Source organism: Emys orbicularis, chromosome 7 (genome assembly GCF_028017835.1).
Source record: "Emys orbicularis isolate rEmyOrb1 chromosome 7, rEmyOrb1.hap1, whole genome shotgun sequence".
Lineage (NCBI taxonomy): Eukaryota > Metazoa > Chordata > Testudines > Emydidae > Emys > Emys orbicularis.
In genome coordinates this window covers 50,479,642-50,551,730 of record NC_088689.1, presented here as the reverse complement: position 1 = coordinate 50,551,730, position 72,089 = coordinate 50,479,642, and the positions used below count along the sequence as shown (strand labels likewise).

The following is a 72,089-nucleotide window of genomic DNA, read 5'->3' as shown; positions in this document are numbered from 1 at the left end:
ATGGAGAGATTGTGGTGGATGTGATGTTTGTTAAGGATTTCACAGTCAATCAATGTAATGATCAAGTATATGGTTTTGTCCGTTGCGGGGCGTCCAGTCCAATTCTTTTTTGTTACGACGTTTGGTGGAGAGGCGGGGACCTGTAGTTGGGGGTGGTGGTGTCTTTGTTGTGAAATAATTCTTTGAGGTGGAATTCTTGAAGAATTTTTCTAGTTCTCCACATATTAGTATGGTATCCAGGGCCGGCTCTAACTTTTTTGCCACCCCAGGCAAAAAAGAAGAGAGCCGCTCTGCCGTACCCCTCCCCCCCCGCGAGCGCTGCCGAAATCCCCGCCCCCCCCAGCACCATGCCACCCGAAGCCCCGCCCCCCCAGTGCTGCACCGCCCGAAGCCCCACCCCCTCCAAGCGCTGCGCCAGCCCCCGCCCCCCCAAGACCCCGCCCCCCGAGCACCACGCCGCCCGAAGCACCGCCCGAAGCCCCCGCCCCCCCTCCGAGCACCATGCCACCCGAAGCCCCCGCCCTCCCTCCGAGCGCCGCCCGAAGCCCCCGCCCCCTCTCCGAGCACCGCGCTGCCCGAAGCCCCGCCCCCCGAGCGCTGCGCCGCCCGAAGCCCCACCCCCGCTCCGAGTGCCGTGCCGCCGAATCCAAAAAATAAAAAATCGAGCGCCACCCTGCCCCAAGGTGCCGCCCCAAGCACATGCTTGGTCGGCTGGTGCCTGGAGCCGGCCCTGATGGTATCAGATTCTGTGGTGGGGCAAAAGTTCAGTCCTTTGGAGAGTACAAATAACGCTGTTCTGGTTAGGGGTAGTCTTGATAAGTTGATGATGGGGTAACACATCAATGCCAAGATGGGTCCAAACAAACCAGAACCCCAGATCTGAACAGCCCTAAACTTTCAGGAAGTTAGGATCTGTAGCTTACCCTGGATCAATAATGAGACAAACCAAAACTCCAGATCCCAGTGCCAATGAACTGTGGGAGAGAGTTCACACTCAGCTGACCTTTGCAGCTTGGGCCCATCTCTCTAAAAGACATTCCAATTAATCTTAAATGTGCCCATTTAATCAGGAACACAGATGACACAGTTCCCTTGCTCCATGACTACATCTTTTCCCTCAAAATTCATCTGTAGCACTGAACAGTACACCCAGACAGGGACCAACCCGCAGCCAAAACATTTACAAGGCAAAGCCTTCCACTACAGAAGTAATATTTCTAATGTGAGAGAGTAATGACATATCCCTATTACCACTCTGTCCCTTTCAGTCATCCTTGCTGTATGTGACAGAGACTAGAACAGTCCATTGCAGAGCAGACTGATCACATTAATAGTAAGACTAGAGAAAGAGAACAGAGACATTCATAATTTGACCACACTTCAGTGAGGCGAAAAAACTTTTTTTTTTTAAATATATCTATAGAACTAATGTCTCTCTGTAAATTGCCATCCCCAGTACAAAACACTTGAATACATCCTGGCTCTGACACTAGAATTTTAGGATTAAAAACACATTAAAAAGATTAGTAAATTGCAATATGAAACTTTCTTCTCATGATGTGTCAGAGGCTGCATGAAAACATTCTTTCTTAGGTAAGAACAATCTTGGCTTTAAGAGGAGAAGGTTGCTGGATAATAAAAAAAATCACTTTTATTGTGTTTTTCATCTTCAAAGCTCTCACAAACATTAACTACTTTAATAAACCCTCCAAACCTTTATAGTGTCATTTGAGCTGAAAGTAATTGAGACTATTTCCTAAACTGTAGAGTCCAGTTAGTTATTTTCATCAGAAATCCACTTTCCTTTGCACAGTAAAGATTTTACTTTATGATCTCTGCCACCTGTGCAGCAGTACAGCACAAATGTTACTTTTGTTTAGGTTCTGTACAAATGGTGTTTTTTATTTGATTTTTTAATTGAATAGCATAATGGATTTTAAAAATATACACTGAATATTTTGAAGCCTGGGGAACATTCTCCATCAGATAAATATATTTTAAACATTTAGGGCCAGATCCTGAGATGCTGTAATTTGGTGTGCCTCCATTCACCTCTATGAAAGCTAAGCTAACTTACACCAGCTGAGGATCTGGCCCTTATGGTTTATGAGTGCAATCATGCAATGAGTTCTACATAGACTCATAGACTCATAGACTCATAGACTTTAAGGTCAGAAGGGACCAATATGGTCATCTAGTCTGACCTCCCGCATGATGCAGGCCACAAAAGCTGACCCACCCACAACAGAATCTTCCAGCCTGCGACCCCTGCCCTATGCTGCGGAGGAAGGCGAAAAACCTCCAGGGCCTCTGCCAATCTACCCTGGAGGAAAATTCCTTCCCGACCCCAAATATGGCGATCAGCAGAACCCCGAGCATACAGGCAAGATTCTACAGCCGGACCCTCATTCTACCCGCGATGGCACGTTAATGCCTAATTGACCAAAATCACGTTATCCCATCAAACCATTCCCTCCATAAACTTATCAAGCCTAATCTTGAAGCCAGAGAGGTCCTTCGCCCCCACCGTTTCCCTCGGAAGGCTGTTCCAAAATTTCACCCCTCTGACGGTCAGAAACCTTCGTCTAATTTCAAGCCTAAACTTCCCCACGGCCAGTTTATATCCATTCGTTCTCGTGTCCACATTACTACTAAGCTGAAATAATTCCTCTCCCTCCTTTGTATTAATCCCTTTGATATATTTAAAGAGAGCAATCATATCCCCCCTCAGCCTTCTTTTGGTTAGGCTAAACAAACCGAGCTCCTCGAGTCTCCTTTCATAGGAGAGGTTTTCCATTCCTCGGATCATCCTAGTGGCCCTTCTCTGTACCCGTTCCAGTTTGAGTTCATCCTTTTTAAACATTGGAGACCAGAACTGCACACAGTACTCCAAATGAGGTCTCACCAGCGCCTTGTATAACGGAAGCAGCACCTCCCTGTCCCTACTAGAAATACCTCGCCTAACGCATCCCAAGATTGCATTAGCTTTTTTCACAGCCACGTCACATTGCCGACTCATAGTCATCCTGCGATCAACCAGGACTCCGAGGTCCTTCTCCTCCTCCGTCACTTCCAACCTATGCGTCCCTAACTTATAACTAAAATTCTTGTTAGTCATCCCTAAATGCATCACCTTACACTTCTCACTATTAAATCTCATCCTATTATTGTTACTCCAATTTACAAGGTCATCCAAGTCTCCCTGCAGAATATCCCGATCCTTCTCCGAATTGGCAATACCTCCCAACTTTGTGTCATCCGCAAACTTTATCAGCCCACTCCTGCATTCGGTTCCGAGGTCAGTAACGAATAGATTAAATAAAATCGGACCCAAAACCGAACCTTGAGGAACCCCACTGGTGACCTCCTTCCAACCCGACAGTTCACCTTTCAGCACTACCCGCTGCAGTCTCCCCTTTAACCAGTTCTTTATCCACCTCTGGATTTTCATATCGATCCCCATATTTTCTAATTTAACCAATAATTCCTCGTGCGGCACAGTATCAAACGCTTTACTAAAATCTAGGTAAATCAGATCCACCGCATTTCCTTTATCTAGAAGGTCTGTTACTTTCTCAAAGAAGGAGATCAAGTTGGTTTGGCACGATCTTCCTTTCGTAAACCCATGTTGTAATTTGTCCCAATTGCCATTCACCTCAAGGTCCTTAACTACTTTTTCCTTCAAAATTTTTTCCAGGACCTTGCCTACTACAGAAGTTAAACTAACAGGCCTGTAGTTACCCGGGTCACTTTTTATCCCCTTCTTGAAAATAGGAACCACATTAGCTATTTTCCAGTCCATCGGTACCACCCCCGAGTTTACAGATTTATTAAAAATTATCGCCAAGGGGCTTGCAATTTCTCGCGCGAGCTCCTTCAATATTCTAGGATGAAGATCATCCGGTCCGCCCGATTTAGTCCCATTTAGCTGGTCAAGTTTGGCTTCCACCTCTGATACTTTAATGTCAATCGCCCCTCCTTTACTCCCCTCTGTCCCGCTCCCTCTATTCCTAAGCCCTTCATTAGCCTTGTTAAAGACCGATGCAAAATATTCATTTAGATATTGTGCCATGCTTAGATTGTCCTTAATCTCCACTCCATCTGCAAGCTTCAGTGGCCCCACTTCCTCTTTCTTTGTTTTCTTCCTATTTATATGGCTATAAAACCTCTTACTATTGGATTTAATTCCCCTCGCGAGGTCCAACTCTACACGGCTTTTGGCCTTTCTCACCGCATCCCTACATGCTCTGACCTCAATAAGGTAGGTTTCTTTGCCGATCTCTCCTCTCTTCCATTCTTTGTACGCTTTCTGTTTTTTCTTAATCGCCCCTTGGGCATAGGGCTCTGTGTGTGGCAAGCTCATTGCAGGATCTTGGTCTTCCCTTTATTTGCAGAGTAGGCCAGCTTTGATGATCACATTTGTAACCTACATCATAGCTGAAACCTCAACAGAGCCAGATAATAAACTGTTCAGCATTATCTCCAGCAGAGAGCAAAATAAACACATTCCTGCAGCGTGATTTCCTCGGCTAGAATCAAATTTCACATTAGATAAATCTAGGAAGTGACAATGCATTCCATAAAAAATGTTGTGGCAAGCAAAGCTTCTTCAGCAGTAACTAGAAAAAACAATCAACCCCCAAACTGAGCTTTCGGCATATTCAAACTAACTGTCAGTTCAATAACCAATCCCCAGCGAGCAACTGTTACCCTTCAGTCATCCTTTGTGTTTCATTTGGGAGCACCCCAGTTGTCTGACTGTTTCACCCTGTCCTACATTCTGCTACTTCAAATCTCTTGGAAATGAGACGACATGTTACTATATTTTGAACCCAGCTTGGCAGGAAATAAGATTATTGTTGAGGGACAAAGAGCCAGGAATAAGCATGCTGAAGTTCTTTGCTTCACAGAATCAGTTAGTTGTGAAAGACTGAATTAGCTAAGTAAAAAATCTTAGATTTTGGTACATTATTCTGGTTCCTACCTGAATTCAAGTTCTGTTAAAACTGTTTATTGCTTCTATTTTTGGTGTTCTCACCAAAGGCTTTTAAACAGACCAGTGGAGGAATTAATTAGTGTTACCTCTCCCACACACAAGGCGGACTGTGAACAATGCTCACTGTAAATAGATGCCCAAGCTTAGCTATTTCTGGGAAAGAAGCTTTATGCTGCACAGAGCTGCTCTGGAGGCCCTGAGAACTACTGAAGTATACAGATATCATATGAGTATGGCTAAGTCTACACTGCATACTTCCTGTGGTGGCGTGTAGGGTATGTGTAGCTACACACTGCAGTAAAAAGCAGGCTGCATCCACACTACGGTGTGTAGCCTGTGTCAGTGAAAGGCTCTGGCGGGGGGGCGGGGGGGGAGGAGAAAGTGGAGAAAGGCTCAGGCTGTTCCCTGCTTCTGGAGTCTTTCACTCTGCTGGGAAAAGGTTCTCACAGCTTCCAGCAGCTTCCCACTACTGAAGCCTTTCCTTGCCTCAGGGGAAGACTCCAGCAGCAGAGCTGTTGGGCTCTGGCAGGCCCCTGTTGCGGAGACTCTCCCACAATGTGATAGGGAGACTCCAGCAAGGGGGAGTCAGAAGGAAAAGGCTCTAGCAATGGGACACTACACTGCTAAAAACAGCAGTGTAGACATGGGAGGCACTGCTTGGGTGAGTGGAGAGCCCTGTAGATACATTAACTAGTCCCAGCAGGTTCTTGGTGTCAGGAGCGGCGCCAGGATTTTTGCCACCCTAGGCGGCAGCGCTCCTCCTCTGAGCATTCAGGGGGCCTGGGGTCTTCAGCGGCGGGGGTCCTTCCGCTCCGCGTCTTCGGGGCACTTCGGCGGTGGGTCCCGGAGCGAGTGAAGAACCCGCCACTGAATTTCCGCCAAAGACCCGGAGTGGAAGGACCCCCTGCTGCCGAATTTCCGCCAAGGACGGCAAAATGCCACCCCCCAAATCCTGCCGCCCTAGGCGACCGCCTAGGGTCGCCTAGTGGAAGCGCCAGCCCTGCTTGGTGTAATGGATAGATGATTATTTGGAGAGTTCGGGTTTAGATAAGTATTCACAGATTTGGATGCTTGGTTCACGCTTACCTGAGATGTACATGGTGTCTTTCCATTACCCCTACAAATGTACTACTCTCTCCTACAAACAATCCCCTCTAGAGAGCCCACAACCTTCCCTCTACCTCATCTTGTCTTCTTGTACAAGGAAAAGGGTCTTCCAGGAGCAGCTAGGAGGTCCCTTGATGCCTCCTGGAACTTCAATTTATGGCTGCTGTGCCTGATTCCCCTTTTGCTTCCTTCTAATGCCAGTCAATAAGTATCAACCTCACCCACACCTACATGATGGTTTCTTCTTGGCTGCAGGTGCCCTGTCATTCCCTCTTTCCTTACCCATTGTATAGTGGTACAATCCTAAAACACTCCTGAGGGCTCCACTGTCAGGGTAAGATATCTACAGCACTATTGCTAAATGTAAATTCCAGGTCATGGAATCATAGAATTCACCATAGCTTGGACTGGGGCTAGACTACACTATTTCAATAAGCACAGCTCTCCCCATTCTCAAAATATCATCTTGGGAAGGTTCAAAGAGTCCTTCAGCTCCTCAAGAATTAAACTTACTTTTCGGGTTTATCTGTGGGATTTTGGCACAGTGGCTTGCACAGCAGGCCACATTTCAAGCTGTCAGAGTTAACTCTGAGCAAGACACGTCAGCGGTGTAATGACCTGACGTGAAAGTAAGCTCATTATTACTGCTTTATAATTATAATTAGTTTAAAAGTTTCTTTCCCCAAACTTTAAGACAGATAGCACATGATCACCTTTAGTTCTGTAAGGCTGTCTGACCAGCTACCAGAGCCAGACTAAGGCCAGTGGAACTATAGGCCAGTGCCTAGGGCCCCAGCTCCAGGAGTCATGTGATTATGTCAGACTCTCAGTTTTCATTTTAAAAAAGTAAGTTTTTAGCCCACATGGTTGCAAAGGAAAACTTAAAGATTTGGACTAAGTGTAACTGATTCAGGGTTGTCTGCCAAATCTGCTGCGAGGATGAAGCAATAACTCAGAGGTGTGAACTGCCCCTGGCATTCCAATGGGATGGTAACTCCAAGATTCTGGGGGCCTCACCAACACATTCCCAGCAAAGGATTCTGTGTGGCAACAGGAGAAGATTGCAGTAGGCCTGGCCTACTACCCTAGCAGATACACCCTGACTCTTGGGAGACACCCTTGGGAGATACCTCCTGTCTCTTTGTGGGCAGGGGAGAATGGATCCCTGCTGTGTTTGAGCGGAGAGAGAGAGAGAGGCCTCTGCTACTGAGGGTAAAACAGTCCATGCCGCTATGTGTCTAAGAGGGAGCTCCCCTGATAACAACCCATTCCCAAGTGGGCGGTGGAGGAAGGGGAACTTTGGGTCATGCCGAAGGCTGCAGATAGCTTTAATCCAGCCCTGGCTGCTATAAGTGTACATAGACCTAAAATCCATAGTAATACAGACCAGATAATTCCAGCAATTACTTCTGTTCACCTGTTGCAATGCCTTGTATTAACTGAAACGTGGAAATAGCTACTTCTGTTTATTAATGTTATGTATCTGGAACCTTGCAGCACCCCCGTCTTCTCCATCTGTTGTGTTCTTTGCTGGGTTGATGTGCTTCAATGTACCTCAAAGATCTGTACAAACCAATAACGGTTTATAAAATCCGAACAATCCGTTCCAGAGCATGAACCACTCTCTCTGTGTCACTCAAAATTACACTCCTAATGCTGTATCTAGTCCAGTTATCTGAATGACTGAACAGCCCTCCAAGCTTTAAAACACTGAAAAACTTTCACCAGAGACAGACTGCAAAGGACACTTCCAGGATACTTTTCAGAATTTCTGATTTAAAAAGAGAATGTGAATGTCACTGGTATTTTCTCCTTATATTCCTGTACTCCATATGAAACCAAATGCAGTATTACTAAACACAGCATACACCATAGACACATACCATTAATAGAAATAATCTCACAAGGAAGAAGTAAGTTTGTCTCCTGTACTTTAGGTCCATGTTAGAAATGCATACCTTATTATCCGAGGAGTTGATAGCATTGATACAAACTATTGCATTCTTTCCCTTTCCCACACTGAGCTAAATAATGGACCTGAAATTAAAAAAAAAAAATGCTTTACTTACTTCTCTCCAGAAAGTCCTCAGAAGGGGATCATGGGAGGAGCAGCAGCATATGGGCCGTATTTATGTACAGACAGTGTACGTAATGTGTCTTTTTCTTGGCTAGCCAGCCATCTTCTCTTGTCTCTGTGATCTCTGAAGACATCAGGTCCCCTTGGGATCCTCTCACCCAAAAGCTGTAGGAGTGCTACAGCAGAAGCAGAATCTCCATAAGAGAATTTGATTCCGCTGTACCTCTGGCAATGGGTCTCTGGCAAGAAGCACATTCAGAACATACTAGTTTTTGTTGTTGTTGTTGTTGTTGTTTGCTTTTATTTTTACATTTAAGACCATACTATGTCTTGGGAAACAAATAGCTCTTATTTTGTAGAATGACAAATAAAAGCTGTAGGCTAGGGTTTAATACACCACAGCTGTAGCAGAAAAGGAAAGACATTAAACATAAAAGCTGCCCTTAAAGAAACCTTATATAAATGGGCAGCATCCTGACTGGCAGTAACACTGCAATAAAATGCAGAGGCAGTGTCCTGAAAGGGGAAGGAGAAAGCTGCAAGGACTTCTGGGAGTCTACAGGGCTATAAAAGCTGAGCTGATAGGCTTGGTGCTTTTAAGGGATGGCTGTTTTGAGAGAGAGAACAAACAAACTCACTCTATCTCAGAGCTGGGAGCTCGGTGTAACAGGTCAAAGCTGAGTAGTTGTTTGTTTTGTGTGTTTTTTAACTTCTGTATTGTGAACACTATTAAGCCAGCTATAGTTCAGGAACTACATGTCTGACTTCCAGGATTTATTAATCTGAAAGGGCACATGCATCCATCACTGTCTACTTCTGCCCTATTTTCACATCCAAGAGAATGCTCTTTTGTAAGTCCCCTTCTTCCAGTTTCCTTGGGGTGAGTCACATATGCACTATTTCATAACAATGCAATGCACATTTTGTAACAAACAAAACACCACCAAGTTCCTCTCATCACTATAGTCTCCACCCCCCACCACATGATTGTACTAAGGAAAGAGAGGATATTTAATTAAAAGAATAAATAGTAAAGTGTAGGGTATTTCCTAGGGCTTAACGGCCAGTTGGGAGATGCCCTGGACCATTAATACTAGCTGGTCATTAGTGTCTGGGTAATGCCCTGCATAGAGGTCATTACTGCTTTTTGTGGATGATGTAGTTACAATTAGTTAGCATAGGGTATTTTTATGAACCTAAAATATCCATTTTTAACTGTAAATGGGATAATACCTACTTCACAGAGGCATTGTGGAGATAAATTAATTACTTATAGTAATGTGCTTTCCTATCACTGGATCAAAGGTGCTATTGACATTTTCGCTATTAGCTGCTCAGATTACTTGCATCGGTCTCTAAATAATCCATTCAGCTTTTAGTTTACTGTTTTTATTATGATAGGATTTTTTTCTCCTCTGCCACAGATAACCTCCAAAATCCTTTCCAAATGAAATAAAACTGAGCCATCATATTTAGCAGGGAACATGATACCCTCTCATAACTGGCTAATAAAGCCATGTTCTGGCTAGTTGTGCAAAGAAAGATACTGAGCTGGCACCAGCCCTGCAATATCATCAGCTCAGCAGAAAGCAGAGCCAAAGAAAAGCCATTTGTATATATGGGCTGGAAATATTTTCATTCACATCACGCAGAATCAGTTTAAGCGCCATCATTATGAGTCTTGACTCACCCTTAATATTGTTTAATGAACTACTAAACTGAAAGGGATCTGTGCAGAATGAAGGACAAGGAGCCTGAGTGTGTGTGAGAGAGATTATTTGTCCCTAGCAAGCATCCTTATTACTAGGGCCCTACCAAATTCACGGCCATGAAAAACGCATCACAGACTGTGAAATCTAGTCTCCCCCTGTGAAATCTGGTCTTTGGTGTGATTTTACCCTATCCTGTACAGATTTCATGGGGAGACCAGTGTTTCAAATTGGGAGTCTTGACCCAAAAGGGAGTTGCAGGGGGGGTCGCAAGGTTATTTTAGGGGGGGGTCGCGGTATTGCCACCCTTACTTCTGCGCTGCCTTCAGAGCTGGGCGGCCGGAGAGTGGCGGCTGCTGACCAAGGGCCCAGCTCTGCAGACAGCAGCGCAGAAGTAAGGGTGGCAATACCATACCATGCCATCCTTACTCCTGCACTGCTGCTGGCAGCGGCTCTGCCTTCAGAGCTGGGATCCTGGCTTGCAGCTGCCGCTCTCCAGCTGCCCAACTCTGAAGGCAGTGCCGCCGCCAGCAGCAGCAGCACAGAAGTAAGAGTATCAGCAGGGCCGGCTCCAGGCACCAGCCCAGCAAGCAGGTGCTTGGGGCGGCCAACCGAGAGGGGCGGCAGGTCCGGGTCTTCAGGGGCGGGTCCTCGCTCCCTCTTTGAGCGAAGGACCAGCCGCCAAATTGCCACTGAAGACTGAAGCAGCGGCGGTAGAGCAGATCGCCATCGTGGCTTTTTTTTTTTTTTTTTCTTTTTGCTGCTTGGGGCGGCAAAAACCCTGGAGCTGGCCCTGAGTATCAGTACTGCAATCCCCCCTTACAATAACCTTGCAACCCCCTCCCACAACTCCTTTTTCAGTCTGGACCCCTCCAATTACAACACCGTGAAATTTTAGATTTAAATAGCTGAAATCATGAAATTTATTATTTTAAAAATCCTATGTCTGTGAAATGACCAAACTGGACCGTGAATTTTGTAGGGCCCTACTTATTGCCTAAAACCAAACAGGTGCAAAAGTACACAATCAGTGATAAATTATCTTTTAAAAATAATACACACTTCCTCCCAGGGTTCAGCTGACATCTGCTGTTTAGAGAGATTTAACCCTGGTTATTTTTTCTCCAGACAAATTCTAAAATCAAAGTACCTATTTTATATGTATTAAAATTTGGGCCTGATTCTGAACTCATTTGCACCGATGTAAAATGTAGTCACACTGATGTAAACTGGTAAATGAGAGAGACTTGCTAGTCTTAAAAGTCAAAGCTTTTGAGATCAGTTTTCAAAAATGGAAAAACTAAGTAGAGACTAATCCTGTATTATTGACAATCAAATCAATACTCGTGTGTGTCTGATGTGCCAACAGAAGTGCCCAGATACAGGTTTTGGACATCTTCTTTAAGTATGCATTGTTGCAACTTGGGCCTAGGTTTTTGTGTAAAATGGTCATCCTCTTTGGTTGAATTTAAGCATCCCCAGGAAGATATTTTCTGTACCTCGCTGAGTAAGGTCTAATAACAGCCATGTTGTTGCAGAGCTGCAGGTATAAGGAATCACCTGTTTCATACCTAGAGTCAATAAGATATCTAGCTACCCTGTCAGATGAGCTATCACAAGCAAAATTGTGAGGGCACAAAAATATTTAATAGGTACATAACTTCTGATATTGTCCAGCTGATGCTCTACTTGAATCTCTATAGGAACTCCCTATTTTTGTAATCTCTGGGAGATAGACTGTTCAGGTAATACATAGGATGAGATCACCTGCACAGAATATCAATTTGTTAAGCAACCCTTCTTTCTGATGCCAGGAATTTTACAGTCACTCCATACATTTAATGCCAATTGTTCTAAAACAAAACCAAATAAGATATCTGATAGGGGAATCCTCTACACATACCTTGGAAAGGTTAAAAGAAGGGATGGGTGAATGATGCTGGAAAAAATAAGAACCCGCTCAAGCCTTTGTCCATTTTTAAAGTCAAATCTGAACAGAACCTGAAATGTCTAGTTCCTTTTTATTTTAAATTTCAGCTCCTAGAAGGGACTAGAATCAGGTGTGCTAATGTACAACAGTGAAAACTGATTGTAATGATATTTCTATCTTACAGTCTAAAGATTCCCCACCACTGTCCCCACACACTGAGAAGAGCCCCGGCTGGGATGGTGGTGTGCCACATACTGGCTGTATGGAATTGAGGAAACTTTACACTGGCATGAGCTGGACAAAGCCAGCTAGTTTGAAATCCCACTCTAATTACACCCTGAAAGCTGAAAACTAGCAAAACCACTTAGATCCACTAGCCAGGAAGGAACCCATCAGAGACAAATAAATAAAACTTTGCACACTTTAATGCATGTAAACCACTCAACAAAATAAATTATGTTCCACTGGCAGAGTGGTAAAGAGCGTAAAGAAAATTGAAAAAGCTCATCAGAATGAAAGATTACACCCAAATGCAATGGAAGAAACACAGACCTCACTAAGTGATGCTCTGTCAGCATTGCATATAGATAGCGAAAACAAAGTCAATAAAACTTAAAAGCAAAGAGGATAGAGAGAAATGACAGCAAGACACAGTTGTACTGATGCAGGAGCAGTACATGTAGTAACAGGCTGCAGGTTACATTTAAAACCAAAGTGCAGCTGTTCCCCTTCACAGATGTTAACTGAGCTCAGCACTTTTTATATACTATAGGACAAAGCATGTTCCAAAGGGAACTGGGAGCTGACTCGCTAATTCCCAACATGGAAATGGGCTACCTTAAAAAAGGAGCACAAAGTTAATGACTCTAGGGCACTGATATTCAGACATCAGCATTTCAGGAGACAAATCAGCGATCAACATTACCCAAATGAGCCACAGTAGTATGAATTCATTGTTTCATTTACTATAGTACTATATATTCCTATTTAAACAGTATGAAAGGAGAAATATTTAGTGCTATATATATATTTCTCACAGCAAAATCACTGACCAAGTATTATTATTTTATCAACTATAATTGGTTAATAACATAGTAAAAGCATCCTGATTGGTTAATCACTTAGATTGGTTAATAATTAAATCACACAGTGGTTTAATATCATGTGCTGCAAAGAGCTGGAAGAGATGCATTAAAGAGTCACTTGCAGCTCACGAGCCTCAGTTGGAGTATCACTGCTCTAGGGCTTGGTAGTACAAGGGATTAATGCTCTAATGTCTCACTATGGGGAGATGGGTTTAACTGTACCTTAGATCGTGGTGTGAGATAGCCTTAACCTAACATTGTTCACATGGAACCTTCTCATACCATTTCCTTCAGTTAGCACAAGTACCAGCATCTGCAGAAGGTTGCAACTGTAAGTGCCTTGTCGGTCAGGATGAAGGCACATGCATAAAGCTGTGTGTACATTTTAGACAAAACCTCTCTGTACCATGCCCAAGTGAACATGGACAGAGTTAGGGCAGACCCATCTATTGGCTTCTTATGTGCCAAAGGGGTCTCCGTTGTGCAGCCTTTCCATCACATGTGAATATAATCATTGTCCCATTGATCTGGCCCCCTTTTAGGGTTAATCCTTCTCAGCGAGTGACAGAGCCGCTCGGGGGGCGAGGAGCAAGTGGGGCAATTCGCCCCGGGCCCCACAGGGGCCCCACAAGCCCTGGCCCGGCGGCGATCCGGGTCTTCGGTGGCATTTCGGCTGCGGGGGGTCCTTCAGTGCTGCCGAAGACGCGGAGCGACTGAAGGGCCCCCCCGCCGGGTGAGTACAAGCGCTGCAACTCCCTCACTTTGCCCCAGGCCCCCTGAATCCTCTGGGCGGCCCTGGCGAGTGATGCTGGAGCATGAAAATATGATGAATGAAAAATTAATGTAAAAAACCTGAAACCTGAGGCAGATACTTGCCAACAGCTAAATGACCAGTTTTGATATCAAATGTGGATAGAAAATTAAATCCTTGGCTTCAACATTCTAGAAGGATAAAAATGGAATGAAATATGTCCTGTGAGATCTCTGGATAAAGGGTGGTATTGAAGTGGGAAGTTTTCTTAATGATTTTGTAGGATTAGGTGAGTGTATCTCCTTCCAATCAGTTTTCTGCTGCTGCAGGGAGGGGTTAGAGGTGACTGGATTTTGATCTTCCCATCATCTATTTCTCTGACACTTCAGATGCTGAAGTTTAGCAAACAAGTTGTTCCAGAGAATGGAAAAAAACCATTTTGATAAAAGTTCCAGAAGTTTCCTGACATATGCTGTAGGTCACATTCCTTTCTGGTGTAGCTCCATTGTTTGCAGTGAAGCTATACCAGGGATGAATTTGATTCAGCATGTTTCTAAGATGAGAATGCACTGTTAAGGCTGATTGGCCACAAATTCTTAACCTCATCCTTCGGGAATATTTCTGTTTCTGTACACCCCTCTTCTGGACTAGGCCAGTGCTTGAGGAAGTCTAGGTGTCCTCAGTCCTGCTAACTCAGGAGCTATGGAGGTGAAGCACTCAACATCTGAGGAGTTCCTTCAAACTCCCTATGTCACACACAAGAAGTCACATCCAACTTGCCTCTACCAGAGGAAGAGTTACTGCGCCACAGGAGCATTCAGGGCAAAAGGCTAAGTAAAATGGAGTTGAAGTGGGGTGGATCATAGCCCCAGAGAAACAAAATGTCACAGTACGAGGAAAATCAACCCTCACCCTTTCCATCCTGGGCTTCAACAGTCCTAAAATCCCAGCTCCCAACAATGGCTTTTGAAATGCAGAACTAAATGTACATAGGATCCTAGTCCCTGGCCCCATTACAGCTTAGTCATGGAAATGGCAGAATAATGACCTCTGTATGCACATCTTTCAAATCGAAACAGGACAGTCCCCTGTCATGAGGGTCTTATCCCTCTTCTTTCAGTCCAATATGGATGACTGATTTCAGAGTAGACAAAAAGAACTAGCTAGCTCTTAGTGAAAAGCCCTTTAGTTTTCTACAGTTTGCCACTCCCATGAACTGTTTATGTATGTATTTTGCCACCCCAAGCATGGCAGGCAGGCGGCTTTTGGCAGTGCGCCTGCGGGAGGTCCGCTGGTAACGCGGATTCGGCGGCATGCCTGCGGGTGGTCCGCCGGTCCCACGCCTTCAGCGTACCCGACGCCAAATTGCCACTGAAGCCGCGGGACCGGCGGACCTCCCGCAGGCAAGCCGCCGAAGGCTGCCTGACTGCCGCCCTCACGGTGACTGTCAGGCCGCCCCCCTGTGGCTTGCCGCCCCAGGCACGCGCTTGGTGCGCTGGTGCCTGGAGCCGCCCCTGCAGACAGCACAAAAATAGCAATATTGACAGAGTCTGCTCTCTTTACACTGAAGGTAGAGCTTGTGTCAAAGCATGAGGATTCTTATGAAATGTCAAGTACAATAAGGCCCAATTATTTTGATTGATTTGATTAATGCTTCACTGAAATACACAGGCAAATTGAGAGGATACAGTAAATGATTGCTGAAGGGTTCAAGGGAAAATTTTTAGTGATTAAATCACATAATCTTATATGTACAGGTCTGAAATGTAAACACCAAAAAGCAAAGTTAGAACCCGGGTCCTGCAATCGCTTGCACATGTGAGCAGTCCCATTGAACGCAGTGTGACTCTTGCGTAGTTTCTCCTGGGTATAAGGTGTTTGCAAGTGGGGTCTTAAGGCTGCAGCTGTCAGTCAGCCTGTTCTGCTTAGATATTGTATCACAGAGTACAGTACAGTAGTTAAGGTCACATGTACAATGAGCTGAGTTAAAGATGGAATTTCAGTCTAACTTGAAATGTTTTCATTTGGTAATATTAAATCAAGACTTTTGGAGATGGGGGTTACCTGCCATTAATTTGTGAAGTAAACAATTAAAAAAGAAGGCTTGCATTTCAAGGAAAAGATCCATTTTTTATATAAAAGGGGCTAGCAGAAAATAAAATGGCAAAAAGAACTGAGTGACTAAACCTTTGGTTTGTTCCTGACTCTTTGTACAAAGTCGGTGTTGATCAGCTGTGGAATAGAGGTCAGGAGATCTGAATTCTAATCGCTGTTCTTCTACTGACCTGTGGTGTGACCATGGTAAAGTCACTTCACCTCTTTGTGTCTCAGCTCTTCCATCTGTAAAATGAGGATAATAATACTTAGCTGCAAGTATAAAGCACTTTGAGAGCTAAAGTGCTATACAAGAGCTATGTGTTTTTACAATATTAACATGTCTTAGGCAGTAGTATGCTAACAGAGCATGCATCACTTACTTTGAACATGAAGTAAATTGTTCATAGTCTACTATAAATGTAGATGAAAACAAAGTTTATAATCCACCAGGACACACTTCCAGCCAGTGTCACCCTGAATAACTGTTGGCATTTACTGCTCTAAACAGTAGTGTTAAAGATGCAAACTTCCTACGTAGTCATGCACCACATGTTCCAGCTGTTCCTAGGAAGAAAGTGCAAAGAGCCTACTTTGCTAAATTGCCAGTGTCAGAGAGAAGTCATGAATATCCCTCCCCCCAAATCATTCTGCACATAACTTAGCTGGAGTTATTTCCCAAATACCTAATTTAAAATGTTATGAGCATATTTTGCAACAGTTATAGCTGCTGGATTTCCAGCCTCTTAATGTTCAGCCCTCCAGGCAGTCCCTGATAGAGGCCCTGAGTAGAACATGGTTCTAAGCTAACTGAGCAGCTACCTGCCTGATCACAATCCCCAATGCTCAGCTGACTCAGGCTTGCAGGGCTAAAAATTGCTGTGTAGATGTTCAGGCTTGGGCTGGAGCCTGAGCTCTGGGACCTTCCACCCTCCCAGGAACCTCACAGGTGCTTAATGTCTACACAGCAACTTTTCAGCCCTGGAGCCTGAGCTATGCGAGCCCAAGTTAGCTGACCCAGGCCAACTGTGGGTTTTTTATCCCTTGGTAGATGTACCCTGTGTCTTCAATGGCAAAAGCCATTCAAAACCCTGCCAGAGCAGCAGTGTACATAACTAACTAGGGCTTTTATATTTGTACATAGTAAATAAACACAGTTATTTGGAATCTGCATCAGTGTGATTTCCCCATATTCTTAATGTTGCCATAGAAAACAAAGATACAACAGGCAGAGGGGGGAGGTTGAAGGGAATTTCACCACCACCGAAACCCACTTTTCCCTGGGGCCTCACAAATCGTAAACCTGTTACGGACTTACTTTTTTTTTTTCCTTCCAAGACTGCTCTTTCATTATTGGAAGAATAGGGTCAGTTGTGTTAACAGACATCACAGAAACTTTATGAAAAGATTCTACAGTCTTTGAAGAAAAGCTGTTCAGCCAGCAATGACTATATTGCATCAGCTGGAACCCTCTTGACCATCAGACACTATTACTTAGCCTTTAATCTAGACTCATAATAAAAGCATATCAATTCCTCAATGCTAATTTAAGAGTCCAATTATCTTTTGCCCCAGGGGCATTAATTCCTATTCAGTTCTCCTTCCTCTTCTTAACAGATTCATTTTCAAAAAACAAAGCAAACCTTGCAATGACTAGAAGAAAAATCTCAGTTCAAATAAACTGTCCATTAAACACAGCAATCAATTTTTGCAGCCTGCCACTAAGCCTATTTATTTTGCATTAACAGTAACCTGAGAAAGGACGGGCATCTGTGAAAACTGTAGCTCTTCAATGACCCAAGTGGTCTGCCAGTGATGAACTCTGGCCAACTCATTTGTGAAAGCTCCAACTTCACTGCCATTCACCAACCAGAATGAAGATGAAATAAAGGGAACTGCAGAAAACTTGATGCTTTGGGTGTGTTATAGCCATTGCAAGGATGATTGTCAGGGAGCAAGAAGAGGCCCTCAATACTTATTTGTAGATGAAAAGGAATCTCAGGGTGGATGGACTGAGCCAGTAACACTTCTAGCTGTGTGGGAGGAAGTCATGGAGACAGCAAGGAGAAAGAGTTTGAGCAAAGGGAGATGGATCTGCGAAAGAGACTCACAGGCTCTAAAGTCAGAAGGGACCATCATGATAATCTAATCTGACCTCCTGCACATTGCAGGCCACAGAACCTCACCCAACCAATCCTGTAATAGACTCCTAACCTCTGGTTGAGTTACTGAAGTCCTCAAATCAGGATTTAAAGATGTCAAGTTACTGAGAATCCACCATTTATACTAGGTTAAACCTGCAAGTGACCCGTGCCCCATGCTGCAGAGGAAGGCGAAAAACCCCCAGGGTCTCTGCCAATCTGACCCGGGGGAACACTCTTCCTGACCCCAAATATGGCTATCAGTTAGACCCTGAGCATGTGGGCAAGACCCACCAACCAGACACCTGGGAAAGAATTCTCTAGTAACTCAGAACCCTCCCCATCTAGTGTCCCATCTCTGGCCATTAGAGATGTTTGCTGCTAGCAGTCGCAGATTGGTTACATACCGTAGAAGGCATTTCATCATGATTTCTCCTAACTGGTCCCCTTCTATTTATCTCAAATTAGCCCAGTCCATCAGCTTAACCTAAAATGATTCAACATGCCCTTAAATTCCAAGACTTGCAGTCTTCCTTTGTTTCCCTGTCAGCTTCTTAAGAAAATCAGAATGGTCATATTGGGTCAGACCAAAAGTTCATCTAGCCCAGTACCCTGTCTTCTGACCCTGCCTGATGCTTCAGAAGCCTTCTCTCTACACAACCCCAGGATTTAGTTCAAATTTTGGCAATGCCACAAGAGGCACAGACACTAGTGGCAGGAGAAAGCCTCCATGACATCAGACAAGGCAACTCCCATAAGAGGAGTTTGAGAACTAGAGAGTCCATTTCAGTTGCAAAAATGTTCAGGTTGTAATAAAACTAAAGTGGAGAGAGATTTGTAAGACCCCAAAGCAAGCAGCTTGAGGCTTATCTCATCAATTGGAGCTGAATAAACAACATTCATTAGAATAATTCTTCCCTTCTTCTTACAGAACCACCTGTCTGAATAGTGGTCATAAAATGTGTGATGTGGTAGAAATTATTTGATCTGCTAATTATCTACAAATTAATATTCTACTCACTTTACAATTAAGAAAGTTTGTGTGAGTGCTAATATAGTTAGTATAGAGATCAATAATACACTTTGCAGGGAAAAGGACATAGGTCTAATTGGAGACCTTATTGGAAATCTAAGGAAACATACTCTTTTAAATACATACTCAACATCTAAATGTTTTTAATAGTCTAGGAGAGATTCACAGTTGAGCATCCATGAGAACGTCCAGATTATATGCTTGATAATACATATGTAACAATTTAATTTATCACATACCCACAGATACAGACAATAGAATTTTCAGCTTCAATGGGCTACAGCAGAGATAATTAGAATGCTTAACACGAATACCTGTAACACCATGTAATCTGCACTAAATGGCCATAACAGCTTCAAAAAATTAATCCCCCAAGGGAATACAGAATTCATTTTTTTGTTTGTTTTTGTTTAGTTAGAGGTAAGAAAGTCAGCCAAAGAATAAAATCTTCTCTTGTGGGCATCATCAGCTACTTTCTTATTCAGAAACTTCAGAACAGCAGAAAGCAGAGGAGGAGGAGAAAACTACATCAGTATTTCTCCAAAGTGGATGGTCAGACCAGTAGAATAAAGTGGTGCTAAATCCTGGCCCGTGTGTGTAATTGCTGAAGCATGCAACTGCAATCTGGAGGGGGAGAGTTCTATTCCACAACTTTAGGAAGCAGAACCCTGATTTACTGTCTTTATATTGTTGTTCCGCACACTTACTACCATCATCCATGTCTTTGTAATTTCAAGGTTAGACTGTTGTGCAATGTGCTGTTTGTGGGGCTACGCAATGACAAGAAAACGGTGCTCTGGGACCTGCACTGTTTACCACTGAGTTTCCAAATAGATTTTAAAAGTGTCTTTTTTTGTTCTGTTTATAGAGTACCTACTGCAATGGGGTCCTGGTCCATGACTGGGGTTCCTAGGTGCAACGGTACTACACAAATAAATAATAAGGCTAGATCCCCCTCCATAGAACAGAGAAGGGACAGCCAGCAGGGAATTTGCTATCAGGATCCTGGGGGTCTGGAATGCCTTTCTGATCTTGGTTCAAAATAGCCCAAATTTATGAACTTTCATGTTAGAGGGCCCATTTAGTCCACCAGGCCTTTAAAGAGAGCTATGGGAGATTGAAGTAGTATGGAGTTGTCATTTGTATTCAGAACTGCTGCATGGCAAGAGGGTGAGCTGGTTGAACTGTGTATCTGGCATTGTTATTTCAACTGGCAGGGCACTCAGAACCTGTGCATGGAGCTTTTTATTGTTCAAAATAATTTCACCTGTATCACCTGTAGGACGATGGCCACATGGTCTTTCTACAAAAGCAACTGAAATGCTACACTATATAAAGGAAAAAGCAAGTTTTCTATCGCAAACCAAACTAACTTCTTTCCCTGCATCTCAGGGAAAGATTGAGATTTGTCAGTTTGACTTTCTACACAGCTTTACAGTCCTTGGGTTCATTGACAATCTCTTGCATCTTCTGATGTTCACATTTTCTTCTTAGCCTCCTGTAGTATGGATCCAAAGTCTTTCAGATTTCTTCCAGAACATAAGGTATTATGGAAGCAATAAGTAGTGAGTGGACTGAAGTGCAGGTATTAATATGTCAGAGCCTCCACCATTGTGGTTTCCAGTGCAAAGTGATCTGTGACATGAGCTATGTGCTCTTAGCTGAAGGCAAAGGCACATATAGTGAATTATATCACTACAGAACCTGACTATTGCTGGTACAACACTGTCTCTCATCCTGGATGCCGTACACAGACTAAACTTCTGTTAACAGATTTCAGTCACTCTGAACAGATTGTAATGTGTTAATGCTGTTCCTGGCATCTTAAAGCCAAAACGATTGGGCATGATCAATTTCAATGGGAATTGTGTCTGTATGAGGACTGGACCCATTAAAACAATGAAAATTACCAAATCATTTTTAGTAAGTGAAAAAAGTCAAGCAAGAGCCATGAGTGATATGAAGCCATTGTTAATGTAATCTCATTACACAGGACATATACATTGCAACCCACAGGAAATAAACATTGACCATTCACTTATGAAGTTGAAATATGGGCAGACAGCATAGGTCTGAGGCCTGCTCTTTCATCTGAAAGCAAGGCAGCAACTTCCTCAGGAGCCCCTGGTTTCTAAGGCATCCTGAGAGGACCTGAAGTATTCATCATCATAGAGTTTAGGCAATAAAGCAGACATAATTCAGCTGGTATATTGCTACTTAATGCTATGAGCTGGAAGGAGGAAGAGCTGACTTACAGGCCAAGATTTTGCAAGCGCTCTCAGTCTAATTACACAACACTCAAACAACGAGAAACACTCATTTTACAAACAGTATGGTCTCTAGGACGTGTTGTTTCTCATTCAGAAGGAAACACAAAACCGTAACACTTTGGTAACTTGTTTGAACACTATGGTAAGCAAGGCTGTGCCTGTTTTCTCCTCTTTTATACCGCAGGCCCCTCCCCCCACGTTAAGATCAAGTTTTCGATCAGCCATGCTACTTAAATCAAACAATAAGAATGGGAGCCCAGATTACTCTCCCCTCCAATGTAACCTTTATAGTACATCTACATATTTAATATGCTGTCAGCTGCCTTTATTAACATGGGGCCTGATCCAATGCCCATTAAAGTCAATGGGGCTCTAAATTTAATGGACATGGCGGATTAGGTCCGCAAGGAACAAAGGAAATAAAGTAGAGTTGTAGCTGTGGCACTGTAGTCTAGTTCATCCTATGTCTTAGTAATAGATCTTCTTCACACAGGGCCTACTGCTCACATTGAAGCAGTGGCAAAACTCATATTGACCACAGTAGGAGCAGGACTAGTTCCAAAGTGCTGATTTCTGAGTGACGATGAGTTTTCTCAAAATTATTTCTGTATTTTACAACACTAATAGGTAAACCCCCTTCTGTTTTACGGTGAGTCACATCCAGATTATTTACAACAGGAGCATACTTTAGTGCAGGGGTCGGCAACGTTCGGCACGCGGCTCGCCAGGGTAAGACCCTGGCGGGCCGGGCCAGTTTATTTACCTGCTGACGCGGCAGGTTCGGCCGATTGCGGCCCCCACGGGCCGCGGTTCACCGTCCCGGGCCAATGGGGGCGGCGAGAAGCGGCGCGGGCGAGCGATGTGCTGGCCACGGCTTCTCGCCGCCCCCCATTGGCCCGGGACGGTGAACCGCGGCCCGTGGGGGCCGCGATCGGCCGAACCTGCCGCGTCAGCAGGTAAATAAACTGGCCCGGCCCGCCAGGGTGCTTACCCTGGCGAGCCGCGTGCCGAACGTTGCCGACCCCTGCTTTAGTGGTTTTGTCCACACACTACTGTTTAAGCATAATCAGAGTGGCATTGTTTCTGTTGCTACATTATTCTTCTCTTACTGACTATGTTACCTAAATTCTAATTTCAAATTCAAGGGAAAAAATCTTGCTTCATACATCAAATTATGATATGTAGTATTCATAAATTAGCACTTTAACTAAGAACATTGAGCGCTGAAAGTGATTATTTTCAATGCCCTTGGTATAGTCTAATAGCTTTAAACAAAACATGAACAAGGCACTCTTCACTCATCATCTTGCAAGTTCTCTAAAAAAAATGTAACTTTTTAGCTTTGTCAATTTAACTGCATAGATCTATCAAGAGGAATTGTTGCTACAAGTTCACTAACTTGTAATTAGAGGTTTTGCTTGTTGAAGAATATCTGCTAGTGGAAACCAGCTAAAGAAAAGTAGTCAATTTAGCAAGCTCATAGTATACATAATAAAAACAAAACAAAACGCCAACCAACCAAAATCCCTACAAGAACTCCTGGTGTCTCTTCCTGTTTTCTGTCATGTAGAGTTTGCTTCTCATCGCACGGGTGACAGCCTGGTGATTATGTATTAGGAACAGTGTCAAAAAGTGACAGGAAAATGTTTGGTTTGTAGCTTTATATTAAGTGACAAGCACCTACCATATTCTTTTTTTCCAATCAATAAATACAAATGCAAGTGGCTCTCCTATAACATTCTGAACTGTAAGTTTTGATATGCCATGTGATCACAAATTCAAGACTATTTTGTTAAACATATTTTACTACTATTGAATGTTGACAAACACCATAAAAAAGTGAAGCACTTTATACAATATTTAGAAAGCTGATTCAAAGAACTGGGAGACATTTTATAACTAAACAGTTTTATTGACTTTTTTTTTCCAAAATAAAAAACACAAATAACCACCAAGATTAAAGGCCATAGACAGCATTAACCAAATGAACCAGCCACTTGGTTATAGTAGCTGATAACTAATACAACTGGATATTATTGCATATACCCCCAGGTTCATTTATCTATCCATTACAGTTTGGCAAAATTACAATCACACAGTAGCTTTGGTTATGTAAAACCTAGTAGCAATACTTATTAAACATGATCTGTTAACATTTTATGACTGAACAGATGTTAATTCTATCCCAGTCTTGATATTTATTCTCTCATTTTTTCATCCCTCCACAATTTACAATACTACTGGCCAGGAATTAATGCGGATACACTTGCAGCCATCCTTTCTCTATAGCCCTTCTTTATCAATGTACAGTGATAAATCTTGTAGGTGATGGAGTCTGTCACCTGTTTTCTTTACAGGAGTCTCTTCAGCACCCATGCTAAGCAGCTTCTACCACCCTAGGGTGGCATCTCCCAAGAACAAGCTCTGACTTGAAGCTGAGTATTTGGAAGTGTGTATGGCTTTCAGTCTGAAACCTTTCCTGACTCTCAGCACTGGGGTTTGAACTTACTGCCTTGTCTATGAATACAGGAAAAATAAAAATCAAAAGCTTTTCACATTAGTATGCTGAGCTGCCTGCAGAAAACAGCATTAACAAAACTGATAACATAATACTACCTCAATTACAGAACTGTGCCTGAGACACTTCATAGGCCTGCATATGCTCTATAGTATAATTTTAGAAGTGTTTTAGTTTGGTCTTTTCAAAGCAACCCCAGCCTTATATTTTTCTAATGCAACACTGTAAGTTCAAAGTGACAGTCATTAGAAAATCATAAACCCAAAGGAAATTTCAAAACACTGGATGTTTTTTCCCCCTCCTACTATTTAAACAATGCGGAGGTTTTTATTCACTGAGACTGCAGCTTTGTGCTTTCTTGGAATATCTGCTTCCAGAAGGAATGTAATCTAATTTAAAATATCATTCTTCATTTGCAAGATGCTACATCAACAATAGAGGAATGTATCTACTTGTTTGTGCAGCCTTTCATTTGCATAACTCCTGTAGAAGCAAAAAGGAGTTTTGAAAGAGGAATGACTGCAGAATTAGGCTCTCAAAGAGTAACCAACTATAATACAGTAATTCCAAGACTACCACCATATCTGCTTTTTGTATTCAGATCCATACTGAGTTTGCCCTGGATAAAGATATAAATTAATAAGCCCTTCTAATGATTTTAAAATTATCCTCTTCAATCTAGACCTTTAAAACCTCTGAATACTTAGAATCACTAGATTTCACATGGCCCATATAACCATAATTATATGCACTTACATGGCAAATATTAGAAATACATGTTCCTGCAGTTGAACAGGTAATCATACTGCCTATTATTCAGTTGAACAAAGATTAAATGCTCTATAACTTGCAGTTATTTGATCTTATTATAACCCTTTACTTTAGAAAGAAGAAATAACCATCTAATTATGTTATGAGTGCATGGAACGTAGGGACAAAAACTGGTTGCCTAGTAGAAGCTGATGATAACTAAGATGATAACATTCTGTCTTAAGTGACCAGTTTAAAAGTACCCCGTGAAAATTATCTATTAAGAAGGGGTGTTAGTTTATATTTCGCTGTACTCACATAAGAAAAATAGTTAAAATCTAATTACAAAGCTGCTATGTGGTTATTTTGTGGTCTGTGAAATAAAGTTATACCCAGGATTTTTATTTAAACAAAACACACAAGACAGTATAAAAATATTTCCCAATTTAGAGTTTGAAACATTAATGCTGGATTTGTTTTTGTATAAAAAGAAATGTAATAATGGTAGATGCTTATTTTGCTTACTAATGAAAAATATACATATCAGTTTAAGGAACTATTCCAGGCTCACTGTAGCTGAGCTTGTGCTTTTGACCCTAACAATGATAAATGCAAAACATGGAATAAAATCAGTGCCGGGAACCTGAACTACATCTTATTTCTAACAATAAGACTAATTTTAGAGCAGTGTTATAATTACACCATTGCAGTGTTTACATGTATTTGCTTTGCTCAGGCAACTACAGCAGAGGCATTCCAGAAGCACCACTTCCGTTTTGAATGATGTTTATTCAGTGCAATATCTTCCTTTTCTCTTTCCTTTTTAACACGCTGGTAGTGATCTTCTTCCTTTAAGTACCATACAGGAGGCCAGCGATGTCTCTCAAAATATTCTTGATTATCTGATTTAAAACAAAAAAAAGTAATAAGATACTTAGATACTAAAACTGGGACACAAAGTAGGACATGTAAGACATTTATTTACCTTGGTTAACTCACTATCCTTTCTGTGCCTCAGTTTAACCACCAGCAAAATGGACATAAGGATACTCACCTGTCTCAGTGCAATGCTGTTATTGATTAACTAAATGTTTGTAAAGTGCTCAGAGGCTCAGATGAAAGCAGCTTAAGCAAAGCACACTGTTTATTGTTCTATGACAGAAGAATGTAAAATACATTCAGACACCAAATACATTTTTTGAGGTGAAGCATAGGGAGACATTCATGCCATTCTTAGTGCAGTTGATAGGAGTTATATACGTAAGTCTTGGTCCATGAGGCAGAAGGAGGATGCTAACTCTTTGGTTATCTGATCAGAAGAAGTCAAGATGGAGAGACTACTAGGTTTTCCATCATAGTTTAGTTGAGCTAATTCACTTGTTCATGTTCAAAGGACAGAAAAAAAAAGAAAAGAAAACAGGTCAGGAAAAGATGGGGGGGAAAGTTGAAGATGGTCTTACCTGGAGACTTAGCTTTTATTTCTTTGCGGAATTTGGAGCAAACACTGTTGTAATTGGTGCAGATGTAGTGCAAGCACCACGCTGCCAGCTGATTAGCATTGTGAAACTACAAGCAAAGACAGTCAGTTTACATTTCCTGATACTACTGGTCATCTTGCACAAAAGCTACAAGTTAAGGCAAGCATGATCCCTAAATGACTCTATTCTGCCATGATCTCAGCATTGGGGATTATTGCATAACACTCAGCAGAGACTGAGCAGCTGCTCAGAGGATGCTTCTAGCTGCACCATGTGGATTTAGAGTTATTGTTCCTTTTACACAAAAATCCACTGGCGCACTCAGTGGTCAAAATGGGATTGTCAGTGGGAGTAGCTGAGTTAGGGTTCTAACACTTTCTGTAATGTGCTGAGCACCTCCTGAAAGATGTGAACAGCTTCAACTTTATTTCACTTCAGTGGGAGTTTAAGGCCCTTAGCATCTGGCAGGAGGCACTCAGTATCTCATAGGATTGGGCTCTAACTGTGATCCTATGCACTTAAACCTAGGTTTGCAGCAGCCATCAAGTTACTACAAATCTTACCCTGTAGTAAGTAACTCCCCAGAGAAGTGTTCTCAATGATAGAACTTAAGGCACTGTTGTGAAAGCACAGTACAAAGCCTGGAAGAGGCAGTCTGCTCATAAGAAAGTAGAGCTATAATATGAGTCAGATTGGTAAAGCATGTGCATCTATTTGGCATTCTGATTGCCTGTTTAAAACCTTAACAGGTCATAAACACTTCACATTGTTGTATGGCACAGGACGCAGATCAAATCATAACAGGATTTGAATTTATGACTTCTGTACCCAACCACCACCCCAACAACCCCCATAGTTTAGCAGAACTAGCATTCTTTTCTCGGAAGAGATTCAGAACTGGGTTAGTAAGAGTGTCATGGGTCCAGACAGAGCTGAAAGCAGATGATGGGACGCTTGCAGTGGCCAGTAGGCACTACATGCCGGTCATGAAAGCAAGGGTCTAATAGCACAGGTAGAAGCCAGACCTAGTCATTAGGGTGTTTTGAAGAATCATTTGTGGACTGTAATACTTTTTTCTAACTTTGGCTGGGTGGTATTGGTGGCCTGTGATATATAGGAGATTTGATGGTCCCTTTGGGCCTTAAACTCTATAACTCAATTTCTGATATAACAAGCAAAATATCTTTTACTACCGCATCCCTGAAGAAATCATATTGCAACACTCCTTTAGGAAAACACAGTCACATATTTAGAAACAAAGAGTCAACTTTGGACTCTGTCTCTCAGGGTCTCTGGAGCTCAGGCAGAGAAGTGATGTGCTTGAATGTAACGTAGCATGATGGGCAATTCGCTCAGAGTCACAAAGGAATGGCTCGGTGTTGCAGAGATGTCCCCCTTGAGGGTGGCCACTTAGGCCATGTCTACACTGCACTTTCGTTGTTAAAACTTTTGTCGCTCAGGGGTGTGAAAAAAACATCCCTCTGAATGACAAAAGTTTTGACAACGAAAAGCGCTGGTGTGGACAGTGCTTCATCAGTGGGAGATGATCTCCCGCTGACAAAGCTACCGCTCCTCATTGGAGGTGGTTTTATTTGGTCACCGGGAGAACTTTCTCCTGCTGACAAAGAGCAGCTACACTGTACACGTTACAATGGTGCGACTGCAGCGGCACAGCCGCACCGCTGTAAGGTGCGCAGTGTAGACATAGCCTTACTCTGCCCTCCCAATGCAGGACAGGTACTACATTCATAACAATCTAATGGAGAAAGATTTAGGGGGCATATAGGCATAAAATGGTGACACTCACTGAGAATGCCTGAGTGTGAGAAAGCTAGAGAGCTTTACTTCATGGGATTTCAGGGCATGAGACACAAGGCTGGAGACACTAGGCTCTGCCACCTTACATAGGCTTCCTCACAAGTAAAAACTGAAATATGTATTTGATAGACACAAAACTAAGCCTCAATATATAGAGCCTGATTTCTCAACTGATGTGGAGAAGGTAAATTAAACATTTTAAAAGATACAGTGTTATTATCACAGCAATTAAGTTTTAAAAATTAAGATGCCGAGAAGCCTGAGTACAGTACGATAACTGTGGTCCCTCAATTCTTTTCAGTGGAAACAAGGGGTCCTTTGTTTGAAAGGCTTTATTTATGCAGATATAATGCTCAACACCATCATTTTTCAGAGTACTGCAATTGGGTAGAATGCCTTTAAAAAGGTTAAAAATCAGTCACTACTAACCTGGGCCAATTCCAAATAGGAGAGTACTTCACCATCTATGCCAATGCCATTCCCTGAGGCTTTAGTCAGCTCCTGCACAGCATGCTGCTCTGTTAAAGTAGAAAACTAATAGCTGACACTGTAAAAATACGTATTTCAGGGTAACATTATTTATAAATGCAGTTCATTTAGGGAACCAAGAACCAAAGAATTTGTGTGTTAGCATGAAAGAGAAATACAGCAACTACTGCACCAGCAGCAGATCTATTCGGACTTCTGATCAGAGTCAGAGCTGGCGTAAGCAGGTGCAGCTCCATTGTGGTCTCTGGAGTTGTCCTCATCTATCTAGGAGTAGATCCCCAGTCAACAGAGCTAGGACAGTTTACACTAGCTGAGGATTTGCCCCCTAAGTGTAAATATGTCCTTTTGTACACACAGATCTTGCATGTGCTTATGTTTATGCAATAATCACGCCTGATTCCCTAGTAGTTAGAACCTTTGGATTCCCTATAAAGGATACCTCTGAGTAAGTGCTGTTCCCAACCTGCTCTAGAACAGAGTCCAGGTACTACGCAGAATCAAAACCTCACCCCCCCATTGCTATGGTTTGGCTCTATTCATGAAGAAATTAATAATTACAGCAATGTTCACTTTGAGTCTTCTCAGGAGTGGCTGCTCCTATGGTTCCCCCCTTAGGAATGCTCAGCCTCCAGAATACACCCTCTCTCCTCAGAGAGCCACCCCTGGTTTCTTGTATCTAGGTGAGGTAAGCCACCTGCCTCGTTAAGTCAGCAGAACCCACTTACCCCTTTCCCAGAAGGCTCAACATCTGATAATAGGATGGAGTGTGTGCCAGGATGACTGGCCCCTCTGAGAGGTATCGGGGTCCAGTGCACCATTACCTGCTGCCCAGCTGGGATTAATGAGAGGCACCTTGGCTTTATAAAAAGGTGTGGGTACAGCTGCAGGTGGTTCTTGGCAGATGCCTGCAGACACTGCAGGGAGTAAGAAGGCTCCTTCTGGCCCTGAATTAGCAGGGGAAAGGCCTATAGAAAAGGCCAAACTCCAGGCAAGAGGTGCTGGGAGAGCAGGAAGACAGACCCTCAGGAGGAGGGGGTATGCCCAGCTTGGGTCTGGGTTGAAAGAAAGGAACTTTAAGGAGAGGACTGACCCTCGGGGGGAGGGACTGGGTGTCAATGAAACCGGGTTGATGACTTTGTAAGTTTGAATTCTGTTTTGAAAGACTTTGTGCAGGACTTAATAAATGAGACCCCAGAAGGGGGAGTGGTTTGAATATCTCAACAATGGTGGACTTCTAAAAGGAGCCTGAGTGAACAGGGAACTGAGACAGGCCTCATCAGAGCCACACTTGGCCAGAAGGGGGTGCAACAGAGCAGGCATTCCTTCTGACAGAATGTTAGAGACAACCACAGCTGGCCTGATTCAACTCCATTGTGTGCAATCATAGCAACAGGACAAAAAGTAGCCTTTGAATTCACAATAAATATTTCACTAAATGAGACAGAATAAGATGTTCTTACCATTAAAAGCACATTTGTTCCACAAATACTGAGAAGGATATCTATATAAGGCCCCACAAAAATTTTGGTAGGAGCAGGGCCTAAGTTAGTTCTGTAATGCTGTCAACAATTGAATGTCTTGTTGCACAACTTAAAGCTACCTGAGGGCTTGGGTACATGACACTCAAGGAAATGACTAAAATTCATCTTGAGAATTTGTTCAACTTGGTCTTCCCATCTCTCAGAATCTCCACCCTCTTTTGGTATGATGCTACGAAACAGAAAAAAAATCACTATCTAGAAGTTTGGTGCATGTGGATTTAGTATTAAAGTATCCCATGCTGCTGTTTTGGTCTAACTTAAAGATGGAAAAGTTGATTTTCTTGAAATTATGCATGTGGAGCCCCCATATTTACAGCAGAATAACTAACTGACTCTAGTTTGGGCAGTAAAAATAGATCTGGACAGCACTCTACAGAGAGTTTGAATCAGATCAATTTTAAATTGGCTCAGTTATTATGCTCTCTAAATGGATTTTATCATGGAAAGCCTAGTTCATTATAATGGAAAGCTTAGTGTCCCTACTGTTTTGCTGTAAGTTAAGAATAATAGAATGGACATTATGAGTTGCAGACATTATATTAATGCTGAAGAGAAGGTTTTCACTTCCTATTTCTAAAGTATGGAACATTTTAAAAGGACTGCATTAATTTAGCACAAGTCCTAGAGAGTGGAAAGAAAAAGACAAGTACATTTTTTAAAAAGTGAAAATACCATATTGTAATACAATTTGGCTTTATATAAAGGAATGGCATTTCTTTCCCTCAGCATTCATGGCAAAAAATATTGTATATGTTCAAAAATCACTAAGAAGTAATACAGCAGTCCATGAAGGCATTGCACCTGCAAAGAGTCAGAATCCTTACCTGCCAGTGCAACCAAGTGTGGGAGGCAAAATCTGTTTGCCAGTGCAATTAATTCAAGCATGTCCAGCTCCTGACTCGATGATAATTGCTTGGTATACAAATAATCCAGAACTGCCTGCATAGAAGTCTTGTTTATGTTGGGAAGAACAACCTGGAAAAAGGTATTTTAAAAAATGTTCTCTAGTGAAAGATAGGTAGTCAAGCACTTAGCGCATACAGGCCATATGCTTCCTCTCCCACCTTGCTATCCTTTTCCCTTCTGTCATGTTTTAGAAATATAGTAAAATATTAAAGAGAGACTCCACATTAAATTTAAAGCTCAAGAGCTTTCAACAAATCTGTCAGATTCTAGCTATGTATGTACATGAAGTCAGATCCTCAGCCAGTTTAAATGTATGCAGCTCCACCAAAGTTAATGTAAGTTGCAGCAGCAGATCATCTGGGCCACACCTTTAAAAAGTGGGACTGTTTGATGTCAGAGCAGTTACCAGTAAAGATCAATGGATGGTATGGTAATATTTCATGGCTATCAATAAAGCAACCACTTTTTCTTTATAAACAGTGTAGCTGTCACTGCTGTTTTGAATACTGTCTGGAATATTAGAGTTGTTTCTTACTTGTATAGACTCAAGTGTTCAGGAGCAGTCAGTGGGTTATTGCCAAATAAGTCCCAGAGCTGCATCCCCATAGTCCATTGTGAAAACATATACACCTTGAATAATGAAGCCTAACTCCCTATGATGCACAATCTTTTCAATAGCAATCAGATAATGGCACTAAGAAAAGAAATGTCAATGCTTTGGGCCGGGATATTTTGGAGAACATGCAGTAAAACAACTAACAGATAGAAAAATAATTAGAACAAAAAATAGTTACAAACAGGGATTAATGTACTTCAGTCTGATTGATCAGAAGTGATCCTGGCTTATGGTTATATTTGTATCATCAACACTGGTTAAAGCTTTCTATTTTCCTATCCAAAGTCACATACACCAAGGCACTCCATAAAAAACTCAAATATTGGTTAGCCTAAAGGATGGAGAAAAATACACAGAAGCCTTGTGAGCAGGTTGTTCCTTTATGGCTTTGGACCACTCGTCAGTATTAGCTAATTGGTGCTCCTAATATAAATACTATTGAGCTAAAAACAATTCAGAAAATTATCTTCTACTGCTAATTATTTTTCAATAGCTAGCAGTACTACTTTTTCTACAGGGATTGCTTTCGATAGCTCTAATTTGCATCTCCATTGCTATTAACACTTTCAGTTAATTAGTAATGAATGAAAGCGGAGAACAGCAAGGCTGTGGCTAATGCAATACTGATGAATGTAGCCATAGCAGGTGTCAAAAAGGAAGAAAGCCCAACTCCTCCCCAATTAACATAAACATAGGCTGGAATTTTTAAGGGGTTTAAGTGATTTGGGTGCCCAATTCCCTATCAAGTCAATGGGAGTTGGATGCCTAATTCCCTTCCTCTCCTTTAAAAAATCCCAGCAGTACACTTAAACAGGCATTGAGAATTGTGTTCAGGGCCGTCCAGAGGATTCAGGGGGCCTGGGGCAAAGCGGGGGAGCTGCGGCGCTTGTACTCACCTGGCAGTGGTCCGGGTCTTCGGCAGCATTTTGGCGGCGGGGGCCCTTCAGTCGCTCCGCGTCTTCGGTAGCACTGAAGGACCCCCCACCACCGAAATGCCGCTGAAGACCCGGACTGCCGCCGGGCCAGGGCTCGCAGGGCCCGAGGCCTGGGGCAAATTGCCCCACTTGCTCCCCCCCCTCTGGGCGGCCCTGATTGTGTTTACTATTTCAACCTTTGTTAGTAATGGCATACAAACCTTCTCACATAAAAGGGACTAAGATAAATTATAGAATAGGGCAATGATTTTCATAAAATGACTAGTGATTTTGGGCACCTCAGTTTTTAAGAGCTCCACTTGCAACACTTTAAGGAATCTGGTTTTCAGAAGGTGAGTGATGAGCATTTTCTGAAATTCAGGTACTTTTAAGGGTGTCTTAAGTTAGGCAACCGAAATGACACACACAAAAAATCACTAGTTACCTGGAAAATATTAGTCCATGATTTTTTTTTAAAGTAGCAAAGCAAAATTAAATACCCTTGTTTTGCTGTAGGTGAAGAAGAAAATAGACAAAATAATCTACTCCAGTAAACGAAACACATACAATAGCGGCAAACTTAATATGTCTGTCCCTGCAGCCACTAGAGGCTGGATCCAAAATTCACTGAAGTCAGTAGCAGCCTTTCAACTAATTTCAATAGGGTTTGGATCAGACCCTTTGTCGTGTGTCATTTGATGAAGCAGCTGCCACATTGGATCTACTGGCTTGTCAGTCCAAATGCAAGTTACACTAAGAAAAGTTGGTTGTAACACGGATTATTTTTTTATTAACTTGCATATTGACCATTTAGTGCTTATCTTATAAAAATCTGTGTTCTACCTACAGAATTCAGACAAATTTCATTGAGAAGCAAATCATTACGTTTCTGTAAACTAGACCAACGCAATATGCTATATACACATTCCAATTTATACTTTTAAACTCTCAGATCCAAGTACTATATTGCACAAACTCCAGAAAACTAAAGTTTAGTACATTTAAAATATTAAATTGCAAAAGATGAGCTAAGACTATTAAATTTATTATTAGAAATAGGCTTGTGTAAAATGAATATATATTCTTATTGCTATGTATTGCTTACTACAATCGAGGTATGTATTTTTAATGACCAACTTGCTGAGTGTGCCTCTGGGGAGGGAATTGTGCTTACTGCTATATTAAAAGTAATGAGAACAATTTAAATAGAACAGTCTTCTAGAATATTAAATACAAAAAAGTTCAGTTATAACAACACTAAGGGGCATATTTTCCCCTGGATGTTAATGTAAGTCCCATTAATATTAAGAAGACAACAACATGACAAAAATCAGGAAATCAATAAATTTGAAAAAAGGACTCTGCAAAGACTGATCCAAACAATCAGCTTAATGCACACACAGCCCTTCCCAAAAGTTACTGGACTGCCTAAAAGAGGTCTTTGCCATGACCTACTCCACTATGTTGAGACAGTTTACACAGCATCTCATACATGCCCTACACAAGAGAACAAGGAGACTGGGTCAGTATTAAGTCCCTAGTTTTTGTTGATGTACTGTAAGCCAGGTCCATTCTATTAGTTTAACACATTGGGTTGCATATATAGTCTTGTGACACTGACAGACCAGCTGACTTTGTATAACCCATAACAACTTAACAGGAGGCATTACAATTGTAATCAAGACAATTTACTTGAATGTGAAAGATGCTAAGAGTATTTGTCTGTGTTTACAAATATCCTGTTAGAAGTTTAACAATGTAACCAAATTAGCTTGTAGATACTAATTTCCTTTCCTGGCCTTACATTATGTATGTGAATGGTTCACTTAACCTTAATATCAAAGATGTGAGATACTGCAGGAAAACTAATATTATTATCTACATCAGTGGTTTTCAAACTTTTTTTCTGGCGCCCCAGTTGAAGAAAATTGTTGATGCCCCCCGACTCAATGGAGCTGGGGATAAGGGGTTTGTGGGAGGGGCTCAGGGCTGGGGCAGAGGGTTGGGGGTGCAGGGGTGAGGGCTGCAGGGTGGGGCCGGGAATGAGGGGTTTGGGGTGCAGGAAAGGGTTCCGGGTTGGGGGGAGGCTCAGGGATGTGGCAGATGGTTGAGGTGCAGGAGGGGGTCAGGGCTCTGGACTGGGGGTGCAGGCTCTGGGGTGGGGCCAGGGATGAGGGGTTTGGGGTACAGGAAGGGGCTCCAGGTTTGGGGGTGGCTCAAGGCTGGGGCAGGGGATTGGGGTGCGGGGTTGGGGCACAGGCTTACCTCCGGCGGTTCCTGGTCAGCGGTGCAGCGGGAGTGCTAAGGCAGGCTTCCTGCCTGTCCTGGCACCGCGGACCGCGCTGCACCCTGAAAGCGGCCAGCAGCAGGTCCAGCTCCTAGGTGGAGGTGCGCAAGTGGCTCCGTATGGCTCTCAACCATAGGCACCGCACCCCCCCCCCAAGGCTCCCATTGGCCGGTTCGCGGAGCCAGTGTTCGGAGCGGGAGCAGTGCACGGAGCCCCGTGGCCCCCTGCCTAGGAGCCAGACCTACTGCTGGCCGCTTCTGAGGCGCAGCGCGGTGTTGGCACAGGTAGGGACTAGACTGCCTTCGCTGGCCAGCACCGCCAATCGGACTTTTAATGGCCCTGTCAGCAGTGCTGACCAGAGCCACCACGACCCAATCCCTTCCATTCTGCGACCCAGTTCTGGGTCACGACCCACAGTTTGAAAACCACTGATCTACATGATCTTCAGCTTAAACTATCTATGTTATAATGGAGGACCTGCTAATTGCCTTATGTGAATGAGTGGAACTAGTTTACCTGTGTATGCATAGGAAATAGAAGATTAGCTTCAAAGCAAAGGTGATCTGCATTGCCTATTCCTCCTCGGGGGAAGGCCCTGCTATTAGGAATGTAAAATATTCATCGGTAAGCATTAGTCTTACTGGTTAACCCGCCTTAACCATTAACCCCCAGGCTGGCCGGCCTGGCCGGCCCTTTAATCGGTTAACCGTTTACACTAAATAAATTTTTAGTTTAAATGGTTAACTTTTAAAACAATATTTACATCCCTACCTGCTACGACAATTTCTGTGAGGAGGCTTGTCAACCTGCTAGAGAACTATAAAAGAGAAGCCTCAGGCCAGACCCTGTCATCTCAAGTCTGCTGAACTTTGAACAGGGAAAGTTTATGCCTTGAGATTGCGATCTTCCAAATAGTTATTTGGAGTACTCTGGAAAATACACGGAAAGGCTTTATATCAGACTTTACATCTAAGCTGCCTTTGGATTCTGACTTGTTGGGATGATTCCAGAGCGACTTTTATAAGCCAGCAGTTTATTCTATCACTGCTATGATCCTGAGCTATGAACACTGAAAATCACTGGCATGTATATGATCCTTTAACCATTCAATAACTCTCTTCTTTTCTATATTATTAAACCTTTAGTTTTTAGTTACTAAAGGATTGGCATCAATGTGATTATTGGGTAGGATCTAAGATTCATATTAACCTGGGGTTAAGTGACCTCTCACTATATTAGACTTGGCTGTCTAGATGGAAGCCAAGGGCTGGAATGCCTAAAGGGGACTGTGCTTGGCTCCTTGTTAACCAGGGTGGTATTGCAGAAGCTCTTTTGTTACCGGCTTGGTGAATCTCATTATAGAAGAAATCTCCAGTTTTGGGGAATTGTCTGCCCTATTTCTTGCAGTCTGCCCTGACTGTGGCATTCTCAGTGTAGCCCATCCAGACACCCGGTCACAAGAATATTGCCTTTTTTTAAACTCAACTTCACGAACCCTCTCAAAGGGCTAGCAGAATGATTTAATTTGTAATGGCCCTGATTATGCAAATATATATGTACCCAACCTTTTGAAACACTTTTAAAGAAACCCACAACACATTCTAGGACACAGACTACTTGGGAGCTGTTATGCTGTCATATAAACACTTACACAGTTTGGAGAACAATATTCCTTCTGAAAAGCAGTTATGTGGGCCCAGGAGTTGTGCCTTAATTGGCAACGAAACACTTTTTTTGATGCTAAAGGAAAGATGGAGCAAACCCATTTAAAACAGGGCATCTAGATAGAACTTTTGCTTATTGGGGGGAGAGTGGGGATAAAGGCTTATATTTAAATCATTTCCCTCTCTTATAAGTTGACCTAAATGGATTTCCCCCCCTCTTTTTAAAAATACTAGAAGTGATTAGATCATACTATGGAAAAATAACTTCAAAATGTTTTATGGATCTGTACTTTTAATAAAACTTATTTTTTTAAAGTTAGGCATGTAAAAAACTGTCTTGAGACTTCTTGACTTATAACAACTTTGAGTTCAAAATTAATTTTTTAATTTGCTGACACAGCAAGCAGTGGTGGCAACATAACGTACTGCTGAGGGCAAGCTATTGTTCAACGTATTCTAACTTAATGTCCCAATAAATAAAGGACACTTCGGGTCTACACATAAACACACAAAAGAGATTGTCTGCCAAGTCTTAAATAAATAATTGTTTCACAGAATACCACAATGCTTAAAATAGCGACCCTAAAAAAATACATGAAATACAATTATCAAAGTGGACAAATACCTCACTGTTTGAACTTTCAACAAATGATCCTCCAAACATAGCAGACATCCATTCACAGCTACAAATCAGCAGTGGCTTGTGGGCATTTATGCTTCCATCATCCAACTTAAATGTAACATCTGTCATGGGATCAAGAAACAATCATAACTACAATTGTCAGTGCTTGAAGTGGAACCTATTACTAGTTCAAGACATAGTAAGAAGCACACACTTGTTAGTAAGGAATTGCTTCCTTGATGTTTTTCAGAGTCTTTGATTTTATAGAGGTAAGTGAAGAGCAATTATGACAGCCTTGACCTCAATAGGAGACGATGGGAGCTCAGCACTTTTGAGAATCTGGCCCCTTATTTAACAGCCTAAATGTGGATTTTAGGAGCCTAACTTTAGGTTCCCATTGTTGAAAATGTTGGCCTTCAGTTATATAGTAAACTTTGGGCCCATTGCCCCTCTCACACTGACTTAAGTCAGGAATAACTATTGAAGCAGGTGGAGTAACACTGGCATAAGTGAGAGGAGAATTGTGGCCTTTTCTATGAGAGTTTATTTACTCACCAGAAAATGTACCTTTGCAAAGACACTCTTTTATCCGGTTTGCTTTCCTGACATGAAAGGCTTTAGTAATCTCTTGATTCATGAAGGCTTCTTTATTCATAATATTTTCCACCATCATCCGCAAGTCAAATACTTCCAAGATTTCAGCAATCTGTGCTAATCTTGTCAGATCTTTTTCACTTTCATCCAGTTGCCCAGCATATAGAAATTGTAAAACAGTTTTAAAAGGCCCAGGCTGAACAGAGGAATCCATCTTGACCACAGTTACAGGACATTTCCTATTAGATACAGGGTTGATTTGTATTTCCTTATGCATACTAACAAACCCTTTACCCAAGGAGGACAAAGCTCTCCTTGTAGAACTAGTTTCTTCAGTTTCAAGTTCTAGCATCTTTAAAGTCCCATCAGTTTCTGGTACTGGAAGTTTGGCATCAAAAGTTTTTAAATTTGCTTCATCACTGTCATCATCTGTTTCAAGATGACTTGTTCTAGACAGGAAGTCCCTACTGGTCTTATCTGTACTACACTGTATTTCACTGAAGTCTGGAGATTCTTCACATTCCATTAAAAAAAGGTCATAAAACTTTGAAGAGGAGGTAGCTAGGTAAATCTTGTGAGCAAAAATGTGATTCTGCTCCTGAAGAACAAACATAACATCTGCACACAACGGATTGTCTAACAAATATCCAGCCTCATTCATACTGGTTACAGGACACTCTGGGATTTTAATAACTGGAGGAGGTGCCTTTGGAGGTAGGAATGGAGCCTGAAGTAAAGGTTTTTGGACCTTCTTTAAATGTGATTTCCAGAACTGCAGGTGTCTCCTGGATATTAGTGCAGCTCTGATTGCATTATCAAAAACATCCTTAATTCCAAACTGGTCAAATACACTAGTTTCATAATATGGTATCCCAAGCTCCTTGGCAACCTCTCTGCCTCTTTCTGGTGGTAAAATATCTCCCCTTTTTATAGGCCTAGGATTGAAATAAAATACAATTAAAACAAAAACAACAAAAAAAAACAAAAATTCACACAGAAAGCAGGGCTGTCATTAACCACATTCCAGAAAATCTAGAGCACAAAGAAGAACATGTATTATCCATATTATTCAGGTCATAAAAATAAAAATGGTAGCTGGCATGGCTCATGAAGACCCTTGAAAATCTGCAACCATTGTACTAGACACTTCAAAAATATTACCTAATAGATAATCTGGTAAGAAAGTTTATATTTGGTAGATACTTTGTAATATAACCCTATTACTTAAATATAGGTAGGCATTATTTCACAATATGAAGCAAGCCTTCAAATCCCATTCACACTTATCCAAATTAAAAAAGCTGGCAGCCTGCTAAAATAATAGCTGAACGTGGACATTCTGAAGAGCCAGGCCCATGACACTGCCAAAAACAGCAGCATCAGCATATACATTGACTGCCTGAGAACTGGCAGAGCAGCTACAGGAAAGGTGGGGAGGGAAAAAGAGAAGAAAGCTGGGCTTGGGTCTGCTAGGCCTGGCCACATCCCCTTTCCCTAGACTCAGCATACAATACTAGCAGGTTACTCCCATTCCCGTGGGGGCACATGGGGCAGGAGTGAGCTGGACCACTCAAATGACCCAGTGGGTCATTCCCTCTTGGGATAAGAGCCTTCTCCTGTTGCCAGCTAATGTAGTTAGTTAGTCCCATAATTCAAGCAGTAAAAGTCTGTGCTAAAAATTCAGGGTTCAAATCCTGTTGAAGATGTTGAAGGTGATGGAGGGCTGTTATACTTTTTTCCAAAAAAAAAAAAAAAAAAAAAAAAAAAATCCTTTAAAAAACCAAAATATTAGGAAATAATATTACAGATATGAAGAGGATATTGTTTAGATTGGACAGTCAAGCATTTGAAAGTTAGGGAATGCCAGGATTTACAGGTGCTCATGAAACTTTAATTCAGACCCCCATGCATTATGGGACACTCTTTAAGTTACATGATCATATAGTATTTTTTCTACAGGTCCCGAAAATAATTCAATGCACAGATTGGATGCACAAAAGGGAGAGAATTAAAATAGTAAGGGCAACAGTAGATATGTATATTCCTAACTTTTGCATGCTTGACTTTGCAATATAAATGACTTTCTTTTAATGTGTTTTTTTTCTATGTAAAATATATACCCACTTTGCTCTATGCCGTGCTCTAGGGTTACATTTTCAAAAACCAAACTGACCCCCAAATGCCAAAGTTATGGTGTGTCTGGCTAAAGTGGCAATTGGCAGGAATAATACATAAATTCCAGTGGCAAAACTCATAGGCATCATGCCATAATGTAAGATCTCTGCTGCTCACTATTTAAATATTACTGTAATGCCCAGATGGCTCAACCAATATCAGGCCCTATTGTATTAGGCACTGTAGAAAATGCATTGTCAAACAGCATTTCACTAATTAAGAGCTTACAGTATGAACAGACAAGAGAACAGACAGGATGTGAAACAGTGTTATTTATCCTCATTTTATAAGATGGGAAACTAAGGCAAACAGACAATACTGGGTGATAATATAATTTCTTTTCAGAAAAATAGTATATTTGATTAAAACCCAGAAACTTTTAAAATGTTAATTTTTTTTAAACTTTACCTTGCTAAAGGCCGTCTGGCTCGATTAACAGCTTCAAGATCAGCGTAACGAAGATCCAGTTGGCAGCCAACCAAAATAACAGGTGTGCGAGGACAAAAGTGCTTGATTTCTTGATACCACATTGTTTTCACATGATTCAAGGAATTAGGATTAGCAATTGAAAAACACAGAACAACTACATCAGACCTAAAACGAAATCAAGAGAAGAAAAATATATATATATATATATATATATATATATATATATATATATATACACACACACACACACACACACACGTAATCAAAATTCATCTTTCCATTGCAGCTTCATGTATTTTCATTAATCTTCACTGACACTGCTCAACCACACTTTCAAAAATACACTAAATCCCTGATATTAGAATACATCTTATTCATCAGAAGCTTTATAAAAACTACACAGTCCAACACAACAGCATGTGAACACAACATATCAGATATAGAAAGCTTCTTCATTCCAGATTCAATGTAAGTTATATACAAGCAGAGTGTTGGTCTATTCTGTAGAAGTTTACAGTAGCTAGAGTTTGCTATTCTCTATTTTGACTCTGCGGGATTGTCATCACCTGCAAAAACATTTCTGGTCACTGACACCAAAATTTCATATTATCAGGCCAGTGAGTCTGGTCAGCCATGTTGGGAAAGAGACTTGGTGAAAAACACTTTGAACAACAGACTCTAATCTGTTAAATCATGCTGTGAGAGCATGCTGCTGGTGTCAAGCTCTAAAACAAAGCTGCACAGCATAGAGACATCAGGGGTACAGGGCACAGCCCCTTACTGGTCTGGGTTGAACCCCAAAGCGTCACCTAGCAGTTGAGTAAAAATGTGAAAGGCTTCAGGATAGCCAAATGAGCACACAGGTCACATTCCTGAAACTGTAATGAAGAAATACATTTATCGTACACCTCTATAGAATGATGAAATATTTGTTGTGTGGAGTGACTGCAAGACAGTACCTCCAAGATCTTTAATAAAGTCTTCAAAATTGTAATTGATGAAGAATTTCCAGCACTGACCATTTCTTTAATATGGACAAAACACCTCTCACCCCAAAAAACAATAGAATGGAACAGGTAAAAAAACAAAACAAACAAAAAACAACAATGTAGGTAAACAATTAACAACTAAAATGAGATTCTGAAAAAAATCACTGACATTTGTAGCTATTAGGAAAAAATGCTTTAGCATAAGAGATTGTCACACTGTGTGTGTATGGGTCCGTGCATATGCAATTGTAAGGATCAAGATAATTTTTTGTAGCAAACGATTCTATACAACTGTTTTGTTTCATGTACCATTCTTCTATCAAAAACTAGGGGACCAACTCAGGAAAACACGTAAAGCAAAATTTTAAGCATGCGCTTAAGGGTTTTCCTGAATTGGGCCTAAATCATTGTTCGTTATTTGAGAGACTGCTATTAGAAACTGGCTCCCAGCTCTTGGTCCCTCAGCTGATAGATGCTTGAAGCATCATGAATGTAATATAAATTGCATACCCCTCTTAGGAAAAGGAAAGTGCTGACTAGTAGCTTTAAGAAGAATTGAGAGAAAGGGGACTTGTTTTAAAAAAAACAAGAGTTATCCCTAAAGAGTCATCAACAGAATAGTCAGCAGCTAAACTCACCAATAAGCTGCCCATCTCATTTCTATTAAGCTTTAATTTAGCACAAATTTATTGTGTATGCAGTTTGTGTAATGAATAGATAAAGTAAGACCTGTGAATCTCAACATTGGCCTTTTAAATCATTAATGAAACTGTTCAGTACTGCTGCTTTCTACATTTCATTGAGGACACATATCTAGCAAGACTTACAGTTTCTAAAAATAGCCACATGCAATGCAGATACTGCTGAGAGCTTACATTTAATACAAGAGAAGTGCTCTTGCTCTGAATTTATACCTTATATAAACTACAGCACATCCATAATATCTAGAGAAAAGGCACTTTAAATTTTTTAAAAAATTATCAGTTAAACAAAGAGGGGTAGGTGGCATATACACTAACTTTCCATATGCTTTTGAGCGCTTGCTACAAATTCAGATGGTCTCAAGTGCAATAAGTTTGATAGAGCCAACCCAGACCCTAGTGGGCATTTGTCCAGGTCACAAAACCATCACACAGTTTGGCAGTTGACAATAAAAATAGTAAGGTGAAGTGATGGGGGCTGAGGAAGTGAGAGGAAGGGGGAACATTGACAAAGTGAGAGGAAGGGGGAAAACTGTGTAGTGTGTACTCATGAAGTACCTGGCTCAATCTCTGCTATTACTGTTTAAATTCAATTTCATTAGCGTTGCCAGAAAGAAAAGTGTGAGTATCTTACTGTGTGAATATTTGACAGCTGAATTCACGCTAACTGTAACTAAACATCTAATACATTTTATAGTGAAACAGGACAGAACTTAAAGTCAGTCTCGGCTTGATGATCAGAGGTTACTCGGGCTGTCAAGTAATCGCAGTTAACTCACACGATTAACTAAAAAATATGAATCACAATTAATCGCAGTTTTAATCTCACTGTTAAAGAATAGAATACCAATTGAAATTTATTAATATTTTGGATGTTTTTCTACATTTTCAAATATATTGATTTCAATTACAACACAGTATCCAAAGTGCTCACTTTATATTATTGTTTTTGATTACAAATATTTGCACTGTAAAAATGATAAAAGAAATAGTATTTTTCAATTCACCTCATACAAGTACTGTAGTGCAATCTCTTTATTGTGTAAGTGCAACTTACAAATGTAGATTTTTTTTGTTACATAACTCCACTCAAAAACAAAACAATGTAAAACTTTAGAGCCTACAAGTCCACTCAGTCCTACTTCTTGTCCAGCCAATTGCTAAGACAAATAAGTTTGTTTACATTTACGGGAGATAATGCTGCCCTCTTCTTATTTACAGTGTCACCTGAAAGTGAGAAGAGTCGTTCACATGGCATATTTGTAGCCGGCATTGCAAGGCATTTATGTGCCAGTTATGCTAAACATTCGTATGCCCCTTCATGCTTCGGCCACCATTCCAGTGGATATGCTTCCATGCTGATGATGCTCGTTAAAAAAATAATGCATTAATTAAATTTATGACTGAACTCGAGGGAGAACTGTATGTCTCCTACTCTGTTTTACTCACATTCAGACATATTTTTCATGTTATAGCAGTCTCGGATGATGATCCAGCACATGTTGTTCGTTTTAAAAACACTTTCACTGCATATTTGACAAAACACAAAGAAGGTAATATATTTCTAAAGATAGCTACAGCACTCGACCCAAGGTTTAAGAATCTGAAGTGCCTTCCAAAATCTGAGAGGGACGAGGTGTGGAGCATGCTTCCAGAAGTCTTAAAAGAGCAACACTCCGATGCGGAAACTACAGAATCCAAACCACCAAAAGAGAAAATCAACCTTTTGCTGGTGGAATCTGACTCAGATGATGAAAATGAACATACGTTGGTCCGCATTGCTTTGGATTGCCATTGAGCAGAACCCGTCATCAGCATGGACGCATGTCCCCTGGAATGGTGGTTGAAACATGAAGAGACATATGAATCTTTAGCGCATCTGACACGTAAATATCTTGCAACTCTGGCTACAACAGTGCCATGAGAATGCCTGTTCTCACTTTCAGGTGATATTGTAAACAAGAAGCAGGCAGCATTATCTCCTGCAAATGTAAACAAACTTGTTTGTCTGAGTGATTGACTGACCAAGAAGTAGGACTGAGTGGACTTGTAGGCTCTAAAGTTTTACATTGTTTTGTTTTTGAGTGTAGTTATTTTTAGTACATAAATCTACATTTGTAAGTTCAACTTTCATGATAAAGAGATTGCACTACAGTACTTTTATTAAGTGAATTGAAAAATACTATTTCTTTTGTTTCTTTTTTATAGTGCAAATATTGTAATAAAAAATAATAATATAAAGTGAGCACCGTACACTTAGTATTCTGTGTTGTAGTTGAAATCAATATATTTGAAAATGTAGAAAACACAAAAATATTTAAATAAATTGTATGCTATTATTAATCGTGCGATTAATCTTTTTAAATCACTTGACAGTCCTAGAGGTTACCATTTAAAACTTAATATATAGCTGGATGAACCATCCAAGTAGTACAAGCATAATGTTGAGTTGTGGGGGAAGTTGGTTCCTTCAACTATATCAGTATGATTCTAGGTTTGTTCGGAATTATGGGATCTAACATTTTCTGTTGTATTCCTAGTGGAGTGAAAAAAAGAGAATGAAGGAAAATACGTATGTTATAGATTTATTCTTTATATTGCCTTACGGGCTAGCATCACCAAGATTGGGTCCCTGTTGTGCTTGGTGCTGTGCAAACACATAGTAAGAACCAGTCCTTGTTATAAAGAGCTTAAAAGCTAAACAGACAAGATAGATAAAGGACGGGAACAGAAACAGAGGCACAAGAGAGTAGCTCACGCCACAGGTGGTAGAGCTGGGAATAGGACCCAGGTGTGCTGGCTCCCAAGTGGACAGACAAATCTTGCTTACCATACTCATATGCAAGCAGCTTCACTGAAGTCAGTGAGTAAGGCTGGGAGGATTTCGATCACCAAAATAGATATGTGGGGGTAAAATGCAGGAAAGAGGAATTGTCAACACAAGCAAAACATTGTTTGGGCACTTATTTTAACTGGGTATCTTTTCTTGTAACATAGGGGCTACACAAATTTACTCCTTTATTTATCCACTGAAGTACAACAGACAGCTTAATTTTTGTTAATTAAAAGGGAAACTGGTTGAAAGCCACGCATTAACACCCCCAAACATTAAAATCCTTACCAAAGTTATTAAAACCACCTGAGACAATTAAAATGGAAAAAAAAACATTTCCAAAGAGAAGTTAGATTTTATGTGGTTTGTTTACTTTGGCATCACTCTCAGCTTGGACAAAGAAAAAGGAGTAGTTAGTTCCACTTTTATTTACAATCTAGTTTTATTCTACTTTCTATTGATGCCGCAGTGTGTGGATTTTAAACATTGTAGGTGAAATTTTATTTAAGACAAATAAGGGGAAAAATCTTTCCACTTTAATTTAAAAATAATCAATAGAAGCATTTCTACTGGCTCTAGCATTAAAGGCTAGTTTAAAACTTCTATTTTGGAGCATTCTTCAAAGTAAGGTAAGAAGTATACAGATTTTTGTCAACTACTAATGATGGTGTATAATTACACTTATTACATATACTGAGATTCAGTGGCAAAAACCACGGGATACAAAGTTAAGTGATGTCATTGACTCAAAGATGAAATCCTTATTTTCTGGTGCTGTGGCTGTACCAAAAGTTAGAGATAAATTATTAATAAAAACCAAAACTATATTAAATATGGATCTGAAATCCTCATCTGCCTTATGGTTTGGAATGTCTCAACCACATTAAATATTAGCCCAAACTATCCACACTGGCTATGGGTGGCACCAATAATTGCAAAATAACTGACATACTATGGTTGAAGGAAGGATTTTGCACCTCCAAAAGAGGCAAAACAGCTTATTTCCCCCCACTCAGGCTGTCGGACAGGAGAGAATGGAACATAAATCTGAAAAATTTGATAGATGGAAATTATGAACATTTCTTTCAGATTGAGATCTAGCTACCATTATCCACATACATGTCACCTCTTCACTGGATGACTGCAAGGCATGCTACATGAGGCAACACATTAAAATTCTCTCTTCCTCTCCAATCCCCTCAGTCTGAAATATCCCAATTTGTTGATCATCAGGGCATGCTGAAAGGCCCATCTACTTCCCCAGACTTTGGGGGGGAGGGGAGGAAAGAGAGGGGCATGTTAAGAACTATCCGTGTATTAGACAGGCTGCTGTTTAGGTTTGATTTAATCGCGTTAGTTACTTCTGGTTTTTAGGTGAGTGCTGCTGCTTTATTTTTTTAAATTACTGTACTTTTAATTGTGTCAGAGGCAACTAGAGCTCTGGATAGGAGCTTTTCAGATACTGGCTATGAAATGAGAAAAATAATTTTTAAGAGCAAAATGGGCATGTCTTAGCCTGTCTTTCTGACCCTAACCACAATCATGGACACACAAGATGTTGCTATGGACAAAGAATATACTTACTCAACATTTAAAATACAAAATCCACTAATTTACATGGTTATTATATCAGTGTGCTTAGTGAACAAGCACAGTATTATTTCTGGAGAACAATTTGCTCTTTCTAGAATATAAAGAAGTTTTTCCTTCTACAATCAAACAGGTCCCGCAGCTATAAAATATTGTTATGGCGCCAGATGGTGCTGTTACACAGTCTTACAAGTTGTTCTCAGCATGCAAGCCATGTTCAGTCTTAGGGTAGATCTACAGTTCAAGCTGGGAGTGTGATTTCCAGTTCAGGGAGACATACTTGTGCTAGCCCTCATTCAGCTAGTGTGATAAAAATAGAGTGTGGCCGCAGCAGTGTAAGGGTTAGCCGCCTCAAGTAGGTACCTAGAGTCTCAGACTGGCACACACTCAGGGCACCTAGCCCCTCCTGTTGTTGGTGCTGCCACTTCTACGCTGCATTTTTAGCTTGCTACCTGCTTCAAGTGCAGGACTACTCTCAAAAGAAACACTGTACTGTTAGTTCTGTGATGTGCATTATTTCAGGGGGAGTTACTGCAAGTAGGAGAGCTTCCTCTCTGCATTAATCTAACTAGAGTCCATCCCTGAGGCAGAGCTGCCTATGTAAAACTGGGCATTATTTTTGAGACTCAGATTTTTTAAAGATTCATTTGCTTGCATGCCGTTTGTGACCACCTCTGTTCATGAACTGGCATAACAAGTTGTACTAAAAATATACCCAGACTTCCCGTCACTGATTTCTCTTCCAAAGGGAAACCAACCTGCAAGGCCCAGACATCTGCTATGGCTTGGCACAGAGGCAACAATATCCCCATTTGAGGCAGAATTTCAAGAAAACAGAGGCATTCAATAACTTATCATTAGACACACTGCATGGAGACTTTATGAAAGGGCTAAAACTGTAAATGACTCTCAACTGCAGGGTCTGGCCCTGTAGGTCAGACCTTTTCCAATGTTTGTAGATGCTTTGATTTGGGTTGATTTCTACCTAAAAGACTGGCTGAATTTTGAAATGTACCTGTTGTAGAAATTAAAAGAAAAACATGTTGAAGTAGTTCTGCTTCATCACTTCAGCATTTAATTTATGGTCTCAAGACATTTTGGGGGGAAATAAATGAAAGTGGTACATGCAAGACTTGTTCACCAGGTGATTTAGCCCCAAGCAAGGGGGCTTTGTATTGCTCTCCAGTCACCTGCCAGCCAACCAAAAAGAAATATTGATGGGTTTAGAAGGGAGTCCTTTCAAGCAGAGGGCAGAGCTGTGATGCAGGAAAGGGGCAGAACACCTGCAAGGCAGTAAAACAAGGAGGATTTGCCTGAGAAAAAGTCCTGCCTCTGTGGTACTCACTGATCTGGAAATCAATGCTGACACCCCACAGATGAAAAAAAGAGAAAAAGTCTAGCACTACTGTCCTGTTATCTTCTTTCCTTTTAGAAGGACAAGCCAAAAATACCGATTGTTTTTAGATGACTAATAAAGAGATCCAAAAGCCAAATCTGACAGAATAATTTTATGGGTAGATGAACTAAATCAGAAACATTTCAGTTTAGCACAAAGTTATTGTACCCACAGCAAATATTTTTTAGAATACATTTGACAAAAAGTTCAGGTAATTACCCTCCTTTTATTTTTTTTTAAATTTAAATTATTTTTTAAAATTTCCCTACTTCTGGGCATTCCCTGCAAGCAGAAACAGAAATGCCAGATTACAGTGAGGGAGGATGTTCAGAATCCAGTTTTGTGAAACAGAGAATTCTGAGAAATTTCAGACAAACATTCACATTCCTTAGAATTTATCTAAACTACTGAACCCTGCGAAATCCATTCATCACCAATAGTTTTCCTTCCATTCCCTGAATCATTTTTGTGCCATATATAAAAATTTCACAACAAATTTCCCCCTCAGCTTTACCACATCCTTTGAAACCTGCATCTCAGCTGCAATTCTTCTGGCTGAGGTGGGACTGGAGGAGAATTATCCACATAACACGTAACCATCTGAATGGGACTACTCTTAATTCAAATTAAGTCTTTCCCTCAGCCTGGATTGAGCACACTAGCTCTACAAGACTCCCAAGCCTTGTCAGTTCGTTCAGGCACAAAGACTGAATCCAAGAATTAAACCCAATATCTTCTTTGTGGCAGCATAAAACACTACTGCTATCAACCCAACTATGTAAAAGAAATTTTCATTCAGTTATAAGGCATCTTTCATGCATGAATCTCACAGAGCTGGAAAAAAAAACTTCAGATACATATAAGCAAGGCAGCGTTTTAAGTGAATTCAGAGTTTAGTAAATGCAATAGCAGCCTTCATATGAGATGGAAAGGAATTAATAAGTGACAAGTAAGAGTAAGTAATGACCAGAAGATGAAGGACCTGTATGCACACAGACAACAGATGGAAGGCCTGATGAACTAAAATGCAAGGAGTGCCCTGACATGTGAAGAACTAAAGGTTTCCAAGTAAGGCAGGGCAAGACCATGCAGTGCCTTACACGTGAGCAGGAGAATCAATTAATTCTATACTTTACCGATAGCAGTGAAGCTTCTTAAGTACAGGTGTTATGTGCGAAACTGTCAAAATACCCTGAAATATATTCAGATTTTGTGGTGAGTAGCATGCAGACCTATTTCTAAAAATTCTGTAACTTCAGGTTTCGTACACCACCACCTTTTTAAAAAAGATAGTATCAACTATCTTTTTAAAAATTATAATGATCACATATTTCAAGACTATGTTTAAAAAGTGGAAAGAGCTTTTTTGCTCATTCCTTACCAACTATGAACACCACTTCAGAAATGACATGTTTTAAGCCTTTTCTATGTTTCTTCTGATGTACTCATGGTGCATATAGAGAGAACCAGAGATGACAGTGGTATCATAAAAATGACAAAAATATCTCATTTCCCACTGTAAAAGCCTGGAGATCTATTCTCCCTGCAGTACAAATAACCAACCAGATACAGCACTAATGGCAACTGGAAAGTTGTCTGGAACAAAATATCAAGGCAAAGCTATGTTTAAAGTTTAAATAGACTGCTTACATAGTCATGGTATATGGTTAATTTTACTTCTGACTCTAAGAATTAGGTTTACTAATTATTACATCTTAGTCATTTACATAAGGACGAGATCATCTTAGCACCAAACACAGAGCATAGAAATGAACCAATTTATCTGCAAACTGCTTTAACTTTTCTCTTGGGCTGAATTCTACAGCCCTGAATTGAGTAAAACTCCCACTGAAGTCAGTGTGCATTTTGCACAATTCAGCTCCACAGAACTTGGCTCAATCTGTCAGTCTTTTTAAGGAACACAGAGTTTGTGTGTTCCGTTCCTAATTCACAAACAGAGATGCTTTGCTAAATATAATTCCATATAGTATGGGTGCTTTGACACTAAAGAATATTTACAGGTTCTGTACACCATGCAGAAAGAAAGATTGGGCCTTCTGTTTCCACACAGAATGAAAAGGTGAGGAACCAAGAACAAATGGCAATCAGGAAGACAGTGGTTGCTCTTGCTGCAACAGACCATCTGAGCAACTTAGAGCAAACTCCAAAACTCAGGATGTGGTGGGAAGAGTCTGGTAAGTAATCAGATAATGTTTGTTTAAAGGTGTATTGTAATGGGATGGCCTGTTCACTTTAAACTGTAATGGGGAATAAAGCCTGGAACAGCCAGCCCTGTTCCATGACACATCCCCTTTAAGGAAACAAGTGTTGGAGAGAGCAACAGACAACCTTGGAAATGGAGCCAGGTGTTGGTCTGGGAGCTACTTCCTGAACATGATAAAAACCAGCAGCTGGGGAACTCCCAAAAGAATACAGGGCAGACAGCCTGGAGAATGAGCACTTTCAGACTAATTTTGTTACCATTTGCAAGCAGTTGATTCATGGATAGGGACAATATTTCAAAAAAGTCTCTCTCTAGATTTAATAGACATTAATCAAATGCACAGGAGGAAGAGTAACAGGAAGACTCAGCAATAAATACACCAAAAAACCGAGTCCACAAACAGTGATCCACAGTAAACAAAATATTCATTTTTCAAGAGATGAAGAAGAGATTAAATGTCAAATCATTTGAAGCAACAGTATTAAGAAAGGGAAAAGAACATTTTAAGATAGGGTCTGAAATGATGAGGAAAGTCAGGGAAGCAAAGAGAAATGGGAGTTCCAAACATCTGGGAGTACAACAGAGTCAAGCATGATTTTTGTAAATGGTAACAGAGTAACGAATTACACAGCTAGACACAGGAAGCTAGGAAGATTGTGAGAAGACAAAGGGGCCAGGATGTTAGAGATTAAAGGGAATAATGACTGGCTTAGGCACAATCACTAAATGTAAGAGTGTGATTTTTACACAGGTATAGGAAGCCAGTAAAAATGAAATTGGGGAAGACTTGAAAGCAAAGCAAAGCAAAATTAGATGAATTTAGTGGTAAGAAACCCTCGTGTGACTGTATCACAGAACTTTATCTTTCTTCATTCATGAAAAATCTGATTATTGTTGGCAATAGCCCAGACAACTTTATGAATTATTTATGATAGCTGAAGCCATGAAATTTCAAATGGTACGCTGGTATCAAACAGCAGTGGACAAGGGCACTCAGACTGAGGTGGATAGTAGTGTCCATATATATTTCTACTACCCTACACACCTATGAGGAAATCTAGACCCAGAATCTTGGAGTCTTAGATGTCTAGTGGGTTCAACAGATCCTAATCTTATCAATTCAGAACTACTTGTGGTGGCCAAAGTCATCTTTGATGTCCCTTCTCTGGTTTAGCATATTCAAAAGATATTTTTTCCTCTGCTATAAATGAAGGCTTTTAGAATAAACCACCTTTATAAGAGAGCAAGAATGGAAGAGAATTATGTAATAGCATAAACAAAGAAGGGTGTGTGTGTGTGTGTGTATGTATATAAACATTTTCATTGCAGTCAAAGAAGCCCTGCACTATTGCAACAGAGCCTCTCTATTCTAGCTATGTCATACAGACATCAAGAGAAGCCACATCATACCCTATGGACATTCTTTTGGCACCAGGTCTTTTAAAAGGAGGAAGAATTGCTGATCCCTAATAGCAATTCCATAACAGATTTTCATAAAAATTCACTACTTACAGTAAGATAAGACACAGGTGTAATGTGGGGAGGACAAATAACTGGACTTCACCAATTTGAATGGTCTAGGTATTCAAACATTTCAGGAGATGGGTTGGGAGCTTCCAATTCTAATACATGTGATGACAGAAAAGACTTTAATGGGTGTGTGCTTGTATGTACACACACAATATTAGACACCAAGACATCATGAAAAATAAAATTAGGTTTCAGAAGCTCATTTGAATGTCATCACCACTAAACTTGATCTGCCTGCTCTGCAATCTTCCTTGGGTCCAAACTGAGCCCAATTAAAATAGTACAAAAAAGCATGACTGTCTCAAATGTTAAACACTTCTCTGTATGTCTCCTCCAAGACTACCTGATGAAGAACTTGAATGGCCTGTAAAACACAGCCCTCTATATTTGGGTGTTTTTCGTTTTTAAAATAGATTAGCGTAGAAGTGGAAGTTCACCAGTTTTGTTGGCTGTCATCACATCTTAACATCATACGGTGATGCTGCACAGCATCATTTGTGGTGACAAGACATAGCAAGAGGAAGAGAATGGGGACAAGAGATGAAATAGATCTGAAAGTAGTTTATGTCCCCGGTAGCAGGCCCATTGCCAGACAAGCAAAAGAGTATCTGCCTGTGTGAAGCATTTACTGCTGTGGAGACGGTCCCCAATTCCTCTAAAAAGACATGTTTATACCTGTATGCAGTGTACTTGTAGCCGTGTTGGTCCCAGGATATTAGAGAGACAAGGTGTGTGAGGTAATATCTTTTATTGTACCAGCTCTGTTGGTGAGAGAGACAAGCTTTAAGAGCTTTGTGTGGCTCGAAACCTCTCTCTCTCACCAACAGAAGTTGGTCCAATAAAAGATATTACCTCACACACCTTGTCTCTCACATTTATACTTGATCAGAAGGAGAATCTGTACTGACATAGAAATAAATATAGCTGGTCTGAGGTGCAGGAAGAGGCCTTAGCTCAGAGCATCTGAGAAACCCTGATGCAACATCCTGCATTCTGAGAAGTTTTAAGACATTTTAAAACATACAGTAGAGTTTTAAGCAAAGTATCGATCTGTGCATCGGTCTTTCTTCCCGCTGAAAGGCTTTCCCTCTTCCACCTTCCTCTGGGGGGATAAGGAGCCAGAAGGAAGGATGTGGGACAGAGCTTCCTTCAGAGGAGGTGAAAGATGTGAACTTCCAGCTGGGTCACCTACTCTTCTCAGGTGCTGCTACTGCTCTGTTTACAGCTGGCAGAGGGCCCCAGAAGCAACTCAGCCAGTCACCAGGTCTTGCTCACCTCACCAGCCAAGGTGGAGAGGACGCTGTAAGAGAGTAGTACATATTAAAACAAGGAAATCGAGAGGATGTTGAGTCCTCCATCTCCTTGAAGCAGAGGCAATGGAGCTGCTCTCCCTCTGAGTTTAAGCATGGATGGGATATAATAGAGGGCACTGATCAAACTAAAACACACTGAACCAACACTTTGTGAAGGTGTTGGAGTGTTTATGGCAAGAACCCTGGCTGACTGCATGGGAGTGAAAAATTGTGGGTCCCTCAGAGTTAAAGAGATTGGCAAAAATAAGAGAAATGTTGGTGATGAATTCATCTGCCAAGGAATGCAGACTGACAATGCCAAGGAGATATGTTTCTATGGATTCAATTATGTTGAACTTAGTGGTAAAGGGAATCTTAATCACCTAAGAGTTGAGTGAATGTGCTCCTATGACTGACTACATATCAGACTTGGAAGACTGATGAAATCAGGTCACAGAAGAGGCAATATTGTCAACATATGTTTAAAAAGGCCCTGTCAACAGCCTTGTAATGGCCCATCCACATGTTCATAAATAAGAGGTGTGGGAAAAGCTGATTTCCAACCATATGGTTTGAACAGATTTTGTTTGGTCTAGAACTTATACTTAAGTTTCATTAAATAAATTATCATGGTTGAACTAATTTACAGACCACATATTCATATGAAAGTAAGTATCTGACAAATGGAATTAACTCCTTGCAGATGTGCACGCGCACATGCGCTTTAGTGTTGTTTACATCAAATAACTGCAGGAAATTAATTGAATTTTAGTCAAATATGTTGCTCTCTCACTTAAAAAAAAAAAAAATCTGGCGAACCAATTCTTTTTCCATTTTCACTTCCAGCACTAGGAGATCTTGATATTCTTATTCAAAACTAGACTAGATAAGATGCTATAGAGTTGTGAATGATGCCAAATTAAAAATAGTGTAAATTACTTTATTGTTATGCCTACATCAAATGAGTTGGGTATGTTTTAGGGACATTTGTACATGGTGGCAGCTTGAGCTTTATCCATTTCTCCCATCCATGCTGCAATCTTAGGTGACTGTACAGTACTGAGACAGAATCGTTGTTGGATGAAAAGGTGACATAGATCTGGATATCAGAGTACTGCTTATACCTCAGACCATACCATTTCTTCACCGGATTTTGCATAAAACTGAATCCTTCAGGACAATATGAATTGAGGAGTATTCATCACCACAAGCTGGAACCTATTTGAAATGAAAGAACAGAACCACTCCAGAGCAAACCCACCTATCCAGAGTTAAGAAAAAATGAACATTCTAGAAATCTTTCCAACCAAGTTTTGTTCTCAATCTTTTTTTCTTAATATTTCTGTCAGTTTCCCTTTCTCCCTCCCAATGTCCTGTATGAATTTGATCTGTAATTAAACAATATGCAGTAAAATACAGACTAGGATTGATACTCTGCCCCACCACCTTTTTAAAAAAAATAAATAAAAGCATTAATTGTTCCATCTTGTTACTCATCTCAATGAAAAATGAAGAAGCAGGAAGAAATTCTACCCAAGATAAATCCTATCACCTGTTCATCATGTCACCTAAAACATAACCTATTTATATATAATTCTGCAAAATGAATGGAGCAGTCTTCCCCAAAGAGAGGCAGATACATTGATAACTTGCTAGCTCTGGTTATGCCACAGTTAGGACGATTAAAGGTCTTGGCTGACAGACTCAGACCTCTCCATGCACCACGAGCATAACAGGATCTACTTTGCATAGAACAACAACAGTTTTGAAGGGTATTTGAAGGGACATCTCATTAAACAATCTTCCAGGCGGAGAAGACTGGACACCTGTAGGTTTAGCCTTGAGCATTCTGGCACTAGCCAGCTTTTCACTGTTCTGCAAGATTTGACTTAATTATGAGAACACACTTCAAAGTACAGAAGATAATTTGAAAACAAATTCTGTAAATGTATATAAACAATAAACCCACCTGCAATTTATAAAGGCTCCTAGTTGTAAAAAATGTTAAAAGAAACATTATAAATATGTTAATACTGTATTAAATCATTTTAGAACAGAATAGAATTGAACAGGGTAACCAGAGCCTGCTAGTATAAAATTTGACCAATGAAATTCCATTAATAAAATGGATCCCAAATGGTTTCCTTAAGATACACTAGTTTTGCTACTACACACAAATGCATTAAGAGACTTGGCAGAAGGAAAGCTACGGCCAGCATGATTGGTTTCTAAGGCCTTGTCTACACTAGAGGGAAAAGTCAATATAAGCTACGCAATTTGAATTAAGTGAATAGCGTAACTCAAGTCGACGTAGCTTAGCTCTATTTACCGCGGGGTCCATACTACGCGATGTCCATGGGAGACGCTCTCCCATCTTCTCCCCTTACTCTTCTCGATCCAGTGGAGTACAGGAGTCGAAGGGAGAGCAATCTGCGGTTGATTTAGTGGGTCTTCACTAGACCCGCTAAATCAACCGCTAATGCATCGATCACTGCGCATCGATCCCCCAGTAAGTGTAGACAAGCCCTAGAACAGTTTCTTTCTGAGCTAAACTCTTTTTAGCAAACCTTGTTCCCATGTGTCCCACATGACGGGCCCAAACCTGCAAACATATGTGAGAGTCCCTTTACTCATGTAACTAGTCCCACTGAACTCAAGGTACTCAAGTCTCTTTACGTGTGAAGGATTAGAAGTTAAGTATGCAGTTTTCCCATGCTCCCATTCACTCGTAAATGTTGGATCAGAATTCAGAAGATGCCTGATTTTGTTCTCCTAGTCTCTATTAATCTGTTCAGTGACAGAGTGTCTGCTACAGAATATCACGTCGGTACTTCAGGGAGGAAGAGTAAGAGGAAACGCAAGGTACAGCCATATTTACAGTCAGGCTTCACAAAGTTTTAAATATTAAAATAAAAATTGTTTACACCTGAAACCTTCATAAACACTTGAATGAGTTTGGAAACTAAGGTCAGTTTTATCTTAAATCAATAACTTTTTCCATACATAAAACTTATTGTTAAAATGTGCACCTTATATAATCAAGACATGCTGTACTTTAGGTCCTGATTCAGCAGAGCACTTAAACACATGTCTAAGTACTTTGTTGAAATGGGAACTTAATTGTCTTTCAAAAATTACCCTGCTGGCCAAAGGACAACGTCTCTGCAATAGAAAGCACTTTTTACTATACAGCTCTTCATAAAACACTCCTTTAACATGACACTGGATATAAAGAAGGATTTACTGGATATAAAGAAGGATTTACACACATAAAACTATAAACTTGCCTATGGAGTTTTACAATGTGAAAATGTCAAGAGATGTTACCATTACTGGATTCAGCTGATAGACCATCTTGTTATGGTGATCTTTAGAGAGAGACAGAGACCAGAGTAGGCTAACTCCCTTTGAAGTTACTCATTTTATCTAGCACTGACTCACACAACTCTGGGCTCTCTATACTTCAGGTGCATTGAAAATGGAGCCACAAAGAAAGAACAATTTACAGACATTAAGTGCAAAACTGGGGCAGATACTATACATATAACATTTTTAACTGGAGAAAAGAGGTCTGTTGAAAAATATCAGCTGAAATAAGATAGGAGCAGATGTGACAGGGAAAAGAAAAAAGTTTCAGAAGGAAAAGAAATACTGACATTTCGTGCAAAAAATAAGGTGTGTCAATCATAAAAAAAAGTTTATGACATCCATTTTTAATTTTATATGCCTGTATTTCAGGTAGCTGATTCACATTATGATATACTGAATTTCCTGCTGCTCAGTAGCGCTTCTGCTTGCATTGATAAAGGGCCAGATCCAACTCCCTCTGAATTAAATGGAAAGACTGTCACTGACGTTAGAATTAGGCCATATTTTGCACTTTGATAAAAGCCTACTGCTAAATTCTCAACATTTACAAGATTAATGTGTCAATGAAAACTCTGTGTAGACTTTGGTATTCATGTAAGAGAACCCTTCCCTTTTGTTTTAATTAAGAAAGCAGGAAAAGAGACTCCTATCTTTTAGTAATTTGGGATTTAGATCAGGCCCTAAGAGAATGACCCATCCAACTCAGCAGATCACCCTCTTATTATAGTTTTGTGTGTGTGTGTGTATATATATATATATATTCATTCTGCAACACAGGAGATTATGTTTTCCCAACACACCTGTTTGTTCGCTCAGTAATAAGTGAATTGATTACCCTTCATGATGTTTACTCAAGCAAGGAAAACTGGTGTTCATTTTCATAAAACCACAGCCTCATTTTTGTGAACACTCTTTATAGTCTGAAACATTAAAGTAATTGTGGGCAGGGCTTAACATTTTCTTCAAGTAAATGTAGAATAGTAAAACTGTACTGCCTTTTAAATATGTGTATCTTTTTAATCCTTACAGTTGATATCCCCCTTATAATAGGCAGAAATATGAATACCCTTGATTGTTATAAGGCCTTGTGTTTCAAAATTCAGAGCCGCAAATTTCTCTCTGCTAAATACTACTGCAGCTATTATTTAAAAGTTAGACTTGGCTCATTTTACCTTCCATAAGCAAAACGTCTGTCTTTGTGATGGTCACCAAAAGTATCCCAGAGTCTGAGAGAAACGCTCACTTCATCAACAACATCCCGGGAGCGTTCAAGGACCTAAAATAGAATAGACATTATATTTTCCTCCCTCAATTAAAAAACTCACTACAGGCAAAATTGCTACTCTCCTTGTAAAAAAGATATGATGCCATGCTACACCAAATTAGCACAGTGTTAAATTTTATAATATGTAAGCACAATATGAGTATTTTAAATATGTTCTTGTCACAAAATATTCAGAATGTAATTGTGGGGCTTAGAGAAAAAGTGGATGCCTTGCGTGTTAGGGTACGTCTTCACTACCCGCCGTATCGGTGGGTAGCAATCGATTTATCCGGGATCGATATATCGCATCTCGTTAAGAAGCGATATATCGATCCCCGAACGCGCTCACCGTCGACTCCGGAACTCCACCAGAGCGAGCGGCGGTAGCGCAGTCGACGGGGGAGCCGCGGCCATCGATCCCGCGCTGTCTGGACCCCAGGTAATTCGATCCAAGATACTTCAACTTCAGCTACGCTATTCGCGTAGCTGAAGTTGCGTATCTTGGATCGATTTCCCCCCCCCCCCCCCCCCAGTGTAGACCAGCCCTTAGATGGTAGCTGCCTTAGGGTCCTTGTAAATACATTTTATTTTTGAGTTGCCCATTACCACATCTTGACCATTAAAGAGCTGATCAATAACAATACAAACTTATTGTGTGCACTACACATTTAATAAACTGGAAAATCCTTACCTCTTGGCAGACACGATACTGATCAATTGCCCAGACGGTCGGTACGTGAGTTGCCAGGAGCTGATACTGTGTCAAAGTGGTATTGCATGCCCTTGCGCAAATTAAGCGAGTCTTTCCCACTGCATTATCGCCAACTACCACACATTTTATGGTTTCAACGTTGGGTCTTTCGTAGTCCATGTCAGTGTCCATTTATCAAAAACTGCAACACAACAGTTACATTTGTTTTCTAATATCACAGAAGTTGTGTTATTTACATCAGATCCTTCCACTTCCACTTGCTAAAGACAAGAATGAAGTCTTAAGACAAAGCTTATGTAAGTTGTACTAAAGTTGATGAACAGTTCCTTTATATACCACACACAGTTACTGAAACAGTTTTGATCTTGAATGGCTTATTTCAGTTAGCATGTTATTGTCTCCTTGGTTTTCTGTAAACACAAACCTGCTTGCTGTAGATAAATCTTTGTGAAGCTAGGTCTGCTAGCACAGACTTACATCTCACTAACTACTTTTTATGTTGAGAAGCGGAGGAGACTAGACATCAGTGGGTTTAACATTAGGAATTCTGGCATAAACCTGTTTTTGTACTACAAGTTTTGCCTCGGATTTTGTCCTTTCAAGTTTTGAATTATGAGAGTCAACCTAAAAAGACAAGTACATAAAGCATGGTGAAAACTGAATCACCCAGATATATACACAATATAAATTACAATTAAAAATGTGCAAATATCTTACTTGTAAAATGACAGACGAGCTCTGACTTTCTGCACCCCATAATTTATATTGATCTAATTCAACTCAGTGATTACTGTATCCTGCATATATCATATACCCTCTGTTTTTATAAGATATGTTTGTACAGTCAACAATTTTTCTGTTATGAAAGTAAACAACTACAAAAAACATTTTAGAATGTTTGCAAACCAGTTTAAAGCCTATATTAAAATCAAGCAGTCTAACTAGAACTTGTACATAAAAATGTTTTCTCGTTAGCAAAATCTGTTTGTAAGATACTGGAATTGTTTTGCTAAAAAGCAGAAATATGATTTGTTTTTTAAAAACACTGTCCTTGTGGAAAGTTGAAAATGGACAATTTCCTTAATAAACATTTGTATGTGTGTTAAATCAGCGAGTGGGTGGAAATATGGGGGAGAGTTGGGAGACACTGAAGGGGAGTTATTTTTTTTTATTTAAATGAAGTCCATTAAGTCCCTTGGAAAATCTGCCATTTTTCCCTCTGAGAGAAATGAAGGATCATCGTTCAGAATATCTGATTTTGCTCTCCTAATCTCTAGTAATCTGCTTACTGACACAGTGTCTGCTGCTGAATATCAATAAGGAAGGAGAATAAGAGAAAATACAAGGCACAACCATATTTAGTAGGGGTTGCCTAACAGATTTAAACAAACAAATAAACAAAAGAAAGACCTACATGCAGATTTCATTAATTGCCAAAATACAGGTAATCTTTTATAGAGATTTTTTTTTTCCTTACAAGAAAGCATTTAAAATTGAGGAACAGATATAATTAAGATAGAATAAAGAACATGTAAAGCAGAATCATTCACTAAACCACGGTTCATTCATCCAACATAACTAAAGAATACACATTAAATCATCATGCCAATTTAAAAAAATAAATGCTATTTTGCTGTTCTTTCTTTGCAGCCTCAAATCCATTATTTTCTATGACTCTTAAGAATAAGTACAACTTTTCAGTAACTATTGGACTGTGACTAATTTTAATTGTGCTTTTTCATTACTTCAGCTGATATGACCTACAGCAACAAAAGTCAGTGCTGGGACTAAATATTACCCAACCAATTAAGATTTTGGATGTGCACTGTGGAGGCAGAATTTAAATAATGGCAAAGTTACATTTTTATCCATATTTGTGCGTGTGTCGGGGGGTGGGAATAAAGGGATCTTCTGAAGTACAGACATTTATTACCAGAATAGACTGAAGCTGTGTCACTCTTCTGTCCACTGATCTACTGATGTAGCTATTACACTTTGGAAGACATTTAGTATAGGATAACTTGTCAAAATATTTTGATATTGCACCACCATATAGATTGTTTTCTCACAGTGAGGACACAATTTAGGCTCTAATCTCACACCTGAATGTGCACAGGCAAAGGCGGATTAAGCTTCTGTGGGTCCCCGGGCCAGAGCAAGTGGGGACCCCTCTCCACCCCTTCCACCTGCGGCCCCTCCCAGTCCTCCCCCCCACTCCTGCTGGGGAACTGGGGCTTGCCCCGCCACACAAGCCTAGCACTCCTGCCAGGGACAGGGTTGGGAGCTTCCCCCGCTTGCCTGGTGCTCCTACTGGGGAGCGGGGTTAGGGCACGGGGGCTTCCCCTGCTCCCCGGCAGGACTGCCAAGTGGTCGGAGCAGGTCGGGGCGCGTGGGTGCCCATTTTTCCTGGGGCCCCCAATTGGCTGGGGCCCCTGTGCAAGGGCCTGGTTGGCCCAGTGGCTAATCTGTCACTGGCCGAGGGTTTCTATATGGGGACAAAAGAGGGTCCTGTGGCACCTTTAAGACTAACAGAAGTATTGGGAGCATAAGCTTTCGTGGGTAAGAACCTCACTTCTTCAGATGCAAGTAATGGAAATTTCCAGAGGCAGGTATAAATCAGTATGGAGATAACGAGGTTAGTTCAATCAGGGAGGGTGAGGTGCTCTGCTAGCAGTTGAGGTGTGAACACCAAAGGAGGAGAAACTGCTTCTGTAGTTGGATAGCCATTCACAGTCTTTGTTTAATCCTGATCTGATGGTGTCAAATTTGCAAATGAACTGGAGCTCAGCAGTTTCTCTTTGGAGTCTGGTCCTGAAGTTTTTTTGCTGTAAGATGGCTACCTTTACATCTGCTATTGTGTGGCCAGGGAGGTTGAAGTGTTCTCCTACAGGTTTTTGTATATTGCCATTCCTGATATCTGACTTGTGTCCATTTATCCTCTTGCGTAGTGACTGTCCAGTTTGGCCAATGTACATAGCAGAGGGGCATTGCTGGCACATGATGGCATATATAACATTGGTGGACGTGCAGGTGAATGAGCCGGTGATGTTGTAGCTGATCTGGTTAGGTCCTGTGATGGTGTTGCTGGTGTAGATATGTGGGCAGAGTTGGCATCGAGGTTTGTTGCATGGGTTGGTTCCTGAGTTAGAGTTGTTATGGTGCGGTGCGTGGTTGCTGGTGAGAATATGCTTAAGGTTGGCGGGTTGTCTGTGGGCGAGGACTGGCCTGCCTCCCAAGGTCTGTGAAAGTGAGGGATCATTGTCCAGGATGGGTTGTAGATCACTGATGATGCGTTGGAGAGGTTTAAGCTGAGGACTGTAGGTGATGGCCAGTGGAGTTCTGTTGGTTTCTTTTTTGGGCCTGTCTTGTAGCAGGAGGCTTCTGGGTACACATCTGGCTTTGTTGATTTGTTTCTTTATTTCCTTGTGTGGGTATCGTAGTTTTGAGAATGCTTGGTGAAGATCTTGTAGGTGTTGGTCTCTGTCTGAAGGGTTGGAGCAGATGCGGTTGTAAGCTTCTCCTCCCTTGGTGTTCACACCTCAACTGCTAGCAGAGCACCTCACCCTCCCTGATTGAACTAACCTCATTATCTCCATACTGATTTATACCTGCCTCTGGAAATTTCCATTACTTGCATCTGAAGAAGTGAGGTTCTTACCCACGAAAGCTTATGCTCCCAATACTTCTGTTAGTCTTAAAGGTGCCACAGGACCCTCTGTTGCTTTTTACAGATTCAGACTAACACGGCTACCCCTCTGATATATGGGGACAGGAATCTGTCTGAAAAGTCAGTTGCAAGATTGGGGCCTCTGAGTCCAATAAGTTATTTGGGGCAAGGAACATGCCTTTATAGGTGTTTGTGCAGCACCTAGCACAATGGGGTGTCTTGGCACAACTGTAACATAAACAACAGGTCTCCAGGGAATAAAAGAAAATGACACAGCATGTGCACAGTTTGTACATAAGAGAAAATGAAGCCATCAGAATAAGTCCTAACAAGTGTGATCTGAATCCGAACATACATTCTACCTCCACAAGCAGTAGGAAAGCAGCCATCTTAGGGAGAGTGACAGGGACTTTTGGCTAGCTGGCCACTTTTGCCCCAAGTTAAAACTGCAAGGCATACTACCCGTCTGTTGCCCCACATACTTGAAAGAGTGCTTGCCTATCGGCTGCTTGGCCATTGAGCAAATCTCATGCAAGACTCTGATCCTTTGCGTGAGGCAAAGGGGCTCCACCAGTTGCTAGGGTCTGCTCAAATGGATCTAAATGTAGGATCAAGGCCACAGTGAATAGCACTGGGAACAACGGGTCATTCGGTTCCTCAGCTGCCCCACTCTCCAGCTGAAGGGCTTATCTGCAAAGGAATAAATGGCTATCACCTTGTTATCTACCCAAAATTACAGACAAGCCATTTTTTCTTGGAATTGTGTGTCCCAGCCTGAAAGACAGACCCAGGGCACTGAATGAGTTGAGAAAAAGCAAGTTAAAGAAAGTGCAGTATATGATTTACTTGGAAACCTTTAAAAAATACCTTTTCTTGCAGGTCTCAGTATAAGCAGTAATTCCTGACATCACAAGTATTAAATTACTTCATATTTTATTCATGCATGGCATCACAGATGAAATGTAGAAATGTTTAAAGTGCTGGAAAGGAAACTGAAGAAGTACATCTAGACAGTGTGTCTGGTTGGTTAAAACTACAAACAGAGGTCTGTGCTAAAACAATGTTTCTCATACTGAAAATTCTATCTCAAACGCTGTTATTTGGATCAGTTTACTTTAACATAATTTATTAAAAAATGTAAATGATTGGTTTGGTGAGAATAAGCTAGAGCCTGTCACAAAATAGATGTTAAGTAAAAAAAGAGCCTATGGTGTTAAAAAAAAAACAAACAAAAATAATTACAACGTAGGTTTAAAATGAATAGGCAAGTCTAGATAAAAAATAATAAACCTACAAAGCTCAAGAGAAATCTGAGAATCCTAAAAAGGAATATATGGGAAGAACGTAAATTAAATAAAAAGTCCTTTTTATTTTTTGATATTTTTACTAACTTAATTAAAGCAAAGGTATCAGAGATTGGTCCCAGAAAGCCTGAATTCTATGAAGTAGATCAACAATAGCCTAGTGAAGATATTTTTAGCTTCACTCAATACTATACAAAATTGAGATTAAAATAAACCAGGAAAAAGTTTGCAGCTCTTTTAAATTCACTTCAGACTTCACTCAAGATGTATGAAGAAATGCAGGCCATCTATAATGGCTGTTCTCTAGATTTTAAAAAGTAATTTTTAAAAGGTTCCTAATTATGGGAAAGTTTTCAACAACCAGAAGCCTGAACAAACACTTAGAAACCTCCAATAAAAATAGGCTCCAGTGTTCAATTATACCATCCACAGTTACCAAAAGGTGTGGATTCACTACTTATAAATGCAACCCAAAGAACTTAAGGCACAGCTTTGACTAAAGCCAGGAGTATGTACAAGACATGAGATTTTGAAATTGTATAGTCACAGCTACAGTCTGTTTCAGCTAAAGTTGTCACCAGTTTAAACTTCTGATACATCTGTTAGATTATAGTAAATTAAATTATGTAACCATTGATATGCTAAACAGAAAACAAAACAGGAAAGTGTCTAGATTTGAGTGTAGAAAGGTTGGTAATATCTGGGAATATAAACTGGAGTTAGGAAAACTAGTTAGGACGAGATGAGAAAGCAAATAACATGGCAGAAAGTGGCAAGCAAAAAAATTCCAGGACCAAGAAATAAACCATACTTCAATGCTATATAGAAAGAAAACAGGGTTGAACAAAACAAAAACAAAAACAAAAAAATTGTTGAAATGTGCCTAGTTGCAATGACAAAGGACAGAGATCACTTGACAGAAAAACAAGGGTAAAGTGTAACTGTGATCAAACAAGTAGCATTTAAAAATTTACCAGAAGTAAGATACCGTGTCAGACCGGATAAAGATACTGTAGCTCTTTGCAAAGGACGCAATTTAGAATTCATCTGGCTAGTACATTTCTGAGGACAATGAAGCCGACTGATATCAATGATGAAAATATTGGGAAGGATCTTAGACACCACTTGGGATGTTTTTATTTTCAAATTATCATCATCTGGGATTATTGGAAAACTTTGTGTTTGCAGACAGGCAAACACAAAGAAGAAACAGGAGAGGACAGAGAGCGCCAAGTTCCTAGATAAATCTATTTGATTTGTAAGAATGAAGTATGGCATGTAAAGCAGGCAGTGTCCAATAAAGTGTAAGGTTATAACTCCAGTTCATGGGTTACACTAATACTTATGGCTACCTGTTTCTTTCTCCTCTTCTATCTCCATTTGCTGATGGGGGTCTTTCTTACTTTTTCTCATTGTTGAATGAGTATCCTTTATTATCATGGAAACCAGAGCTGTTACTACAACACACAGATTATTCCAACCAACTGGCCTTAATAATAATACAATTTTACATTTCTAAAGCACTTTTATCCAAAAAGCCTGTTAAAGAAACATTATCTTAAAATCTAGTCAACAAAAATATATTTTTAAAAAAAATTAAGCAGTTCCAGTTCCTACCCATGAACCTGCCTGCCAACAGCTGTGATTTTACAAGTGAAATTCCTTTTTAAAAATTATTCTCTCTCTCCTGTCACTGGGTAAAAGACCCACACAAACAACAGAGGAGATGTACTAAGGTCATGATCCTGCAGGAAGATCCTGGCAGGTGTCAGGTGTGCACCTATCCCCATTTGATGCATTACATGGGCACAGGAATTTGCCTCCATAGATCTCACTGTAGGATCAGGGGTTGATTGGCTAACTTCATGGGAAGAAATGCACTTTGTACACAATCCATAGAGCTAGTTATTTTTTTCCATTTCAAAACTTTTTCCTAAAAAACAAGAATGGCCTTTATTAAAAGTGAATATTTTTGTAGAAAATTTTCATTTCTTTCCAAATTTTCTCTTTTTAAAAAAAACACATATTTTCAGTTTTCAGAAACCAAAAGCAACCATTTTTTTCATTTCTTTTGAAACTTTTCACAGAAAATATTTACCATTTTTCAACCAGAAATAATAATTAGTTTCCCTATCAAGTACACGAAATAGATAAACAAAAGAAAGAAAGGGAGAAAAAAATCTCTACGCAATTTAATTTATAGTCATCTTAGACCATACTTGAATCAACAGGACAAAACAATTCAGATTGCAGTGTGTTTTTAAAGCTGATAGCATCTCTTTAACTAACGGGGAGGCAGTGTGGCCTACTGGATAGGCACTGGAAAGGGACTCAAGAGACCTGGCGCTGCCTCTGCTTTGCTGAGTGACCTTGCAAAGCCACTTCCGCCTCTGTGCCTCAGTTTCCCCCATCTGTAAAATGGTGGTAATGATACTGCTCTCCTTTGTAAAATGTTTTGAGATCGGTGACCAGCTTATGATGATTATAAAGCGTAAGTTAACCAATAAAGAACATACCCCAATTTTTCTTATAGCAGTAGCCAAATATGAACCCTCCCCCCACCAGCATAGAATACACACCAACAATCTAGAACAGGGGTTCCGAACCTTTTCCTTTCTGAGCCCCCCCCCCCCCCAACATACTATAAAAACTCCACGGCCCATCTGTGCCACAACTGTTTTTCTGCATGTAAAAGCCAGGACCGGCATTAGGGGGTAGCAAGAAGGGCAATTGCTTGTGGCCGCACATTACTGGGCGGGAGGGCCTACAAAGCTAAGTTGCTCGGGCTTTAGCTGGATCTTTCTGCCCTGGGCCCTAGCAAGTCTAACGCTGGCCCTGCTTGAAATCTGCTTATGGCCCCTCAATTGAGAACCTCTGGTTTCGAGCATCAGCCCAGTGATTTAGGTCTGATCCTGGCAACACTTACTACTAGGGTTCATACTTATTATTGTGAGGAGTCAAATTGACTTCAACAGGATGCCTCATGGCATAGTAACTACTAGGCTTAGTGCTATGGACTTGCAGGATCAAGCCCTCGAGCTGAAGGTTGCGAGTGAGGATTTGAGAACCTCAGATGCCCTCTCTCAAAGTTGAACTGTCAATAGTTCCAACCCTGTCGGTCTCAAATGACAATTTTGGACATGGGGGACAGGGAGAACCTTGACCAAACAGATCTTCCATTACTGAGACTAGTGCTGGCATTTTAAAAGAAATCTAATGGAGAGCAGCACCTGAATTCATGCAATTCAATGGGAGATGGGTGCTTCACTCCCTCAGATGCCTTTGAAAACCCTAGCATTAAAAAAAAGAAAACCACAAAACCTACTGATGAGACCTTGAAGAGCACTCACTGAGAAATAGACTCCTAGAAATATGTGACGTGGCTGCATTTGTGGTTTCTCCCCCAGCAAGACTGTACTATCTATTTTAAGGGTGTACTTTTCTTACTATGAGTACTTTACAGAAGCAATATATAACCTGGTACCACAAAGGGTGATTAGGAAGTGCAGCAGAGTGCATATATACATACCCAAGGTGCAAACACAGAAGCTGGAAATTTAAAAGCGATGCAAAAGCGCTAAATTCTACAGGAACTGAAGTCACTGCATTAGACTGAAAACTGTTAGGATATCAGAAGGCTGGCAAAAGCCAAAGCAGATATGCAATAGAGCCAGGGAAGCAAAAGAGTTGTTCTCATTTTGAAATATAAAACAAACCCTTTTTGTTTTAGAAACTAAATGGATTTATAAGAATATGTGAAAGGAGAAAAAGAACTTACAGATATGGTACCTTTGTTTAAAAGGCAGAAATCACAGGCATCTTCGGTGGAGGAGGGGAAAGGAAGGGGCCATAAGACCAATTGCAGTCTGATACACTTCAGTTAATGAATTCAGAACTATGCCAAATAAATTGGTGAAAGAAACCACAGCAGGGTATCAAGTACCCGACAGATGGCAGCAGCTGGTGAAAGACTGTCACAAAACCTTTTCATAAGGTGTAACCTAGATGAGGAAAATTATCAAATGGCAGAGGGCAAAAAGGGAAGTAATAACAAATTTACATTGTTAGCATCAATGAATCAGCCAGTACCAGACAACAAGGGATCGGTGTAATGAGGGTTAAATCACATGACAAGGTAAGGCAAACAGGAATTTTGGGGCGGATCCTCAGTTGGTATAAATTGGCATAGCTCCATCGGCTTCAATGGAGTTATACCAATTTACACCAAAGTAGGATCTGATCCATTTTGTACCGAAGGAGAGACAAGTTAGAAGATATTAAGTTAGGATGTTGGGAAGATATTGCTAGATTAATAATGGAATGTTTTATCTACTATCAACCCTATCTAATTGGCCCCTGTTAATACAACAGAGGATAGCAGTAGCCAGTGCATGGAGTTTCTGAAGATCCTCAGCAGATTTTGAGCAAAATTCTGTTCTCAAAAGCTAACATACCCTTGTTTGCTGAGCTCTAAGGGACATTTCTCATATTTTTTCCTTTTGTTTTATAAGTTATGTTTTTGAAAAATGTTAGTTGCTGTTTTATTCACTCCTATTTTTGAGTGTATAAGAGAAACATAAATAATGAGCAATGCACCTAAATGATGGCAGGAATAACCTAATAGACCTGCATAGTCATTGGAATATTTAGCACTTGGAAGGGTTTGTGATGGCTGACTTTAGGTCAATGTTACCACCAGGTTCAGGGCTATGTCGTGCACTTACACCCTGTGCAAACCCAGCAACAAAAGTCAGTGGAGAATTTTGCTTGTAATGTTTAGTACCATAATTCTTCCTTTCTGCCAAAAACAAATGAGAAAGATTTATTACCACCCTCACCCCCCACCACCAAAAACGCCAAACCAAACCAAACAAAAACCTCTGAGGTCCCCCAGTTGTTTCTTACCACCTGGAGGAATCAGTCCTAGTATCCTCATGAAAGACTGGAACAGCACTGGCTAGGGAGAGTCCAAGCTCCAACCCTGTGAATCTGCATCCAGAAACCAAGAGCCCAGGTCTCGTCACATGTCCTCCGTGCTCTGTCTCCTTCCCGCTCACACAGCATGCTACTTTTGCTCCTTAAGTAGGGCTGCGCATTCTGATTCTTTTCATGGGGGCCAAGGAAACAGTGAGATTTTTTACACTGATCTCACTAGCAGTAATTTCCATGATTTCTTGATGTGAGCTTTCAGTCTCTTCTCCTGCATGCAAGCTGCAAAGACTGGCTGCTCAGCCTCTCCTCTTCCCCATTAACTGGTCATGCTCAGGAATGAATGCCTGAGCCCCAAGCATGCTTTGCACGGTGGTCCTCACACAGGCTTTGGGCAGCTTGGGTGGAGGTAGAAGCCAGGGGAAAGCAGGTTAAATAACAACCAGTTGCTCCTTTGCTTCTACTATTTTCAGGGCTTCTCTGCCCTCTTGCTCCCCCAGCACTTAAATTTGTTTGCTGGGAAAATACATATTAGCAGGAATTATGAAGTTATCAGGATATATGGACCAATGGTCAACATTTCTCTTCAACCTATATACTATAGTGGTGGCTTTCAACCTTTCCAGACTACTGTACCCCTTTTAGGAGTCTGATTTGTCTTGCATAACCCCAAGTTTCATCTCACTTAAAAATGACTTGCTTACAAAATCAGACAAATATACAAAAGTGCCGCAGCACACTATTGCTGAAAAAATTCTTACTTTCTAATTTTTAACCATATAATTCAAAAATAAACCAACTGAAATATAGATATTGTACTTAGAGCAGTATAAACAAGTATGAAATTTTAGTTTGTACTGACTTCGCTAGTGATTTTTATGTAGCCTGTTGTAAAACTTGGCAAATATCTAGATAAGTTGATGTACCCCCTGGAAGACCTCTGCATACTCCCAGGGGCATGTAGTGTACCCCTAGTTGAGAACCACAGTACTATAGTGAAGCTTGGAGTATTAACATGGCAGGAGTTTTACAAAACTCACGGAGGTGGGGCTAATTTCTCTTGAGATATCGGTTTCTTTTTATATTAGTACATTGCTGTATCTCTATAGGGCCCTGTGACAATTTATGAATTCCAGTTTGAGATCATGAATATATATTTCCTTAACTACAAACTCAATTTTGAATGAGGAGCTTATCTGCCTTGTCTTTTTACCTCCATGTTTGACTGAAACTACAAGGGATAGTAAAAACAATGAGGAGTCTTTGTGGCACCTTAGAGACTAACAAATTTATTTGGGCATAAGCTTTCGTGGGCTAAAACTCACTTCATCAGATGCATGGAGTGAAAAATACAGTAAGCAGTATATATATATATACACACACACACACACACACACACAGCACTTGAACAGATGGGAGTTGCCTTACCAAGTAGGGGGTCAGTGCTAACGAGGCCAATTCAATTAAGGTGGAGGTAGCCTATTCTCAACAGTTGACAAGAAGGTGTGAATATCAAGAGAGGGAAAATTACTTTTGTAGTGACCCATCCACTCCCAGTCTTTATTCAGGCCTAATTTGATGGTGTCGAGTTTGCAAATTAATTCCAGTTCTACAGTTTCTCATTGAAGTCTGTTTTTGAAGTTTTTTTGTTGAAGAATTGCCACTTTTAAGTCTGTTATTGAGTGTCCAGGGAGACTGAAGTGTTCTCCCACTGGTTTTTGAATGTACAATTCTTGATGTCTGATTTGTGCCCATTTATTCTTTTGCGTAGAGACTGTCCGGTTTGGCCAAAGTACATGGCAGAGGGCAGGGCCGGCTCCAGCTTTTCTGCCGCCCCAAGCAGCAAAAAAAAAAAATAAAAATAAAAAAAAAAAAGCCAATCGGCGGCACTTCATTTTTCGGCGGCGGGTCCTTCACTCCCTCTCTTCCTCTTCAGCGGCACTTCGGCGGCAGCTCAAAGAGGAAGAGAGGGACTGAGGGACCCGTCGCCGAATTCCCGCCGAAGACCTGGATGTGCCGCCCCGATACCAGACGGAGCGCCGCCCCTTTCCATTGGCCGCCCCAAGCACCTGCTTCCTTTGCTGGTGCCTGAAGCCAGCCCTGGCAGAGGGGCATTGCTGGCACATGATGGCATATATCACATTGGTAGACGTGCAGGTGAATGAGCCCCTGATGGTGTGGCTGATGTAGTTAGGTCCTATGATGGTGTCCCTTGAATAGATATGCGGACAGAGTTGGCAATGGGATTTGTTGCAGGCATTGGTTCCTGGGTTAGTGTTTTTGTTGTGTGGTGTGTAGTTGCTGGGTGAGTATTTGCTTCAGGTTGGGGGGCTGTCTGTAAGCAAGGACTGGCCTGTCTCCCAAGGTCTGTGAGAGTGAGGGATCGTCTTTCAGGATAGGTTGTAGATCCCTCATGATGCGCTGGAGAAGTTTTAGTTGGGGGCTATAGGTGATGGCTAGTGGCATTCTGTTAACTTTCTTTGTTGGGCCTGTCCTGTAGTAGGTGACTTCTGGGTACCCTTCTAGCTCTGTCAATTTGTTTCGTCACTTCACCAAGTGGGTATTGTAGTTTTAAGAACGCTTGATAGAGATCCTGTAGGTGTTTGTCTGAGGGATTGGACCAAATGCGGTTGTATCTTAGAGCTTGGCTGTAGACAATGGATCATGTGATGTGGTCTGGATGAAAGCTGGAGGCATGGAGGTAAGTATAGCCGTCAGTAGGTTTCCAGTATAGGGTGGTATTTATGTGACCATCACTTATTTGCACTGTAGTGTCCAGGAAGTGGATCTCTTGTGTGGACTGGTCTAGGCTGAGGTTGATGGTGGGATGGAAATTGTTGAAATCCTGGTGGAATTCCTCAAGGGCCTCCTTCCCATGGGTCCAGATGATGAAGATGTCATCAGTGTAGTGCAACTAGAGTAAGTGCGCTAGGGGACGAGAGCTGAGGAAGCGTTGTTCTAAGTCAGCCATAAAAATGTTGGCATACCACAAGGACTCCTCGTTGTTTTTGCTGATAGAGACTAACACGGCTACCACTCTGAAACTTACAAGGGATAGTGACACTGTGCTAACAATGGAGGGCTGTTAAACTTTGATGGTCCTCTATTCACACAGAAGCACCCTTGGACAAAGAGTTGGCTACCACCCAGAAGAACCAGTCAGCCCAGGTGAGCTGGTACCTAAGCAACAGATCACTTCTGGAAGACTCTGATCACCTGAGGAGGTGATTGGGGGATCATGTGACAAAATGGAGCAGAGGTTATAAAAGAAAAGGTCTCTCAGACATGCAGGAGCAGCAGGCCAGAGCACTGGCGGCGCGGCGAGCTGAGGCTATAGGGGAGGAGGAACAGCAGGGGAGGGACCGGGGGCTAGCCTCCCCGCTCGGGAACTCAAGGGCTGGATGTAGCCCGTGGGTCGTAGTTTGCCCACCTCTGAACTAGAGCTATTTCTTGTGCTAAGTAAAATGTAGTTGTGGTAGAAACCTTTGCAAAATCTGTGAGTTGGATGCTTTGACTATCACATATCCCTGGCGTGGTAAACTGTAAACCAGAGTGCCCACATGGCTGGAGCTCTGGGAAAGGATATGATTAAGCTCCTGGGGTGTCAGCACTGGTCCTGAGGGCCTAGAGCAGCTGCACTACCAAATTCTACTTCTGTGAAGGGGTAACAGACCCAGAGGTGGGATCCATGAAGAGACTTTGGCATTGCAATACTGAGTGTAATAGCACCTAAGTAGAAAAATCACAGGAAAACTGTGATCCACAAAGCTTGAGTTAGGTGCCTAGGGAGAGATAGGTACCTAAGTTGATTTTTGAGAGAATGAGTTAGGCGCCTGCCTCACTCCACACAAAATGGCTGGAGGAGGAATGCCGTCCACCTGATAACCTTTAATCCTGTGGTTAGAACTCTTACATCGGATGTGGGAAATACAGGTTCAATTCCCCCCCTCTCTGCCAGATGTGGAGAAGGGATATGAATAGTGGTCTCCCACCTCTCATGAGAGTGATCTAACCACTGAGCCATGCGATATTCTGATGTGGTACTCCCTCAATCTCTCCAGCTGAAACTGTTGTACTCCGTATAAAGAAAGAGTGACTGGAGCAGGGAGACTAGATCCAGGGTCTCCCCCCCTCTAGTATGTGCACTGGACTATAAGTCATTTCCATTCTGGGATCCAAACACGGTACCCTGAAGCAGCAAAAGGAACTTTACCAGAGCTGGTAGAGGCGCCCAAGTTGTTTTTTTCCCCAAAAATATTTAAGATCATGGGGAACTCCGCTATATGAATTCACTC

At 41.1% G+C, this 72,089-nt stretch overlaps 1 protein-coding gene across 2 annotated transcripts; it reads right to left on the bottom strand.

Moving 5' to 3' along the window:
• Positions 1-25,193: 25,193 nt before the first annotated feature.
• Positions 25,194-59,180, bottom strand: RHOBTB1 (Rho related BTB domain containing 1). 2 transcript variants are annotated; one of them, XM_065408304.1, is made up of 10 exons: positions 59,166-59,180; positions 57,874-58,059; positions 57,091-57,194; positions 39,974-40,159; positions 37,352-38,325; positions 36,800-36,918; positions 30,612-30,762; positions 28,187-28,275; positions 25,922-26,027; positions 25,194-25,363 (listed from the first exon to the last, which is right to left on the bottom strand). In XM_065408304.1, exons 2-10 carry the CDS (start codon positions 58,051-58,053, stop codon positions 25,194-25,196), a joined length of 2,079 nt encoding a protein of 692 aa, XP_065264376.1. In that variant the 5' UTR covers positions 58,054-58,059; positions 59,166-59,180. The 2 variants fall into 2 exon arrangements, with proteins under 2 accessions (XP_065264376.1, XP_065264375.1); XM_065408303.1 differs by lacking the exon at positions 59,166-59,180 and having other exon boundaries at positions 57,874-58,065.
• Positions 59,181-72,089: the final 12,909 nt, after the last annotated feature.

Excerpts from the sequence above, each read along its gene's own strand:
- RHOBTB1 (XM_065408303.1), bottom strand. The coding sequence starts at position 58,065 with ATGGACACTGACATGGACTACGAAAGACCCAACGTTGAAACCATAAAA. Across the intron at positions 38,326-39,973 it reads GCCAGACGGCCTTTAGCAAG|GCCTATAAAAAGGGGAGATA; the intron begins GTAAAGTTTAAA and ends TTTCAATCCTAG. Across the intron at positions 36,919-37,351 it reads TTGCAAAGGTACATTTTCTG|ATGTTACATTTAAGTTGGAT; the intron begins GTGAGTAAATAA and ends ATCCCATGACAG.